Source organism: Phoca vitulina, unplaced genomic scaffold (genome assembly GCF_004348235.1).
Source record: "Phoca vitulina isolate PV1807 unplaced genomic scaffold, GSC_HSeal_1.0 scaffold51, whole genome shotgun sequence".
NCBI classification, from domain to species: domain Eukaryota; kingdom Metazoa; phylum Chordata; class Mammalia; order Carnivora; family Phocidae; genus Phoca; species Phoca vitulina.
The window spans coordinates 7,571,859-7,643,947 of NW_022589754.1; the positions used below are offsets into that span (position 1 = coordinate 7,571,859).

General features: G+C 36.8%; 1 pseudogene; it reads left to right on the forward strand.

The window, feature by feature from the left end:
* The first annotated feature begins 29,286 nt into the window (after positions 1-29,286).
* On the forward strand, positions 29,287-29,576 carry LOC116621826 (annotated as a pseudogene).
* Positions 29,577-72,089: the final 42,513 nt, after the last annotated feature.

Consider the following 72,089-nt stretch of genomic DNA (forward strand, 5'->3'; position numbering starts at 1 on the left):
CTGGAATTTAGAACCTTTCCTCTAAACTTAGCATAACATAGATTAGCATAATATAAGAAAACAAATATTTTGTGAAAGCTCTAATATGATTTCCTTTTTATATCACAGCTGCTTAAATGTGAATGGGGATGGTGACTTTCTGTTTAATGCAAACTATGTTATGAAGTCATAACACCTTTTTTGAAATTCCTTTTGTATGGTCAGATTTAATATGTGCTACTTTATCCTCCCCAGGTAAATAAGTTCCATAAAGGTATGGGCTATATCTTATATGGCTCCTATTATTACTCATATTACACTTGAAAAATAGTAAACATCATAAACATTGGTCGAAGAGAAAGTATTTCATCCATGTTTTCTATGATCCCCATTTTTAAATCTATTTTATTCCTTATTTTATGTGTTTTACTCACCCCCATTTCTTAGTTCACCTAAACTAAATCTAATAAAAGAACAACCTATTATGAAATTGGTACATCTTATCTCTATTATTAATTCTCTTGATTCTCAAAATAGTGAAATATAGCTGCATCATATACACACAGTATAGCTTAATGGAAAGAGCTTTGGCAACAAATAGAACTGTGTTTGAAATGCAACAAAGACTGTTATACAACTTTGGGCAAGTTGTTCGGTTTTTGGTTTCTTCATCTATAAAATGGGGGCAAAAATAGAGTTACTGTAAAAATGTAAGATATCTTGCCCAGGGCTCAGTACATCACAAGTGCACAATAAATAAGAACCATTATTATTTTTTTTATGATAGAGCATCTAAAATCAAAGTTAGAGCCAGTGGTAGATAGGCACCAAAAGCTTATTCTTTCTGGTAGACTTTAGGTAGCTGCTCAGATGCTTATTAGCTTTTTCTGAAATCATTACTAGGAAGGTAATCATTTTAGAATGGGGTATAAGTTCTTTTGGGAGAAAATCAAATCTTAGGAATAGCGTGGATTTCATGTAGACCCTTACTCCATAGGGGGAAGCACTAAATGTACTTATAAACCCCCAGATCACATTGGAAAATTCTGATTATTTTCCTTTTGCTATAAAAGCCATATTGGCTTCCCAGAGCTGTGAGAATAGACCAAGGCCAAACACTCAGAATTCTCCATGAAGAAAATGAAGTCAGCCTGCTCAGGAACAAAACCAAGGAAATCAAAACCAATTTACATTCCAAAGTGAATTTTTCAAACCTAAAAATAACTTCATACCACAAAAGGGTTATGTAAAATTAAGACTTTCTTTGGAAAACAAATTTTTGGATATGAAAAAAAAATCAATTCTATCTTTTTAATAAATGTGCTGAAAATTTACAAAAAAAGATAATGAACTGATAACCACTTCTTAGAAGTACTTCATATTTCTTGGCCCAATATGACAAGGGGGTTAATGCATGAAAACATTAATTTTAGACTTAAAATTTCCTACACAACATGATACAGTCTTCGGAGGGCAGTATATTATGGTGGTTCACCAGCAATTTTAATTGTATATGTATCCAAAATATTTCCAACAAGTTCGCAAATGTGTTGCTAAATGAAAAGTCTGGAGAAAAAAACTGTATATCTACTTAGTGTATTAAAGCATCCCACATATTGAAGATTCCATAGCATAGAATGCCCCTATTCTCCAGATATTGGTTTAGCCTGGGTTTTCACTACAGCTATGCTTGGCCCAAGTCCCAGTTAGAGAGTAGCTTACAATCCAGGGTAATAAACCTTAGTATCTCTACCCTATTGAAGCATATCACAGAGATTTTCAAATTTATTGATTCCCAGAGGTTACACAGTTTTAAATTGCCTGAGTGATCTTTTTTTTCCCTAGGAAAGTCTCAGTCACAAATGGCATTTATAGATGTGCAATTCTTACAATTTTAACTTAGAACCAAGATGGTTATTAATAAGTAATTCTATGTCAAATATGACCCAGGTCACACTCTGTGAATTCAGAAAAATATCAGTGTTCTCCCTGCAGAATGCAAAATATCTTCATAGTGCTTTGCTTAATCAAATTTCATGGTCCAAAATTGAAGGAATCTTACTCTGTCCTCCACGACTGAAAAGACCTTTCAGCAAATGGCCAGAACAAAGGTGGGTAGCCCAAAATCCAATGGATGATCACCCACTCTGGGTAACTCAGGCCCCAAATCAACTTTCCTTAATTCATCTGGATCAGTTATCTAGACTGGCCACTTCACTCTCTGTCATATTCATACTCTGCCTCAGCTAGGTAAATCATCATTGGGTTAGTTTTATTATATCCTTTGGTGTGAAATTAATCACAAATCATTTTTCTTTTTAGTCCTGATAAGCTTTTGGAGGTGATAGACTTTCAGAGGAAAAGGCATTACTGTACCAGATGGCTTGATGTGGATGTGCCTGCTTTTGAAAACAAAAACAGATATTTCTATTTTCAGTAGTTCTTCCACAGAGGGACTAATGTTAGGTCAAGTGACCAAACTTTCCTCTATCATATTGAGTTTTATGAAATATTAAAAATCAGTAACACATAAATTTAACCCCAACGTTCTTAAAAAAAAGAGAAATCTGCTAATACCTTAGAATGCAGTGGGAAAAAAAGATTAAACAACAACAGTAATAGTCTTGGCTACTCAGGGTCTTTTGTGTTCCATACAACCTTTAGGATTGTTTGTTGTAGCTCTGTGAAAATTGCTCTTGGTATTTTGATAAGGACTGCATTAAATATATAGATTGCTTTGAGTAATATAGACATTTTAACATTTGTTCTTCCAATCCATGGGCATGGAATATCTTTCCATTTCTTTGTGTCATCTTCAATTTCTTTCATCAGTGTTTTATAGTTTTCAAAGTACAGGTTTTTCACCTCTTTTACCAAATATTTCTTATAAGTTAATGACATATTTTTAAATGATAAAATAATTATCACACTTTATTTTTGGATAACATTAATGATAATTATATACTGCTTAGAGTACCTAATCATTTTTAGGTGACATAAGGTGACCTGTGAGTTGGTTCTTTAAAACTAAATATTTTGAGCAGCTCCTCTATTTTGAATATGTCAGACCAAATGGTGTGCCAGAAAATAAATGATATGTAAAAGACAAACTGATTTATTATTCATCAGATGTGTTTTTTTAAACACCCATTTAATTCTAAACCTGCAGAAGGAAATGTTTTCTTGACATTTCTGATTGATGTCACATCAATGTGTATAAATAAGGTCATCCTGATTATGAAGGTGAATAAAGTAAGACAATGACTACAAACTACAGAAACATTTTCTGTTTTAAATTAAGCTTCACAATTCTAGACTTCAAGTTATATTACAAAGCTGTAGTGATCAAAAGAGTATGGTACTGGCACAAAATAGATACGTAGACCAAAAGAACAGAATAGAAAACCCAGAGATGAACCCACAACTATATGATCAATTAATTAATATTCAAGAAGGCAGGAAAGAATACCCAATGGGAAAAAATCCTTTCAACAAATGGTGTTGGAAACCTGGACAGCAACACACAAAAGAATGAAACTGGACCATTTTCTTACACCATACACAAAAATAAATTCAGGGGCGCCTCGCTGGCTCAGATGGTTAAGCGTCTGCCTTTGGCTCAGGTCATGATCCCAGAGCCCTGAGACTGAGCCCCATGTCAGGCTCCTGGCTCGGCAGGGAGCCTGTTTCTCCCTCTCCCTCTACTGTTTTCCCTGCTTGTGCTCTCTCACTCTCTCTGTCAAATAAATAAATAAAATCTTTAAAAAATCAAAATAAATTCAGAAAGGATTAAAACCTGAATATGAGTCATGAAATCACAGAAATCCTAGAGAAGGACACAGGCAGTAACCTCTTTGATATCAGTCATAGCATGTTTTTCCTAGACATGTCTCCTGAGGCAAGGGAAACAAAAGCAAAGAATAAACTATTGGGACTTCATCAAAATAAAAAGCTTCTGCACAGAGAAGGATACAATTGTCAAAACTAAAAGACAACCTATAGAATGGGAGAAGATATTTTTAAATAGCATATCTGATAAAGGGTTAATATCCAAAATCTATAAAGAATTTATAAAACTAAACACCCCAAAATTGAATAATCCAATTAAAAATGGGCAGAAAACATGAATAGACATTTTTTCAAAGAAGACATACAGATGGCTAACAGTCACATGAAAACAGATCACTGATTATCAGGGAAATGAAAATCAAAACTACAATGAGATATCACCTCACACGATTCAGAATGGTAAAATCAACAACACAAGAAACAACAGGTGTTGGGGAGGATGTGCATAAAGTGGAATCCTCTTGGTAGGAATGCAATGTGGTGCAGCCACTGTGGAAAACAGTATGGAGGTTCCTCAAAAAGGTAAAAATAGAACTACCCTATAATCCAGCAATTGCACTGCTAGGTATTTATCCAAAGGATACAAAATACTGACTTGAAGGGATACATGCACCCCGATGTTTATAGTAGCATGTTATCTATAATAGCAAAATTATGGAAACAGCCCAAGTGTCTGTGTACTGATGAATTGATAAAGATGTGTGTGTGTGTGTGTGTGTGTGTGTGTATATGAAATAGGACATGGGGATTAAGGAGTGCACTTGTTGTGATGAGCATGAGGTGTTGTACAGAAGTGTTGAATCACTAAATTGTACACCTGAAACTAATATTATACTATATGTTAACTAACTGGAATTTAAATAAAAACTTAAAAAAAAATCTGGTAATATGTTGTTAGCTTTATAGAAATACCTGAATGTGACCTGCTAAGTAAAGCTGAAAATAATTTTAGCTAAGTATTTATAATTATAACAAAATTAAATGCTTTCTTCTGTTGTTGAGAATGTGGAGGAAACCTTGCCATTCCCTTCCATAAATACTGTGACATTGAGCAAAAGCTGTTGGAAGAAACAAATGTATTGTCAAGAAGTAAGAAAGGAATTGAAGGACTTTTTGAGTTAATGGCTGACATTTGTATATATTTTAGGGACCTAATGAGATAGTAATTATGCTGTCCAAGATGCAGTTGAGCCTGAATGGGCAGGCTAGGCTCATGCTCTGAGCGGAGCCATTATTTTCATGATTTACCAAATGATCATGGCCAATGGTTTAAACCTTTGTTTCCTCACTAGTTAATTAGATTTAGTGAATTTCTTGGCCCATATCCATCCTAGAACCTATACAGACTTGGTTTTGGTTAAAAACCTGTACTTCTGATTATTTCTCAGGAACTCTGTCTGCATCTTGATTCATAGCTTATGCTAATGTAGTCATTGCTGCAAGTAAAAGTTATCCCTCTGAAGCACACTCTCCTCTCTGGATTATCTTTCAATGACTATACCAAGAGAACCCACTTTAATTTTCCAAAACCCAGATATCATGTTGTTATATGATAAGCAGTAATAGTCAAGCCACTAATGACTGCATCCTCTTCTGGATTCACACACCACCAATTATTATATTAACTTCTTCACACTTTATTCTAAGTCTGTTTTGCCTTTATGCTTACCCTGTAATCTTGACTCTACTCAAACGTGGTATCTCCTAGACCTCAGAACTTCCTGAGTGCTTTCTCTTGTCTTATAGCTTGGCCAAAATATTGCCCTGGCTCATGATATAACACGTAAGCATCCAGTACATGGCCAGGTCTGTGTTAATGTTGTATTATAGCACATTGTGCATATTCATTTTCATTTTAGTTCTGTGGGCATAATAGAATAATTATCTCCTACTATTGCAAGGAAGCAGTGATAAAGCCCAACAAAGCAAATTTTGCTACATTATAGGGTCCTTGGGAGAAGCCTGAAGGGTGTCCCTTCATTCTTGAGTGATTTCAAAATGACATCTTTTAACATTTCCCAATGAATAATACATGTGTCTCTTAATCCTCGAGCCTTGTTAAACAGTAAGAAAAAGTGAAATGAGCACTGGATGAAGTGTCAGAGATGTAGGTTGTAGCCTTTTCTCTGTTGTAGACTCATAGAGGTACTTGGTACAGTCATTTCAATTCTCTGAGCCTGTTTTTCCAATTGTAAAATGCAAAACTGTCAATGTATGCCATTTTTCAAAGCATAAAAGAGTCTTAGATGTTTTCCATTGCTCCCATCAGTGACAGGATTTGAATCTGTTTCTGACAATTTTCTTTGACTCAGGGTCTACAGACTGATTCTCTAGACCTATGGCACAAGAAAAAGGCTTTTGGGAGGGTTACTTTAATGGGCAAGGGAAACAGCACTATCTGTGGTCCCTTCTTTCAGGATTAGGTAGGGTTCAGAAGAAAGAGTTAAATTCCCTTTCTGACTCTGAGTATCTGATTAATGCCAAAAGTGTCTATGAGAATTCAGACAGCATGCTTCTTTCTCCTATTCATTTTAGTTACCTAGCGCAAAGGGGGAAATTGAGTTCATTCATTCCTAAGGGTCTCTAGGTGAAAATTCAGTGAATTTTTTGGAGGAGTCAATGTCCCACTTTGTATTTATTCACCTTTACAATATTCAGTACTATATTGTACCAGCCCAAACAGAATAGATACATTAGATGATTCCTGTCTCACAGAAATATTGCTGAAAACATATAGCAAGGTAGACAAGTACATGTGTTTAGAAGTGCAAATAATATTTTCTAAATAAAAAAATACCCCCCTCAGACACAAACTTCTTGAAGGATGGTTTTTACATGATCCAGATATTTGCTAGTGTGGCTGGTGGAATCTTTCCTCCAGCTGAAAAGCTTGAATTCCATCTATAAGATTAATGCATTTGCCACAATACCTGATATTTACAGCAGCTGAAGGAAAGAAATAGTCCTTGCTGAATGATTCAAAGCTCTCTAACAAATGTAGATCTAGTTGAATAAAATTATACCCTTTTTCTTCCCTGAAAAGATTAGAGCGGTATAAAATGAAGTCCATGAAAAAAATTAATAAAAAATAAATAAAATGAAGTCCATGCACACTATAGTTAACAACAGAGAAAAGAGTAGGAAAGTCATTTGAGATTTCATCCTGGGTCATGTTGGAAATCCATCCTTCCTTTTTTATAATCTCTGAATGCAGTTCCTAACAGTTACACGCTACTGATAACCCATCATTTGGTTTAAAGTTAGAAGGCACCTTCCTAAATATTTTTACTTGAGCACAAAAGAGAAACAACACACAAACCAGGAAACAATTTTACTTACATTTTGTCAAAGTAAGTTGACTATGAGTATATAAAAATGTAAAATTAACCTAAAATCAATCAGCCCATTGTTGTTTTTTTAATGTACTGATTATTCTGATAGATACAGCTTATCTGTGAGAAACAGAGCAACTATATATCTTGTTTTCTTATTTCTTTTCTCTCATTATAAATGTGTTTTGTTGTCATTGTTGTTCTGGAGTGCATTCTTTGAAAACAGAATCTCTACACCTAACATTAATTATAGTTCACATTTGCAGTAAAAATATGTAACTTATACAAGCTGATAAGAACATGCATTCATATTAGTAAAAGTCCTGAGACATTATGGTTCTTATTTTTTAATCATAGCTCATTTTGAAAATAACAGAAATCTAACCATTTTAATCATTTAACAGATAAAAATATCACCTCCAAAAAGTTACAACAAAGAGTAGATAAACAACATCCTGCACACTCTGCAAGTAACTATACTTAATACACAGTTGGTTAAATTACAAATGTTCATGGGGCTATTTTATTCAATAGCAACTGAGTGAAATACATTAGGAAAAGTCTCTCCATGTCAAACGTACATTTCTCCCTTTCTAACTTACCTCCTCCTCCCACATCAAGCAGCCAACTGTATAATTATTTTTATTTGTGCAAATACTAAGGAAATGACATACAAGGATGGTCCAGGTTCATGATATCCATACCACCCTTAGATCTGACAGGTTACCCAGAACCTGATGTGAAGAGACAAATTCTAGATATTAATAGTAAAAGGCCCAGAAAAGATCTAATTATTCATTTAAAAAAGGAGCCTACCATTTCAGTTTCTTACTGTCTTCTCCAGAGATCTCCAAAGAATTCAAGTGATAGCCACTCCAACAGGGATACTACTGACATATGCATCAATTCCAGCTCCCTGTTCTGAGAAAAAACAATCCAATCCTTTCTCACTATCAAAAAATAAAAGGAAATAAAGAAAAAAGGAAAGGAGATAAAGAAAGAGAAAGAGAAAAAAAGGAAAAAAAGAAAAGAAAGGAAGAGGGGAGGGAGGTACAGAGGGAGGGGGGAAAGAATAAAAAGAAACCAAATTTTTAAAAAAGCCAAAGGAAAAATGAAGATAGCAAAAGGAAAAAAAAAAAAGAAAATTCTCAGCATTACCTAACCACTACCAAATTGGAAAACATGGTAGTGAGATGTCAGAGTTAAATATGCAAGCCTCTGTGCACACTGAACATTTCCGTTTTCCAGCGGGTAGCTTGAGCTAGCAAGCTCACTGGTGCTCGGTCTCTCTCTCTCTCTTTCTCTCTGATTAATGATGCAGAACTATGCTATGGGCTATACATAAAGCCTGCTAAGCTTCACACTTAGCAAAGAAACTCTTGTTTCTATTTATAGGGCCACTGTGCTTTGTCTTCCAATCTTGTGGTTGCACTAAGCTTTGAGTTTGTGACAATACATGGCCTATTTGTTTATGGAGCCTTTTGCAGAAGTTATGTGCCCTCTGGCCCCTTTCATAGATAGTGGACCACTTCAATATTCACTGTGATCCTTTCCCTCAGGCCCTCAGTTGTAGTGTTCAGGTACCAAAGTAGACACTCCTTACCTAAGGTTGCCCTTAGGTAGCTCCCAATAGGAGAGTTCAAAGTGGGAATGACCTCTGCCTAGGGTATTCTTAGATGTGCAGACCTTTAAACCCCTGAGATTAAAATAAATATTCTACTCTTTAAGAAAAACTTGAAGAGGGCGCCTGGGTGGCTCAGTTGGTTGGGCGACTGCCTTCGGCTCAGGTCATGATCCTGGAGTCCCGGGATCGAGTCCCGCATCGGGCTCCCTGCTCGGCGGGGAGTCTGCTTCTCTCTCTGACCCTCCCCCATCTCATGCTCTCTCTCTCAAATAAATAAATAAAATCTTTAAAAAAAAAAGAAAGAAAAACTTGAAGATACCTAACTCACCTCCCACTTCCTGTTCACCCACTCCCCATTCCCCCCAGAGTCCTCAGCCAGGAAGTGCAAGTAAACCCCCATTTCCTCTCAGTGGTTAGGGATAATTGGGTGAAAAGAGGCCTGATTTCCTGTAGCCCAGACCCTTAGCCACAGCCTGTTGAAGATGGTGTTCCAAGGAGCCTAAGAGCTCCAGACCCTAGCACACACTGTATTGGACACCTAATATACCACCAGTGGCAGCAGCACCCCTGAGAGGTGAACAATGGGTGATTGAAGGCAATCTCCAAGATATAAGTAGTATTTTAGATCAGAGCAAGGGAACTTTTCACATAGACCATGTGAAAAAGGAGTATATTAGTGCAGGTCCAGCCTCATGCCAGGATATACCTTCACAGTATATTATAGGAAGCATCTGTAGGACTCTTTGCCTCAAATACTTTCTTCACTAATGCCTGAAACACAAGTCCTTTGGAGGCAAGCATTCCCTTATTCCTGAGTCTTGATTTTCAAATCCTGACACTCTTAGAAATATACTTAGTTGAAAACTTTGGTGTGAATGAATTTATTAGAATTGGAAAGATGAGAGTAGATGATAGCAGCAGGATATAAAAGAAAAATGAAAAGATTCCAGGACACAAAAACTGAATTACAAAAGCAATCTTTAATGATTCTGCACTAAGCTAGCTATGGTGAGAATAGTTCTGAGCAAGTGTAGAAAATATAGGGGAAAGGGGTAAATTAATCTAAGTTTGTATTAGGTCGGATATATTGACAACAGATCACAATTCATTTCCCCTGATGTATCTTTTTATTCTGTACTTCACAATCTGGCAGAATATGGCATTAATGCTTTGTTTATTTAAAGAAAATATTCCTACTTACTTTTTGCTGTGTCTCGAGTTTATTGTGATGCTCTCTCTCTTCACTCAGACTTAGCTCCATTCAGCAAACACCTACTGAATAACTGCCAAATGCAGACCAGTAGATCAAATATAGAGAGAATGAAGGAAAAAGAGTAGGAGAGAGCTGATGGTAAACAAAAGGATACCACCTCCCAGCAACTTTTTAGAATGTAGTTAAGCAGATAAGACATTGTGTTGTTGCCTCAAATATAAAGCAACATATATGTCATAAGGGCCTAAAAATGCCATATGTACTGCTGTAAGATTTTATAGAAGTCAGGGATGCCAAGGGCCTGGGATAAAGAATGGAATTTCAGGATGCAAGTCAGGCAAGTCTTCCAGGAGAATGAGAGTTTGGGCTGAGCCTATTAAGAATGGCAGGATTTCAATAAATACAGAACAGAAAGATATTTTTCAGATTTCTAAAAACCCATAAATTGTACTGTTTTGTATAGGCTCACCTTCTATTATCCTCGTGTTCTTCCTATCTGCTTCTACCAAGTAAGATTTGGGCATGGACATCAGTCTTGAGGTTTCAGCTGGCTGTCCCAAATTGAACTCATAGGAGCCAATCTTCATGTATTTTGACATAAAATACCTGGTGGTAAAATTTCCTGACCTAGTCTGTACTTATCTTTCTTATTTAGATCAAGAAACTTTAGCCCAATCAGAATTAAAGTAATTCCCCTATAGGAACATTGTTAAATTCCACTCCAAATGGGTCAAATAAGAATCCTACATCAAAGCTGAATGGAATATGAGTGATGGTTTAGTCTAAGCTCTAATTTTAAAGGTGAAGAAGGTAAGAGAGAAGGACCTATTCATGTCTCATGGTGAATTAAGCCTGGACTTAAACCAAGGATTCAAGAAATTTTTAAGACAATGTCCTCACCAAAGTCATTTCCATCTTGCTAGTGTCTCATGGCATTAATGATATGGGTAATTTGTTCACAGTTATATCATCTGTGGCAAGGCTTTGTCTTAGTTACATGGGAAAGGTCAAATATCAAATAAACTCAAAAGCTGAATTCTATGTCTCTGCCTTTATACATAAAAGGGGTGGATATTTTGAATCACTTAGATCTACTTTAAAAAGAAAAAAAGTTTAAGCCCCCTCAAATTAGAGATACAAGCCAAGACAATTTATATATCTTTTCTCTATAGTGTAATTTTGAAATATAAAATACATTAAAGTGGAAAAAAAAGGGAAGATGGTGGCAGAGTAGGAGGACCCTAGGCTCGCCTCCTCCCACAAATACAACAAGATAAGGATCAAATCATCCTAAATGCCTCAGAAATTGACCTGAAGATTGCCAGAACAAACTCCACAACTAAAGGTAGAAAAGAGGCCACATTGAAGAAGGTAGGAAGTGCAGAGATGTGGTTTGGTAGAGAAATGGGCTGTAGTCCCTGCAGTGGGGATGGAGCCATGGTGGTGGAGAAGGATGAGAGACAGACTAACCCAAGGGGGAGTGCATGGGGAAAAGGAATCCCCATAGTAATTGGCTTGGAAAGCAAGAGGGGATGAATTTTGTGACTTCTGAGAACCAGCTGGGCTTAAAGCCTGGAGTTTTAAAAGTCAGTGGGCTTGGCTCCAAGACAGCATGGAGAACACTGGGCTGCTCTTGGAGAGAAGGCAGGGCATATAGGCTGTGAACATACAGCATGAAAACAGCAATCTGGAGAGCACCTGGGGCACCCAGTGGGGAGGTTATTTGCTTATTTCAGAGCATGTACCTAAGAAGCAGTATTCATAGAGAGACCCCTTCAGTAACAAAGAGACTGGGAGGCATCATTCCCCTCCCCTCCCTTCAGCATAAGCACAGGGCCGCCTGCAGAAACCAGCAAGACTCCAAATCTCGCTATTTAACTTGCTTACACCAAGACCTGAACCCCTTCACTCCAGTGGAACAACACTTCCCTTCCCTGTCATGCTTGTGTCAGTAGAGGGCGGTGGAACCCCTCCCTCAGAAGTCCTGGGAATTTTGCAGGGACATGGTTCTGGAGGTGGTGGCAACAGGTAGTTTTACAAGCAGACTAGAGCACAACTTCTTAAAACTTGCCACATTCATGGGGTGCCTGGGTGGCTCAGTCATTAAGCATCTGCCTTCGGCTCAGGTCATGATCTCAGGGTGATGGGATCGAGCCCCGCATCGGGCTCCCTGCTCAGCAGGAAGCCTGCTTCTCCCTCTCCTACTCCCCCTGCTTGTGTTCCTTCTCTCGCTTTGTCTCTCTCTGTCAAATAAATAAATAAAATCTTAAGAAAAAAACTTGCCACATTCAGGTCAGGGACCAAACAGTGTACACAACAGGCAAAGAAAGCTTCTGCAGTCTACTGGCCTGAAAGATAAAGCAACCAAAATAAACCAGCAGAGTCCACACTCTGAAACACCAGGCCCTAGAGAATGAAGGACACTACACTGAGGGGCAATATGGAACCTCTTCTGTATAAATTCATTGCCTCAAGAACAGATGTAGCTGATTTTCCTAGCACAAACAGGCACTGACACTTAGGCAAAATGAGAAAACAGAGGAATTTTTCCCAAGTGAAATAAAAGGACAAGGCCACAGTCAGAGATCTACCAAAACAGATATAAGTACATGCCTGATAGAGAATTGAAAGCAATGATTGTAAAGATACTCACTGGACTGCAGAAAAGAGTGGAAGGCCTCAGTGAAACCCTTACCACAATGATAAAGAATAATATAGCAGAGATAAAGTGTTCAATAAACAAAATGAGAAACACACTAGATAGTATGGACAGCAGGCTGAAAGAAGAAGAGGAATGAATTAAGGACCAAGAAGACAGTAATGGGGGGCGCCTGGGTGGTTCAGTCGTTAAGCATCTGCCTTCAGCTCAGGTCATGATCCCAGGGTCCTGGGATTGAGCCCCACATCGGGCTTCCTGCTCCTCGGGAAGCTTACTTCTCCCTCTCCCACTCCCCCTGCTTGTGTTCCTGCTCTCGCTATCTCTCTCTCCATCAAATAAATAAATAAATAAAATCTTAAAAAAAAAAAAAGAAGACAGTAATGGAAGGTAATCAAGCCAAACAAAAGAGAGAAAAAAGAATTATGCAAAATTATATAAAACATAATAACATTCATATTATAGGGATCCAAGAAGAAGATAGAGAAAAGGGGGCAGAAAATATATTTGAAGAAATAATAGCTGAAAACACTCCTAAACTGGGGAGAAAACAGATATCCAGACCCATGAGACAAAGAGAACTCCCAACAAAATCAACAAAAGCAGATCCACACTGAGACATATTGTAACTAAATCGGGAAAATGTAGTGATAAAGAAAATATTTTAAAAGAAGCAAGAAAAAAAAAAAAAAAAGTTACATACAAAGGAGAACCCATAAGGCCATCAGCAGATTTTTCAGCAGAAACTTTGAAAGCAAGAAGAAAGTGGCATGATATATTCAAAGTGCTGAATGGGAAAAATCTGCAGCCAAGAATACTCTATCCATAAAGGCTATCATTTGGAATAGAAGGGGAGATTAAAAGTTGCCCAGACAAACAAAACTAAAGGAGTTTGTGACCACTAAATCAGCCCTGCAGGAAATATTAAAGGAGACTGAGTGGAAAGGAAAGACCAAAAGTGATAGTAGGAAGGTAGGAAATACAAAAGCAGTAAGAATAAATATTCTGTAAAAAAAAAAAATCACTTGGGGCGCCTGGGTGGCTCAGTTGGTTAAGCGACTGCCTTCGGCTCAGGTCATGATCCTGGAGTCCCTGGATCGAGTCCCGCATCGGGCTCCCTGCTTGGCAGGGAGTCTGCTTCGCCCTCTGACCCTATCCCCTCTCATGTGTTCTTTCTCTCTCATTCTCTCTCTCTCAAATAAATAAAATCTTTAAAAAAAAAAAATCACTCAATAAGTCACAAAATAAAAGATGTAAAAAATGATACTGTATACCTAACACTTGAGGAGGAAAGGAGAAAAGAATGGGTTCAAACTTAAATGATCATTAACTTAATAAAAAATGCTATATACAGAAGAGGTTATATAAAAACCTAATGGTAATCATATATCAAAAACCAGTAATACATATGCAAAGAAAAATACAGAAAGAAATCCAAATATATCACTAAAGAAACACCCCCCCCCAAAAAAAAAAAAAAAACAAAACACATGAAAGACAAGAAAGGATGAGAAAAAAATCTTTGGAAACAACCACAAAACAAATAATAAAATGGCAATAAATGCATATCTATCAATAACTACTTTGAATTTAAATGGACTAAATGCTTCAATCAAAAGACATAGGGTGACAGAATGGATAAAGAAAACAATCAACCTAAATGCTGCCTACAGGAGACTCATTTTAGACCTAAAGAAACCTACAGATTGAAACTGATGGGATGGAGAAAAAATTATCATGCAAATGGCTGTCAAAAGAAAGCTGGAGTAGCAATACTTACATAAGAAAAAAATAGATTTTTAAAACAAAGACTGTAACAAGAGACAAAGAAGGACCCTATATAATAATAAAGGGGACTATCCAACAAGAACATATAACAATTGTAGATATTTATGCACCCAACATGGGAGCACCCAAATACATAAAACAGTTAATAACAAACATAATGGAACTGATAGTAAAACAGTAATAGTAGGGGATTTTTTAAGAAAATTTATTTAAATTCCAGTTAGTTAACCTGCAGTGTAATATTAGTTATAGATGAACAATATAGTGATTCAACATTTCCATACAACACCCCCTGCTCATCACAACAAGTGAACTCCTTAACTCCTTAAACCCCATCACCTATTTAACTTGTACATTGTTTCCCTGTACTTTTTTTATTTCTTCTTTTATTTGCTGGTTGACACATTCATTGTTTTGTTGAATGTTGTTTAACTTCCATGTATTTGTGATCTTTCCTGATGTTTTTGTTTTTGTTGACTTCCAGGTTCAGAGCCTTGTGGTTAAAAAGATGCATGGTTTGACATCAATCTTCTTGTATTTGTTGAGACCTGTTTTGTGACTTAATATGTGACCTATTCTGGAGAATATTCCAAGTGTTAATAATAGGGGACTTTAATGCCACACTTATATCAATGGACAGATTAGCCAATCAGAAATCAACAAGGAAACAATGGCTTTGAATGACATATAGGACTGGGTGGATTTAACAGGCATATTTAGAATATGTCTTCCTAAAATAGAATACACATTCTTTTCAGGTGCACACAGAGGATTCGCCAGAATAGATCACATGTTAGGCCACAAAATAGGTCTCAACAAATTCAAAATGATTGAATTCATACCATGCATCTTTTCTGACCACAACACTATGGAACTGGAATTCAAACACAAGAAAAAAATCTGGGAAGACCAAAAAAAAATGAGGTTAAATAAATAACATGCCATTAAACAATGAATGTGTTAACCAAGAAATCAAAGAAAAAATCGAAAATTACATGGAAACAAATGAAAATGAAAACACAATGGTCCAAAACCTTTGGTATGCTGTGAAAGTAGATCTAAGAGGGAAATTCAGAGCAAGAAAGGCCTACCTCAATGAGCAAGAAAAATCTCAAATAAACAACCTAACCTAGGAATAAACCTAACCAAAGAATTGAAAGATCTGCACTCTGAACAGTATAAAACACTGATGAAAGAAATTCAGGATGACACAAAGAAATGGAAATATATTGCATGAACATGGATTGGAAGAACAAATATTGTTAAAATGTCTTTACTTGGGGCGCCTGGGTGGCTCAGTCGTTAAGCGTCTGCCTTTGGCTCAGGTCATGATCCCAGAGTCCTCGGATCAAGCCCCACAGGGAGCCTGCTTCTCCCTCTCCCACTCCCCCTGCTTGTGTTCCCTCTCTTGCTGTGTCTCTCTCTGTCAAATAAATAAATAAAATCTTTAAAAAATAAAATAAAATAAAATGTCTTTGCTACCCAAAGCAATCTACAAATTTAATTCAATCCCTATCAAATACCAATGACATTTTTCACAGAAGTAGAACAAAAATCCTACAATTTATATGGAACCACAAAAGACCGTGAATTGACAGAACAATTTTGAGAAAGAAAAACAAAGCTGGAGGTATCACAATTTCAGACTTCAAGTTACATTACACAGCTGTAGTAATGAAAATGGTATCATACCGGCACAAAAAATAGACATGTAGATCAATGGAACAGAATAGAATACTCAGACAGAAACTCACAACTATATGGTCAGTTAATCTCAAACAAAGCAGTAAAGAATATCCAATTGGAAAATGAGAGTCCCTTCAATAAATGGTGTTGGGAAAACTGTTACCCTGCATGAAAAAGAATGAAACTGGACCACCTTCTTACATCATACACAAAAATAAAAACTTAATGTGAGACATAACACCATAAAAATCCTAGAAGTTAGCCCTGGCAGTAATCTCTCTGGTATCAGGTGAAGGAACATTTTTTCTAGATATGTCTCCTGAGGCAAAGTAAGTAGAAACAAAAGTAAACTACCAGTACTATATCAAAATAAAAAGCTTTTGTACAGCAAAATAAATCATCAATAAAACAAAAGGCAACCTACTAAATGGGAGAAGATATTTGCAAGTGACATATCCAATAAAGGTATAAAAAGTATGCAAATATATAAGGGACTTATACAAATTAACACCCAAAAGCCAAGTAATCTAATTAAAAATGGGCATAAGAAATGAATATATATTTCTTCAAAGAAGACCTACAAATGGCCAACAGACACATGAAAAGATGCTCAACATCACTCATCATCAGGGAAATGAAAATCAAAATCATAATCACTTCACACCAGAGTGGCTAAAATCAAAAACACAAGAAATGACCTGTGTTAGTGAGGATGTGAAGAAAAAACCCTCTTACACTCTTGGTGGGAACTCAAACTGGTGTTGCCACTGTGGAAAACAGTATGACAGTTCCTCAAAAAGTTAAAATAGAATTACCTTATGATCAAATAATGGTGCTACAGAATATTTACCCAAAAAAAATACAAAAATACTAATTCAAAGGGATACATGGACCACTATGTTTATTGCAGCATTTTTTACTATAGCCAAATTATGGAAACAGCCCAAATGTCCATCAGTAGATGAGTGGATAAAGAAGATGTGGTATATATACAATAGAATATTATTCAGCCATAAAAAGAATTAAATCTTGCCATTTGCAAGAACATGGATTGAGCTAGAAGGTATAATGCTAAGTGAAATAAGTCAGTCAGAGAAAGACAAATACCATATGATTTCACTCATATGTGGAATTTAAGAAATAAAACAAATAAAGAACAAAAAGAAAGGGAACAAACCAAGACACAGACTCTTAACCTTTAAGAACAAACTGATGGTTACCAGAGGGTAGCTTGGTGAGGAACTAGGTTAAATAAGTGATGAGGATTAAGGAGTGCACTTGTGATGAGCACAGGCCAATACATGGAAGTGTTGAATTACTCTATTGTACACCTGAAAATAAAATAACACTGTATATTAACTCTACTGGAATTTTTTTAAAAGATTAATAAAAATGAGTCTGTTCCCCCTTGTTCAGGGAGCCATGACTTTGTAAATTATTCTCCATAATCTCCTATTTATACAAATAATGATGATCTTGTGAGGCAAAATAATAATAGCAATAATAATAATAAATAATAGTAATAATTAATAATAAAATTGTAGGGCACCTGGGTGGCTCAGTTGGTTGATTTTTGCACGTTGCTTTTGTATCCTGCAACATTACAGAATTCATTTATTAGTTCTAGTATGTTTTTGGTGGAGTCTTTCAGGTTTGCTATATATATGACATAGTATAGTATGTCATATGCAAATAGTGTAAGTTTTACTTCTTCCTTGCCAATTTGAATGCCTTTTATTTCTTTTGTCTCAGGTCATGATCTCAGGGTCATGGGATAGAGCCATGCATAGGGCTCCCTGCTCAGCGCAGAGTCTGCTTGAGATTCTCTCTCTCCCTCTCCTGCTTCCCCTCCCCGTAATTGTGCACAGTCTCTCTCTATTTTTTTTTTTTTAGGAATTTTTTAAAGATTTTATTTATTTATTTGTCAGAGAGAGAGAGACCAAAGGAGGGGCAGAGGGAGAAGCAGGCTTCCTGCTGAGCAGGGAGCTCGATGTGGGACTCAATCCCAGAATCCTGGGATCATGACCTGAGCTGAAGGCAGATGTTTAACTGACTGAGCCACCCAGGCATCCCTCTCTCTCTCTCTCTCTCTCTTTAAAGTGGTTAAATAACTCTTTAAAAAAATAATAATAAAGTGTAAATAAAGGAAAAGTTTGAGCTTTTCTTAATTGGTTTAAGGAAAGAATTTTCTTATTTTTTTATTTTTTTTAAAGATTTTATTTATTTGACAGAGAGAGACACAGCAAGAGAGGGGACACAAGCAGGGGCAGAGGGAGAGGGAGAACCAGACTCCCCACTAAGCAAGGAGCCCGATGTAGGACTCGATCCCAGGACTCTGGGATTATGACCTGAGCTAAGGCAGACACTTAACGACTGAGCCACCCAGGCACCCAAGAATTTTCTTTTTAATAAATGTTTCATTATCATTTAATGTTTACCTCATGATTCTAAAATTACTCCTTCAGCTTAGCTTATTGTTTTGCATATAAATTATTGCATAATACAATATAAATTATCATTAAAATATTTTTTCTAAACATATTCATATCAGACCTATAATTTTAAAATACCAGTGGTTCTCCCTTACTAAGAATTTTCTATAATTTAAACTTTTATCGGTTGTGATTTAATCATAACTAACATTTGTTCAGCACTTTATAATCTGCAAAGTGCTTTATGCTTTGTTATGTAATTGCACAAAATTAACACATCATCATCAATAAAACATTAGGTGCTGCAATTAACAAATTAAAATACATTTAAAAATAGGTTACCTAGAGGCGGAGCAAGGTGGTGGAGTAGTAGAAGACCTGGATTTCCTCTGGTCTCAGGAATTCAGCTGGATAGGGATCAAACCATTCTGAACACCTACAAACTCAACAGGAGATCGAAGAAAAGAATAGCAACAACTCTCTGAACAGAAAAGTGACCACTTTCTGGAAGGTAGGACGTGCAGAGAAGTGAATCCGAGGCGATATTTGGGAGGATAGACGGTGGGGGAGGGGCCTCCCTCAGCTGCTTCTGGCAAGTGATAGAGCCATGGAGCACAAAATTGGAACGTTTAGAAGTCGGCTCTGCTAAGGGACGTCGCTACGGTGGCTAAGCTGGGGGTGGGACCCTCACGGGACAGTGTGGTCTCAGGACCCTCAGGGTCATAGAAAGACCGGGGGTGCCTGAGTGCGGCAGAGCTCCCAGGTATCAGAGTGGGGAAGCCAGCTGCAGAGACGGAGCCGAGGAGTGAGGTCTCAGCTCGGGGTTGCCATAAACTGTGATCCGTGGCACAGTCGGGCCACTGCTCTTCCAGCAGAGACCCAACAAGTGGCAGATCCGGGGAGACGCCCCTTCCTCCCCTGGAGGAGCGGCACGGGAGCGCACTGCAGGGATCTGCTGGGTTTGGAGACTCCACACCGAGTCGGGTGCCAGAGATAGAAACGCGCGGTCACAGGCCGGGTGAGCACGGAGTGCGGCCGGAGACTGGGGAGACGGGAGTGACTGACTGCTTTTCACTGGGGGCTCACTGAGGAGCAGAGCCCCAAGTTCTCGGCTCCTCCGGCTCCTCAGGGGCGGAGATTGGGAGGCCGCCATTTTCACTCTCCGCCTCCAAAGCTCTATGGAAAGCTTGCAGGGAACAAAAGCTCCGGAGAGCAAACCCAAGCAGATTACCTAGCCTGGACCCACCAAGGGCGGGGCAATTCTGCCTCCAGCAAAGACATTTGGGAACCACGGCAAAAAGCCCCTCGCCCAGAAGATTAGCGAGAACAGCCGGCCAAGGCCAAGTTTACCTATCAATGAGAACGGCAGAACTCCAGTGCTAGGGGAATAATGCATATAGAATCCATGGCTTTTTTAGCATGGTTCTTTAGTCTTTCAAAGTTAATTTTTTTGACTGTCTTTTTCTTTTTTGAATTTTTCCTTTTCCCTTTTTCAACCAACATCTTATCAATCCCTTTTTTAAAAAACATTTTTATTTTTCATTTTTAGAGTCATATTCTATCCCTTCATAGTAGTTACCCATATTTTTGGCATATATATATAAGTTGTTCTCTCTTTAAAATTTTTGAGATAGTTTCTTCTAACAGATCAAAATATACCCTAAATCTCTAGTGTATGATTTTTTTCTACTCTCCTGCCTGATCACATTCTCTCCCTTTTTTTTTCTTTTTTTTTTTAAATCCTCTTATTTCTTTTTTCAAACACCGTCTTATCAATTCCTTTTATAAAAATTTTAATAATTTTCATCTTCACAGTCATATTCCATCCCTTCATCATATCAACCCTTATTTTTGTACATATATAAGTTTTTCTTTCTTTAAAATTTTGGGAGGCACTTTCTTCTAACAGACCAAAATACACCCAAAATCTAGTGTGTGGCACTGATCTATGTACCAGCCTGATCATATTTGATCATATTCTGGATTTTTTTTGTTCTGTTCTGTTTTTGTTTGTTTTTATCTTTTTCTTTTTCTTTTTTTTTTTTCTTTTTTCTCTCTTTCCCTTTCTTTTCCCCCGGCTTCAGGTCTTTTCTGATTTGTTTAGAGTGTATTTTCTGGGGATGTTGTTACCCTGTTAGCATTTTGTTCTCTCATTAATCTATTCTCCTCTGGACAAAATGACAAGACGGAAAAAATCACCTCAACAAAAAGAACAAGAGGTAGTACCGACTGCCAGGGACCTACTCAATACGGACATTAGTACAATGTTGGACCTAGAGTTCAGAATCATCACTTTAAAGATACTAGCTGGGCTTGAAAAAAGCATGGAAGTTATTAGAGAAACCCTTTCTGGAGAAATAAAAGAACTAAAATCTAACCAAGTCGAAATCAAAAAGGTTATTAAGGAGGTGCAATTAAATATGGGGGCAATAACTGCTAGGATAAATGAGGCAGAAGAGAGAATCAGTGATATAGAAGACCAAATGGTGGAAAATAAAGAAGCTGAGAAAAAGAGAGATAAACAACTACTGGATCACGAGGGCAGAATTCGAGAGATAAGCGATACCATAAGATGAAACAACATTAGAATAATTGGGATCCCAGAAGAAGAAGAAAGAGAGAAAGGGGCAGAAGGTATATTGGAGCAAACTATAGCAGAGAACTTCCCTAATTTGGGAAAGGAAACAGGCATCAAAATCCAGGAAGCACAGAGAACGCCTCTCAAAATCAATAAAAATAGGTCAACACATCTATTAGTATAGACGGGCCTGTTGCCATCTATTTACTATTAGACATCTAATAGTAAAACTTACGAGTCTCAGAGACAAAGAGAAAATCCTGAAAGCAGCTCGGGAGAAGAGATATGTAACCTACAATGGTAGAAACATTAGATTGGCAACAGACCTCTCCACAGAGACCTGGCAGCCCAGAAAGGACTGGCAGGATATCTTCAGAGCACTAAATGAGAAAAATATGCAGCCAAGAATACTATATCCAGCTAGGCTGTCATTGAAAATAGAAGGAAAGATAAAAAGCTTCCAGGACAAACAAAAACTGAAGGAATTTGCAAACACAAAACCAGCCCTACAAGAAATATTGAAAGGGGTCCTCTAGCAAAGAGAGAGCCTAAAAGCAACATAGACCAGAAAGGAACACAGACAATATACAGTAACAGTCACCTTACAGGCAATACAATGGCACTAAATTCATATCTTTCAATAGTTACCATGAATGTAAATGGGCTAAATGCCCCAATCAAAAGACACAGGCTATCAGATCAGATTAAAAAACAAGACCCATCGATATGCTGTCTGCAAGAGACTCATTTTAGATCCAAAGACACCCCCAGATTGAAAGTGAGTGGGTGGAAAACCATTTACCATGCTACTGGACACCAAAAGAAAGCTGGGGTGGCAATCCTTATCTCAGACAAATTAGATGTTAAACCAAAGACTGTAATAAGAGATGAGGAAGGACACTATATCCTACTTAAAGGGTCTATTCCACAAGAAGATCTAACAATTGTAAATATCTATGCCCCTAACATGGGAGCAGCCAATTATATAAGGCACTTAATAACAAAAGCAAAGAAACACATCGACAACAATACAATAATTGTGGGGGACTTTAACAGCCCCCTCACTGAAATGGACAGATCATCTAAGCAAAAGATCAACAAGGAAATAAAGACTTTAAAGGACACACTGGACCAAATGGACTTCACAGACATATTCAGAACATTCCATCCCAAAGCAACAGAATACACATTCTTCTCTAGTGCCCGTGGAACATTTTCCAGAACTGATCACATCCTAGATCATAAATCAGGACTCAACCGGTACCAAAAGACTGGGATCATTCCCTACCTATTTTCAGACCACAATGCTTTGAAACTAGAACTCAATCACAAGAAGAAAGTCGGAAAGAACTCAAATACAAGGAGGCTAAAGAACATCCTACTAAAGAATGAATGGGTCAACCAGGAAATTAAAGAAGAATTTAAAAATTCATGGAACCAATGAAAAGGAAAACACAACTATTCAAAATCTTTGGGATGCAGCAAAGGCAGTCCTAAGAGGAAGGTATATAGCAATACAAGCCTTTCTCAAGAAACAAGAAAGGTCTCAAATACACAACCTAACCCTACACCTAAAGGAGCTGGAGAAAGAACAGCAAATAAAGCCTAAACCCAGCAGGAGAAGAGAAATAATAAAGATCAGAGCAGACATCAATGAAATGGAAACTAAAAGAACAGTAGAACAAATCATGAAACTAGGAGCTGGTTCTTTGAAAGAATTAACAAGATTGATAAACCCCTGGCCAGACTTATCAAAAAGAAAAGAGAAATGACCCAAATCAACAAAATCATGAATGAAAGAGGAGAAATCACAACCAACACCAAAGAAATACAAAGAATTATAAGAACATATTATGAGCAACTCTATGCCAGCAAATTAGATAACCTGGAAGAAATGGATGCATTCCTAGAGATGCATCAACTACCAAAACTGAACCAGGAAGAAATAGAAAACCTGAACAGACCTATAACCACTAAGGAAATTGAAGCAGTCATCAAAAATCATCCAAGAAACAAAAGCCCAGGGCCAGATGGCTTTCCAGGGAAATTCTACCAAACATTTAAAGAAGAATTAATACCCATTCTTCTGAAACTGTTCCAAAAAATAAAAATGGAAGGAAAACTTCAAAACTCATTTTATGAGGCCACCATTACCTTGATCCCCAAACCAGACAAAGACCCCATCAAAAAGGAGAATTACAGACCAATATCCCTGATGAACATGGATGCAAAAATTCTCACCAAAATACTAGCCAATAGGATGCCACAGTACATTAAAAGGATTATTCACCACAACCAAGTGGGATTTATCCCTGGGCTGCAAGGTTGGTTCAACATCCGCAAATCAATCAATGTGATACAATACATTAAAAAAAGAAAGAACAAGAATCATATGATCCTCTCAGTAGATGCAGAAAAAGCATTTGACAAAGTACAGCATCCTTTCTTGATCAAAACTCTTCAGAATATAGGGATAGAGGGTACATACCTCAAGATCATAAAAGCCATCTATGAAAAACTTATAGCGAATATCATTCTCAATGGGAAAAAACTGAGAGCTTTCCCCCTAAGGTCAGGAACGCGGCAGGGATGTCCACTATCACCACTGCTATTCAACATAGTATTAGAAGTCCTAGCCAGAGCAATCAGACAACAAAAAGAAATAAAAGGCATCCAATTGGCAAAGAAGAAGTCAAACTCTCACTCTTTGCAGACGATATGATACTTTATGTGGAAAACCCAAAAGACTCCACCCCCAAACTGCTAGAACTCATACAGGAATTCAGTAAAGTGGCAGGATATAAAATCAATGCACAGAAATCAGTGGCATTCCTATACACCAACAACAAGACAGAAGAAAGAGAAATTAAGGAGTTGATCCCATTTACAATTGCACCCAAAACCATAAGATACCTAGGAATAAATCTAACCAAAGAGGCAAAGAATCTGTACTCAGAAAACTATAGAATACTCATGAAAGAAACTGAGGAAGACACAAAGAAATGGAAAAACGTTCCATGCTCATGGATTGGAAGAACAAATATTGTGAAGATGTCAATGCTACCTAGAGCAATCTACACATTCAAGGCAATCCCCATCAAAATACCATCCACTTTTTTCAAAGAAAGGGAACAAGTAATCCTAAAATTTGTATGGAACCAGAAAAGACCCTGAATAGCCAGAGGAATGTTGACAAAGAAAAGCAAAGCTGGCGGCATCACAATTCCGGACTTCAAGCTCTATTACAAAGCTGTCATCATCAAGACAGTATGGTACTGGCACAAAAACAGACACATAGATCAATGGAACAGAATAGAGAGCCCAGAAATGGACCCTCAACTCTATGGTCAACTAATCTTCGACAAAGCAGGAAAGAATGTCTAATGGAAAAAAGACAGTCTCTTCAACAAATGGTGTTGGGAAAATTGGACTGCCACATGCAGAAGAATGAAACTGGACCATTTCCTTACACCACACACAAAAATAGACTCAAAATGGCTGAAAGACCTCAGTGTGAGACAGGAGTCCATCAAAATCCTAAAGGAGAACACAGGCAGCAATCTCTTCGACCTCAGCCGCAGCAACTTCTTCCTAGAAACATCACCAAAGGCAAGGGAAGCAAGGGCAAAAATGAACTATTGGGACTTCATCAAGATAAAAAGCTTTTGCACAGCAAAGGAAACAGTCAACAAAACCAAAAGACAACCGACAGAATGGGAGAAGATATTTGCAAATGACATATCAGATTAAGGGTTAGTATCCAAAATCTATAAAGAACTTACCAACTCAACACCCAAAGAACAAAGAATCCAATCAAGAAATGAGCAGAAGACATGAACAGACATTTTTCCAAAGAAGACATCCAAACGGCCAACAGACACATGAAAAAGTGCTCAATATCACTCGGCATCAGGGAAATCCAAATCAAAACCTCAATGAGATATCACCTCACACCAGTCAGAATGGCTAAAATTAACAAGTCAAGAAACGACAGATGTTGGCAGGGATGTGGAGAAAGGGGAACCCTCCTACACTATTGGTGGGAATGCAAGCTGGTGCAGCCACTCTGGAAAACAGTATGGAGGTTTCTCAAAAAGTTGAAAATAGAGCTACCATACGATCCAGCAATTGCACTACTGGGTATTTATCCCAAAGATACAAATGTAGGGATCCGAAGGGGTATGTGCACCCCTATGTTTATAGCAGCAATGTCCACAATAGCCAAACTGTGGAAAGAGCCAAGATGTCCATTGACAGATGAATGGATAAAGAAGAAGTGGTATATATATATACAATGCAATATTATGCAGCCATCAAAAGGAATGAGATCTTGCCATTTGCAATGACATGGATGGAACTGGAGGGTGTTAAGCTGAGCGAAATAAGTCAAACAGAGAAAGACATGTATCATATGACCTCACTGATATGAAGAATTCTTAATCTCAGGAAACAAACTGAAGGTTGCTGGAGTGGGGGGTGGGGTGGGAGGGATGGGGTGACTGGGTGATAGACACTGGGGAGGGTATGTGCTCTGGTAAGTGCTGTGAATTGTGCAAGACTGTTGAATCTCAGATCTCTACCTCTGAAACAAATAATGCAATATATGTTAAGGAAAAAAAAAAAGATAGCAGGAGGGGAAGAATGAAGGGGGGAAATCGGATGGGGAGATGAACCATGAGAGACGATGGACTCTGAAAAACAAACTTAGGGTTCTAGAGGGGAGGGGGGTGGGAGGAGGGGTTAGCCTGGTGATGGGTATTAAAGAGGGCACGTTCTGCATGGAGCACTGGGTGTTATGCACAAACAATGAATCATGGAACACTACATTTAAAACTGATGTAATGTATGGTTTAATGTATGGTGATTAACATAACAATAAAAATAGGTAAACAAAAATAGGTTACCTAAATTATTTTCTTTGTCAAATTACCAGTTAAAATACTAATCATATTTATTCCTTCTTTAAGTAAGACTTTTTTTGGAGAGTGTTTGATGGCCTGAAAGTTGGCAATCCACTAAGCACTGTGCTACCAATTTTACGTTTGTTATAATATTTACTCATTCAAACAACCCTATATTTTAGATATTATGTGTCCCCATTTTATAGTTAAAAAGCAGGCTAAAGGGGTGCCTGGGTGGCTCAATCGTTAAGCATCTGCCTTCAGCTCAGGTCATGATCCCAGGGTCCTGGGATCAAGCCCCACATTGGGCTCCCTGGTCCACGGGAAGCCTGCTTCTCCCTCTCCCACTCCCCCTGCTTGTGTTCCCTCTCTCGCTGTGTGTCTCTCTGTCAAATGAATAAATAAAAAATCCTTTAAAAAAAAGCAGGCTAAAAGGTGTTATGTAACTTCCTCTGAGTTATACAGCTTTGGTTGTCAAGAAATGCTAAAAATTGATTTTCAGTTTTGAAATTAAGATTTCAAGACACAAGGATGCCTGGGTGGCTGAGTTGGTTAAGGGTCTGTCTTTGGCTCAGGTCATGGTTCTAGGGTCTTGGAATGGAGTCCCACATCCGGCTCCTTGCTCAGCGGGGAGCCTGCTTCTCCCTCCACCTGCCTCTCTCTCTCTCTCTCTCTCACCAACAAATAAATAAATAAAATCTTTAAAAAAACAGTTTAAAGATTTCAAGACACCATATCATTGCTGATTCTCAGGCTATAGTGGTACTTTTTGGTAAAGTATAATATTGCAGCTAAATTATACTAATCATTATAAATATGAGGACAATAAACAAATAACTTACAAATGTTGATTCAGGAGATGCACATGGCCAAGAGAAAAGTTCTCACAGCTTTGGGATTATGGTGTAAAGTAGATTCCATATTTGTGGAACTCCCACATAGTCCTAAATAGATGGCAAATTACCTTTCAGTACCAAAATTACAAGCAGTCCAAGGCAGATCACCTGCTTAACTCCTTCCTTCTTTGCCAAAGTTTTCAGTGATATCTTACACCTGTATGTTTTGTTTTTCCTTGGGGGACAGTCTCTGACTTGATCATGAAAGGAGGTGGGAAAACAGAATTCACTTTACAAAAATTTACTGAATCCAGGAAGAAAGCGAGGGGGAATTGGTGGAAAGTTGTTTCTATCCCAAATAGCCCAGTGGCCAAAGAGTCAGTTTACTCAAGACCATGCTCATTTGTTATTATGTATTGAGGCAGGACCATATGGCTTCACAGGGGAATTCTACCACACATTTAAGGAAGAGTTAATACTTATTCTTCTCAAACTATTCCAAAAAAATAGAAAAGGAAGGAAAAATTCCAAATTCATTCTATGAGGCAAGCATTACCCTGATACCAAAACCAGATAAAGACAATACCAAAAAAAAAAAAAAAAAAAAAGAACCACAGGCCAATATCTTTAATGAATAGAGTCGAAAAATCCTCTCAGCAAAATACTAGCAAACCAAATTCAACAATACATTAAAAAGCATTTACTACTTGGGATTTATTCCTGGTATGCAAAGGTGGTTCAATATTTGCAAACCAATCAAAGTGATTCATCACATCAATAAGAGAATGGATAAAATCCGTATCATCATTTCAATAGACACAGAAAGAGCATTGGCAAATTACAACATCCATTCATGATGAAAGCCCTCAACAAAATATATTTAGAGGAAACATACCTCAACATAACTAAGGCCATATATGAAAAACAGTAAACATCATACTCAGTGGGGAAGTACTAAGGTCAGGAACGAGACAAGGGTGTCCACTCTTTCCACTTTTATTCAACATAGTACTGGAGGTCCTAGCCATAGCAATCAGACAACCAGTTTGGAGCCTGGAGGGAGCCTAATTTGTTATTTTGAAAATGTTCAGAGAACATTCTACTAAAAGTCACAGTGTAAGTGCAAATGAGCCCTGAATATCTCAATCAAAAATAGCACTTAAGGGAAATAAGCAAAGGGGTGCTGTTTGGATATGCATGCTTAGACCAGAATTCAAGGCAGGAATGGTTTTATTGTTACTGATTTTAAGTCTTTATAATTAACAATAAGTGAGAGTATCTTTTGTATCAGACCCTAGTGATAGCGGATTTAGCAGGAGCCCACAATTGTCACTTTATAAAGCCGGTATTCAGATGTACACATGTGATTTACCCTTCATAGAAAGAAACACCTTTATCTATGGATAAACTAGAAGGTCAGTTGTCCTACATGGACACAATATTCAATTCAAGTGTTATAATCCCCAAAACCCCACTCATATACCTGCCACCAGGTCTGAAAAGTCAGTATTCCAGATGTGTCCTTTTTGGTTCTTCCCCTTCATTGTCATTTTTTGCAAAAGCAAACTGTTGAGAAGGGTAACATGTATAGCCCAAATTCCTTATTTACTGTAAATCTATTAGGTAAATCTACTCTCAGTGGGGATCCTGGCTATTTGCGGACAATTAACAGGAAAGGAATGCTGGAAGGGTGTGAGGAAATATCCACCACCAATTTTTGCCTTCAGCCAAACATACTGACCACATAGAAGCTCACAAGGTATTGGAAGTAAGAGGATTTTTAAGGAGGGCACTTGATGTAATGAGCACTGGGTGTTATATGCAACTGATGAATCACTATATTCTACCTTTGAAACTAACAGTATAGTATATGTTAACTAAATTGAATTTAAATTAAAAAAAATTTTTAAAAAGAATTTTTAAACATCTTCCTGTACAGGAGTTTTTACTGGTGAGCCATGCATGGACTTCAGAAGGTCCCGGAATTTCTGAAAGCATTTATAAAAAAAAATTTCTGTGTGCATACATATGAGCACTTTTTTGGGGAAAAAGTACAAATTTTAATCAGATCCTTGAAGGGGCTGGGACCAAAAATTTTAAGAACCACTGGACTAATGAGGGTTGCCACCATAGACTGTGCTATCAGAAGTGCAACCTGACAGGAAGGGCCCAGAAAATGAGGGTTTTCAGATAATAATCCCCCAAATGGTTACAAACTACTGGTCTGTCCAACTTCCTCATTTTACAGGTGAGGAAACTGAAGCCCAAAGACAATTATATAATTGTCCAACATAGCATAATTATAAGTACAGTATACTAGTATAGTATAATGTAGATGAGCTCAGGCAGGCCTTTTTAGCTTCACTTGTCACTTGTGTCACTGTGTTGCTCAGAACAGCTGAGCTCAGCATCATGACATCTGCCTTTGATAACTACATCAACCAAACTGTTGCAGTTACAACTTCTGAGGACAGAATGATTGTGGGAACACTGCAAGGTTTTAACCAGACAATTAACTTGAGTTTGGATGAAAGCCATGAACTAGTGTTTAGCTCTTCACAGGAGTAAAACAAGTGATGCTAGGGATATACATTGTAACAAGTCTCAGTGTTGCAGTCATTGGAGAAACTGATGAAGAAACAGATCCTGCACTTGATTTGGGGAATATTCCAGCAGAACTTCTAAACTCTGTAGCACACTGAGGAAAAAGTACATACCTTGGACATCTATAAATCTTTGTATAGAAATTCATTATTCTGAGGATGATGTATGGAATCTTTAGGAATGTTTAATGGTGGACTTTGACTCCATATTGATTCATTGTAATATGATATGTAAATTAAGATATTTCTACATTTCTTTGAATAAAATATAGATGAGCTCAGTGTAAATTATTTTGAGTCTAATAAGAAATAATCTCTTATCCTCTTTCTATTTTCCTCGATGTTTCTTTTCTGAGAGTCACTGTAAATGGAAGAGAGGGTGCTCATTGTGTTGGATACAGGCTTATCCTGGTATTTTTGGATCTGAGTAATGATAGAAGAGAAGTGGTATAAAGGGAAAATAAATGTTGAATTCCATGGTTACTGGCATGATATTTGATAAAATTTTAAAACACAGGTCCCTCAGCTTAGAGAATCTCTGAAATTGTATGAAATTTTTTGAGTGTGTGTGTGTGTATTTTATGGAAAATATTGTATAGATTTTATAAGCTTCTTAAGAGTCCATGACATGCAAAAAAGTTAAAAACCACTGACCTCATTTATTCATTGAAGTAAACTAAGGCCCAAAGAGGATGAGGGACTCACATGTTCTCATTGTTAGGAAGTAAAAAACTAAGACAAGAACCAGTCTCTCAACTTTGGTTCAGTGGTTTTTACACTGTGCCCCAAGCAACCTTTTTCTCTACCACCTTATCTTTCTAAATAAGATGTATTTATGCTTTTTGCCCTATTTAATACCTGTGGGAAAGACCTGATGAGATATACTCAAGACCACAGACACTTGTAGACTCAATACAGAAAGGTATTTTTAAATGAGTGAAAGGAAGTCTTCTGAACCTCAACTCATTCAACTAATGCATTTTCAAATGAATCTAGCCACTGTAATTGGGGTAAGAAGTTAAAGTTATATAGGTTAAGTTTTTAGTTACAGACACTGTAAAATTGGATCTACTTGATTTATATAAGAAGCAATTTGTTAAAGATTATTAGATAAATCACTAGATCTCCAGGAGAGACAAAAAAACAGGCTCAGATGCCACACAGTTAGGGATAATTCAGCCAGGAGCAAAGTCACATGATGAGAATATTCTAGGAGAATATTCACCATCCAACACTTAGTACTATGACATTAGAGACTGTATGTGACACTTTGCCCAGATTGTCTAAAAGAATTGGATGCTTTTGCCATAATGATTTCCATAAGATCCAAGCCCACTACTATGACCCTAACCTCATATTGCTTTCTTCTACTTCCAAGTGTCATAAATTTTCATCTGCTTAACCAAACTTGGGTCACATGCCTGTACATCAGCTGCCAAAAAATAATTTAAAAATATATGTGTTTGTGTATGTATGCATACATGAAATGTAGATTTTAGTTTTCTAACTTAATTGTACAAGAATCCAAACAAGAATGAGGTTGGAATGGGTATTGGATAAACAAACATAGAATATCTTCCATGGGAGGTAAGATTAGTCAACTATTTTACATTGCAGTATGCAAAGGGGGCTAAGGTTAGTGGGTCACTCTAGGAATAATTTAAAATCAAAACTGACATGCTGAAACCTTGGGACACTACTAAACCAGTTAACTTCATAGTGCATTGGTATGACACAAAATTCTTTGGAATTTTAGTTAAAGGTAAAATACCCTAAATCCATGTCTACAATCCTTAAAATGAAATGCCTGTTTTAGGAATTGTCTGTGTTTTTGCATGTTCCCATAGAGAATTGACTATATCAGGAGTTTGAAGGGACTGAGGGGTGGGACCCAGCCAGCTCAGGAATGCCCGATCCTGGTTCAAGAGCACAATGAGGTAAAAACAAATTAACAGCAGAGTAAATGGAATGGTGATAGATAATTGGGTGCTAGGTATAGAGAGAATGCAAACAGCCTGATAGTTGAGGGGAAAGGAAGAAGGAAAAATGGTTTAAAAGTGGAGGTGGTGAAGAGACTTTTCGGCTAGAGTAAAATATGAGAAGTTCATACGAAACATTCTTTGTGTCTGTGCTGAACTCTGGAAGGAAACAGTAGTCTTGGGGGACCAAGGAAACGGGGTCGGTTGGAGGAGGCCACAGTATGTTGATTTTCCTGCCCTGCATCCCAGATCTGACTAAAGGAGCAGAGACTAATAACTTATGAAGATGCTTTTCTTTTCTAGGTCATATGAAGGAGAAGTCTTTTTTATAGGTATAGTTTCCATAGATTATTCATATACAGTAGAAAATAAAAAATGATCAGTAAAAAGCAATTTTTCCTTGGCCTGAGGAATTGGACTAAATTGGTTCCATCAATCCCTTCTAATTTCAAGGGTTTGCTGAAGCTTCTTTGGTTGAGGAACAGAAAGTTAATTTGAAACCATCTATCAGAGCAAAATATCCATACCCAAATAGGCTATTTATATTTATTCTTAATTAGGATGTGCAAATTTCATGAGCCACACTGCCTATATTTCCAATCTAGAATGTGCCTACTTCTTTTAAGCCTATTTTCCCAGTCATTTTGCATTGAAAATTATACTCAGCAACAAATGAAATGTTTAATATTGACCTACTTTCTAGCTTATATTAAACCAAAGTTACTTAAAATTATTTATTTATCAGCGATTGCCTTTTTAGTTTTGCTTGTCACCACCTATTAAGCAAAGGTCACATCTCCAGCTCATCATAAGCATCAACTGAACTGTTAATAGGAATAGCATCAACTTAATTCTCTGCTAGCCCAGCAAAATGCAAGTGATGTAGTATGACCAAACTGCTCCTTTTGCCACTATGTAGAGAGTATCTGAGTCCCTGATTCCCCATCCCAAAAGGCCATGGTCCATCCCAAGTAATTAATCAAATACCCAATAGGCAAGTTCTAAGCCATCTGCTCCTTTTTGAAGCCTTCCTATATGTCTCATTACTATTCCTTTCACTCTGTTCTCTATATGTCCTGGGTAAGCGAAAGAAGTGTAGGCATTTTAATCCTTAGGGATTATCATCATATTAACCAAGATACCCTCTGCCCTACCCTGGATGTTTAAGTAAGGACTGAGTCATATGCAAGTGACTAAAACCCGATTCAAACTGGACCTAGAAAAAAAAATGTTTTAGCTGATGTACCTGAAATTTCCAGGATTTCAAACATTTCTGGATCTAGGTTACAGACAATGAAAGCAGAGAAACATGCTTCTTATCATATATTGTCTCTTATTTCCTCTAGCTTGGCTTTATTCTTAGGTAGGCTTTCCATAAGTGGTGATAATCTGTACTTCCAATAGTCCTGAAAGATAAGTAGAGCAGTTATTATTATATTCTTCTTACACGTGAGGAAAATGAAACAGAAAGGACTTAAATACTTGAGAGGATAGCTCAAGGTTACGTAGCTTGGTAAGTAGATGATTGTATCAGACTCCTCTCAATATTTCAGACCTACATTTTACTCCAGTGGTTTCTGAAGCAATTAGCTATAGACAGATATAACCTGACAGCATCATGCCTCAACCACACCATATATATGTCTCATTTTTGAGTCAAGGTTTCTCTGTGCTGCATTACATGCTTACTAGAAAACTTGAAACTGTGACCATGGTTTTAAAATATTCATAATTGTAGATCCAATAGGATCTTAACTAGGATTGGCTTTGATAAGATGGATTTTGAATAGGAAAAATGTTTTACCTTACTCTTTTATAAAAAAAAAAATGTCATCAGCCAGAGAACAGTAGCATTGTAGCTAAGCAGCAACACAAGTAGAAAAGAGGAATTTCAGCTGACCATTAACTCATGCTCAGTGAACAATAAGCAACAATCACCAGCAACAGCAAAAATAAATGTCATGTTAGGCTGAATTAATGGAAATAAACTAGGATGATAGTATTGATAGTTATATTCTACTCTAAGCTAGTCAGACCACTCCTAAGATAGTTTATGAAGTTCAGGCAGTCACACTTGAGGAGAGAATATGATGACAAGAGAATATCTAAGATGATAAAAATATATTTACAAGATAAACTATTTGAAATAACTGAGGACATTTAGTGGGAGTTTGGAATGAAGAACATGATATCTACCTTTAAATAACTCAGTGGCTGTTGCACAATATAATAATACCTTATTCAATGATTACTATGCACCAGCTACAGAGCCAAGCCCTTTACATGAGCAGATCAATCAACACAATACTAAAGGGAGAACTGGAAGAAATAAATACAAAATCTCAAGACACATATGTTTGCTGAATGTAAGAAAAAAAAACAAAACAATTATTGATGTCAAACGTTAGAAAAGACAGCATAGACAAGCAAATGAGTTCCTTGTCTCCATGGAGGTCTGAAAGCAGAAGCTGGACTATTCATGATGGCGACTGCTATGGACTGAATTGTGTCCTCCCCAAAATTAATCATATGTCGAAGCCTTAATTTCCAGCATGACCGTATTTAGAGAAGAAGCTTGTGAGTGAGTTATAGGTTAAATGAGTTCATAAGAATTGGGCCTTAATCCAATAGAGCTGGTAACCTTATAAGAAGAGGAAGAGATACCAGAACTCACTTCCTCTCTCTCTCTCTCTCTCCACTCACACACACACACACACACACACACACACACACTTACTCTCCCATGTAAGAAGGGACCTATCTTTGAGCCAGGAAGGAAGCTCTCACCAGAAACTGAACCTGGGTCTGGGACTTTCCAACTTACAGAACTATGAGAAAATCAATTTCTGTTAAGTTACCCAGTCTATGATATTCTGTTATGGCAGACGGTATGGTATGTGCCACATAGCTAGTTTGTGCAAGCACACTCTGTCTCTGTTAATCTTGAGAATGTAGAGATCCCACCCCCTTCTACATTCCTATCAATCTGAATGTGTAGAAGAATGTGTTGTTCAATCTTCAAGGTCAGGGGTTCCAGATGTGACCAACCCAGAGCATCTCCTTTATAATGAAGAACGTCCAGATGGCAAGCCTTGATCTCCTTGGAACTCTGGTTGTGCAAGGAGGAGACGGGCTACACATAGTTGCTAGGCTACTCTATAAAAGCTTGCTGCATGTAGATCCCAGCAGCAGTTGCTTTGTCCCATTGGCTGCTCTTAAACTCCTTTATGTAAGTTCTCCAATAAATGTACCCTTCGATCACTGTCTCCAGATCTTTTCTTTAGCTTCACCAAACCATCACCCACCTTTGCTTAGAGTCTCCTGGGTTGCAGTTACATACATTCTGAGCAGACTAAAACAGGAATGTTGCAGAAGAAATTTAAGCAAAGGAAGAAAACAGTCTACAACAAAGATTCTAAAATTGTTTGAAAAAGCCCTGGAGGATATGCAAAGGCAGACAACAACAACTTAAAAAAAAAAAAAAAAAAGCTCAGGGACAAATGGCTTTCCTGGCTGCTTTCATGATTTTCTCTTTATCTTTGGCTCTTAACATTTTGACTATGTGTCTGTTTGTAGACGTCTTTGTGTCAGTACAATTTTGAAAGTTTTTAAAATTTCTTGAATGTGAATATTAGTGTTTCTCACCACATTGATAAAATTCTTTAAATATTTTTGTCATTTTATTCAATTTCTTTCCTTCTGCTATTTCCATTATGCATGTGTTAGTCTGCTTCATCTTGTCCCACTTTAAGACTGTTCATCTATCTTCACTCCTATTTATGTCTTTCAGATTGCATAATACATATTGATCTATCTTCAAGTTTGCTGATTCTTTATTCTGAAAACTACATGTACTCTTGAACCTTTCCATTGAATTTTTCACTTTGCTTATTGTATTTTTATTTTCAGTATTTCCATTTTTTATCATCTTTATATCTTTGATATTATTTACTTGATAATATACCATTTTAATGCCTTTATTTAAGTCATTAAACATAGTTTCCTTCAGTTTTTTGTACATATTTATAATAATTGCTTTGGAATCTTTGTTTGCTAAGTCTAACATCTGGACACTCTCAAAGGTCTTTTCTATTGCTTGTTTCTTTTCTCTGTGCATAGGTCATATTTTCCTATTTATCTACATATCTTAAAGTTTTGTTGATAACTGCACAAGAGATATATTGTAGTAATTTGATACTGAGTTTCCTCCCTTGATGTTACTGGTTGTTTTTGATGTTTATTTGGTCATTTGTTTGTTTAATGATTTGGGTGGACTACTTCTGTGAAGTTTTTCTTTTGTTATTGTACAGCCTCTGATGTCCATTCTCAGATTTTCCCTTTTTTAAAAAAAATCTTCTAGTTTGGCTTCTCTTGCTCACCCCTTGTTTATTATAAGGCACTTATTGGTCAAAGCTTGTGCTTAAGGTCACTAAACCAATTAGATCATTGGATGTGTGTGTTTCTATAGTTCAGGAAACTTGGATTTTGCTTCAGTCTCATCCTGGGATGAATGGCTCAAAAGATCCCTCTATGGCTGCCCATGAGAGAAGTTCCTTCTTTGGTTACACAACCTTGGGTGTGTGCAGTCTTCCAGACCACTAGAGTTAAATGTGATCTTATTTTTCTGCCTAGATTTTTAGGAGTCACCCTGGGGTCAGAATAGTTTATTGTTTTTCCCGTGCTTGGTCAGAGGTTGTACTTAAGCCCCTCAAACCAATAAGGCTTCTACTTTTTGCTGAGTGATTTGTATGTGGCTTGGAGAATGTTTTTAAGCCTGGCCCATAGCCTGCTATGACTGTTCATGAATAATAGTGCACACAAGCTTCCCAACTTCCACAGTTGGGTGTGATCCCGAGAGAGTTCTTCTTGACTGTCTTTCTCTAGTTATCTCTACTAAACTTCTGGCTGCTCTGCTGTTTTGCTTATATCAGAGCTACAGGTTGCCTCTTAGTTGCTCTCTCCACCAAAATCTCCATTGTTTTGATAAGGCCCTGAGACATGGAGCTCTCCAGTCTGTATGCCAAAAAGTAAGTCTATCCCCTAAGGCAGAGCTGTCATTGTGGTTTGTTTCCTTTCTTGGGAGGATCTATGCCACTGGACAGGAGCTAAAGGTGGAGAACAGCACACTGCTTCTTTTTTTTTTTTTTTTTTTTTTTTTAAAGATTTTATTTATTTATTTGAGACAGAATGAGAGAGAGAGAGAGAGAGAGTACATGAGAGGGGGGAGGGTCAGAGGGAGAAGCAGGCTCCCCGCCGAGCAGGGAGCCCGATGCGGGACTCGATCCAGGGACTCCAGGATCATGACCTGAGCCGAAGGCAGTCGCTTAACCAACTGAGCCACCCAGGCGCCCAGCAGCACACTGCTTCTCTTGGAGTGACCACCTTGCTCTACTAGTGGGTTCTGGTGGAGAGAAAAGTATAGTTGTTCTACCAATGGGTTCTGTTGTGGCAAGAAGCATAGTAGCCTCTGATTGTTATTCAGCTTGCTTTTCTCAGAGCGGAATCACTGCCTTGTGAGCAAATTGGGGTGAGGCCAATCAGGCTGCAGTATTCTCTGTCACTGTTGGGGCAAAGTCCTAGCCCTATGAATAGGATTTGGGTGGCAGGACGGACTTTCAGCCCTCTCATCCATGTCTTCTGAGAATAGAGCTTGAACAACATAGCTCTGGGGGAGGGCATAAGATACACATATATCCTGCCCTTGTAAAGTTCAACTATACAAGTGCCCAGAGTAAAGCTTCCTTAACACAGAGCTGGGGACGGCAGAGAATGGGAGAGGTTCATAGCTCAAATGCCACAGACTATGACTCTTATTGCTGAGATTTACTATATTTAGCAGATTTTCTTGGATAAGTATTTCACCATTTACTATGTGCTGCTTAGATCAATTTTCAGATACTTTAAATCATTGTTTTCTATAATTTTCACCACTTAAGTGTTTGTTGGTCTACAGAGAGTCTACTGAGCTCCTCCCACTACCAGTCTGTCTTCATAAATGAAGTTTTATTGTAATAGAGCTATGCTCATTCAAGTATGAGCTCACTCATGAATGTATATATGTCTATGTCTGCTTTTAAACTCAAAGACAGAGTTGAGTAGTTGCAACAGAGATCATTTGGCCTGCAAAGCCTAAAGTATGCACTATCTGGCCCTTTACAGAAAATGTTTGCCAACTTCTTACTTAGACATTCTTTTAGAAGCCTTCTCTTTTAAGAGGCAAATGATCTTAGAAAACTGTGGGAATATAGTTGACTTGGTCAGTGATCCAAATCATGTTACAAACTGGTATGATCAGCTGCTCCAAAGGGAATGAAAATTCCAATTTGGAAGCTGGTGGCTATGATCTGAGAGGTATCTAGAGATTCTGGTGATTTTTGAGAAGGGCAGGCCTGGATAGAGGGCTGAGGAAGGGAATTTTGACTAGTAAAAGGACAAAATGAGGCTATAGAGTGTGAGTGGAGAGATGGAAGAAAAGAGTCACAGAAGTGCTAAAAGAATGTTGAGAGGTACTTGCAACCAGTTTCCCTTGATGCAGTTTGAATCACTCTGGCTTGTTGACCTATATTTTCAACATTATGCTTCCTGCCTTTACAAGAAAAAATACACATTTTTAATTATCAGACTTATAAAATATCAAACACTGCAGAAGCAGATATTTATTAGCTTTTTGGAAGTTACTCTCCTCCCAAGCTCCTACCCTTCTTTTCCTTGGAGCTTCAGGCATACAGGAGTACATGTTTCTCATGTTCTACTCACTATTCTCAAGATGGGATACAGCTTTTCCAAATTTGGCCCCGAAGCTGTGAAATTCCAAGCATGATTTGTAACTTTTCTATTATCTCACAGCTGTGCATAGCTGTTTCCCTTTTTATGAAAAACTCTCTTGTTTTCCTCCTAGATATTTGTACTCTGTCCATGACTAAATCCCCTCTGCACACAGAACACCTATATCATTCACTTTTCAGGCTCTCCAGGTAACTGGACAGTAAGGGTGCATAATTTTAGGTTATCTATAAAGCTGAAATTAATGGTCTTTTCTAATGGAGTCTCCCTTTAACCACAAAGTGCCTCTGCTCAGCCTGCTGTTTTCTTGTTACAAGACTATAACTGTCTCTGAAGTACAAAGAAATAGAGAAAAAAAAAAAAAAAACTACAGACAAGGAAAGCTGGGCTTTCACCCCAGCCCTCTCACTAACTCAGTGTGTAACCTATTTACCCCTACCTCTATTCACCCAGGCCTATTTCTTCCTCTATAAAAAGGAGTTGTTAGGTTGGATGATTTCTTAGGCCACTTACAACCCCACAAATTTCTGAAATCTACTAAATCTTTGATTTTTTTCCCAGTTGTGTTCTTTGGGTTGGAAGAGTTTCCTACTGCCGGGGGAGGGTGGATTTTTCCAGCAATACATAGAGCCCAAAGCATACATTTCCCATGTTCCACTCATATCACCCAGTTTGGGCCACAACCTCTGCAAATTTGGCCTCAGAACTGTGAATTCCAAGCTTGATGCATAACACTGCATTTCTCTCACAGCTGTGAGCTGCTATCTTTCTCCATTCTTGCAAGTCCTCATAGGCCCTTCTTTTCCACTCGAGGATTTACACTCTTTGGAGGATGAAAGCCTCACATATACCTGTAGATCAGGACTTTCTTCATTTAACTGTACAGCAAGCATCCCCATAAAGCAAAGTACATGTGGTTTTGAGGTCTTGCAAATTGAGCAACTACAGCAACTATAGAAGATATATACAATTATTTCTTTTTTTAAATTTTATTATGTTATGTTAATCACCATACATTACATCATTAGTTTTTGATGTAGTGTTCCATGATCCATTGTTTGCGTATAACCCCCAGTGCTCCATTCAGTTAGCGCCCTCTTTAATACCCATCACCAGGCTAACCCATCCCCCCAACCCCCTCCCCTCTAGAACACTCAGTTTGTTTCTCAGAGTCCATAGTCTCTCATGGTTCATCTCCCCCTCCGATTTCCCCCCCTTCATTTTTCCCTTCCTGCTATCTTCTTCCTTCTTTTTTAACATATAATGTGTTATTTGTTTCAGAGGTACAGGTCTGCAATTCAACAGTCTCACACAATTCACAGCACTCACCATAGCACATACCCTCCCCAATGTCTATCACCCAGCCACCCCATCCCTCCCACCCTCCACCACTCCATCAACCCTCAGTTTGTTTCCTGAGATTAAGAATTCCTCATATCAGTGAGGTCATATGATACATGTCTTTCTCTGATTGACTTATTTCGCTCAGTATAATACCCTCCAGTTCTATCCATGTCATTGCAAATGGCAAGATCTCATTCCTTTTGATGGCTGCATAATATTCCATTGTATATATATACCACATCTTCTTTATCCATTTATCTGTCGATGGACATCTTGGCTCTTTCCATAGTTTGGCTATTGTGGACATTGCTGCTATAAACATTGGGGTGCACGTATCCCTTCGGATCCCTACGTTTGTATCAATTATTTCTAATAGAAGTCTTTTTTTTTTTTTTTTTAAAGATTTTATTTATTTATTTGAGAGAGAGAGAATGAGAGAGACAGCACATGAGAGGGGGGAGGGTCAGAGGGAGAAGCAGACTCCCCGCCGAGCAGGGAGCCCGATGCGGGACTCGATCCAGGGACTCCAGGATCATGACCTGAGCCGAAGGCAGTCGCTTAACCAACTGAGCCACCCAGGCGCCCTCTAATAGAAGTCTTATGTAACATAGTATGTAAAAGGCCAAGCTATTGAGCTATGAGTAATAGTCTCAGAAACATTACTTATTTAATTTCTAGAATTCAAAAAGTATATGAGATTCTCTGGACTTTTTTCTCATCTGTTAAGTGAAAATAATAATGCTTGCTTCACTCACTCCATAGTTGTAGGTACTTATCTTAGTTAATGATGTGAATGAAAAGTATTCAGTACTGTATCATAGATATAGTAAATGCTTGCAACAAGGTTTTCAATGGTAAATAAATAAGTTGTTGCTATTGTTGCATAAAAATATGTTAAAGGAATTGTCTTGACCACTACTATGTATATAGCATAAAATTGTTACTAATTAGGATGATGGAGAGAGTGTTTCTTTCGTCTGAAGAAGCCAGCTAATTTATCAATACCAACAAAGGGCTTATTTTGGGATCTCAACACATCCTCACAGTGAATGATGAAAGGAAAACTTTGATTTTTAGAAACACAAATTTTGGATTTGGATTTTCAATTTCCTAATGTATATCTCTTTTAGAACCACCAAGGTATGTGGCCAGATTCACAAAAAAGATCCCACAACAAATATCTCTTCTACTTTCCTTAAGTATTTAAAATATCCCCAAGTAAAATGTGTGTGTGTGTCTATGCCCACATGTGTGCCTGTGTGCATGCACACACAAACACACATCTGTGCCTTTGTTTAAAGCCTTCATCCCAGTTCAAATGAAACAAGAAAACTTACATGTAATAGATGTTAAGTAGAGATTTGTTGAGTGTATTGAAATGACAGTCCATTCGAAGCATAAGCTGTTCTTATCATCTTAGGGGAAAGAGCGCAAGTTAAGTCAGAACAGGAAGGAAAGAGTAGCTTAATGGGAAGAGGGAAGAAAGGATAAAAAGCTAGAAAGTTGGGGGGAAAGAAACCATATATTTGTATGGTTTTCTGTAGCATTGACCAAAACAAAAATACAGGTATAGCCTTCTGAAATAAGGCTTGTAGTGAATGAGAAGTTAACATGCTTCAAATGTCAGGCTTTTTTCATTCAGGCAAAAGTAGAGTTAATGTAAATGCTTATTTTCTGTTTTTTAATTTTTTTTTAATTTTTAAAATTTTTTAGAAGGGAGGGAGAGTTCAAAAAAATGGCCCTAACATTTTTTTTTCCTAAAATTTCCTTCCAGTTTCATGATGGCTCATTGAGGGAAATGGAATTCTTATCAGGGTAACAATAATCATTAGGATATTTTTTCTGTGATTTCTTAAACTTAATTTTCAGGAATTCATAGAAAAGTCCATTATCCTGGAATTTACATGGTTTCTCTTTATTATTCAGACATAAAATTTCCCTTTGAGATAATACACTTGAAACTGAAATTTCAAAGTCTTAAATTGATATTTAAGGCACTTATTTGGTTTTAGATTCTGGCTTGAACTCTCATATTCTCTTTTAGAGAGCTCAGTTGTTGATTGCTCAGAGTTATCTAATGGCAGGCTTGCACCTCTGGGAAACAGAGTTTGAAACTTGAAGCTTCTCAAATTGAAATCATGTCCCTGAGTGCTTAATCTCTTGCTTATTTTAAAGGTAAAGAGGCTATTGTTCTTTGTTTAAGCTGTCTGGCAACGCTGAAGATTATTTAGTGGAGTGCCAGGTTGTGTTTGAGGAAGAGACTGATATAAATGCAGGTGGTCATGAGTGCTATGGAGAACATATTCAAGGGGTACTATATCAAAAATTAAAACATAAGTTAAACTGATTGCTTTGGAGAAAGAGGTCAAGATTTCTTTGTTTAGTTTTGTATGTGTTTGAAGTTATATTTCAACATAAGTTTAGTCCATGAACTTTTGTGGCTTAGAAAATAACAGCTTTTCCTTTGTCAACTAGGCTTATTTCTTTAGATTCATGGAGTCGGTACAAGTTAAGTGAAGAGACATGGGTATAAAGAACCAGCTAGTTTATGCTCACCACACTGATCAACTAATCCTAATAGAAATGCCAAAATAGTCTGTGAAATGGAAAAATATATGCCTTTCTACCCATCTGAATCAAAACTATCCTTCATCTTTCAAAGGCCCTTGCAAATATTCAACAATTATCAATCTCTTAGGTCTTGGGATTTTATTAACCTCATTTACAATGAATTTATTATTCACTACTTTTTTTCTAGGTATACTCCCCTTCTTAATTAAATAAGTAAACTGGAGAACACAGTCCATAATAAACTCACTTAGAGCCTATTGATTAAATGGCTAAACAAATTAATGTGGTCTTAGAAATGAGTAAAAAGCAAGGAGGAAACTAATTTTGGGAAGTTATAGGGCCCAAACAGCATGGTATATGTTTATTCCAGTGGACTGCATGTCAACCTACATGTCTTAAACTTTAATATGTATAGCGGGGATTTTTTTGGGGGGGCATCCCTGTTCTGTCTCTGTCAGAAGTGGGTTTAGTCTCACTTTGAATAAGGCAGGTTGGCTCGACAGTATAGACTTGAGAGATCTGGAAAATCTCTTCATGATGCCAGGCCTCTCTGGTAAATTTACTCTCCAGTAAGTTCCCAAATCTATGCTTTTTTTTTTCATTAACAGATAAATACTAATGGGTTTTAAATGTCTGATCTCACATATTCACTTTGATTTTAATAGTTACCCTTTTAGGGGATTTTTGTTTTAAAACCAAGGAAGTGATGTTATATCCTGTTTTTGCCAGTGGTTTATGAATAGCACCAAAGTTCATTTCTCGGCAAAGTAATGAGTCTGTAAACTGAAACAAATAAAATAATCGATTCAGAACTTCTTCCATAAAGTGCCACTAATTTAATATAAGAAATGCAGAATGCAGGTCATCCTGAAGCCAAGAGTTTTGAAATAATGCAAAGTAAAATATTTCTATGCTTGCCACTGTTCAAGGATAGGCTGTAATCCTAACAATGATTATTAATCATCACACTAATAATAATGCCAGAATACAGAGAAATAAGGAATCTCTGCCTCAAAACATTCATAGGACTATTATTAGTATCTTAGAGTGTTTGGATTAGATTAATCAATCATGTCTTTATTGATAACTGAAATTAATACTAATATTACTAATTAGCTCCATTTTTGAACACTTATGTATTAATCACTGTCCTTGATATTTTATATGCATTCTGTTGTTCAGTCTATGAGGTATGTGTTATGCCATCATCTCCTTATTAAAAACCAGGAAGCAGACTCAGAAATATTAAGTGATTTGCTTAAAATCATACAATCAAGTAAAGATAGTAGCAGCACCCTTTGTAGTCCTTTAACCATTATGCCATATTTTCAATCCTGCCTCAAGCTTCAGGTAGAATTCAAAGAGGCAAAAGACAAGATTCCTGCTCTCTAGGAGCTTATAGGCTAGTTGGTAAGGCATGACTCACAGCCAAATACATTTCACAGGCACTATGTTTTCAGTTTCAGGGCTCTAGCTTTAAGTGCTATAAGCACCCAGATAGTCTTAGTCCAAGGCACTTCTCAAAATCATGTGAATGGAATTTGAGCTGGTTTTACTGCACTGAAGAGTCACCTAGGAATAGCAGAGGTAAAGAGGAAAACCACTAATATTTACTGCCCATTTACTATTTTACAGGTACACAATTTCTTTTAATTTTTTAATAAAGAAATTTTATTGTATATAATAAGCATAGGAAAAGTTTTTTGTTGTCATTGTTTTAAGTTTTTAAAGTTTTAATTTTAATTTCAGTTAGTTAATGTACCATGTTATATTAGTTTCAGGTGGGCAAGGATGTGTAGGAAAAGTTTATTTAATGAAAGTTTCATAACATTTTTCAAAAGTTTTGAATTTTTTGGAGAAAAATTATTGCAAAGCTATCTAAGGTAGAAATAATATTTGACTGTCAGAACAAATGATAATCCCTTTCATCATATTCTGTATTTAAAGCAAAACATTTTCAATTCAATTAACATAAAGTGGCTTTTAAGGTTTTTTTTTTTTTAACTTGAGTATAGTTGACACATGTTACATTAGTTTCAGGAATACAATGTAGTGATTCAACTTTTCTATACATTATGCTATGCTCATCACAAGTGTAGCTACCTTCTGTCCCCATACAATGCTATTACAATAACATTGCCTATATTCCTTATACTGTGCCTTTTATTCCTGTGGCTCATTCATTCCATAAATGGAAGCCTATATCTCCTACTTACCTTCACCCATTTTACCCATCCACCTGTTCCTCTTCTCTCTGGCAATCATCAGTTTGTTCTTATACGTACACAATTTTAATTAAACCCACCATAGCCTTTGTTAAAGAGTATTTTTTAAAGAAGGAAATTTAAATTTACAGAACTTAATTTCCCAGGATATCCCTGCAGAAAGTGGTGGGGCTGAAATTTGGATCCAAGTGTCTGATTCCAAAACCCAGGAAACAAATATTTTACAACTGGAAGAGCATAGATATGAAGCTTCACTGTTCTATCAGTAAAAGTGGGATGAAAATAATACCAACAGCCTTATAGTTATAACATTGAATCACAGACTTAGAACAGCATTACCTATTCAATGATTTTCAACCTTTTGGATAAGGTTGTTACATGAAGTAAATAGAATGATGTATGTATGAAAAGTCTCTCATATATATTAGGCAGATGATAAAGTTATTGCCATTTTTATTATTGTAATGCATCAAGAAGGATATTTATAATGATACATTAATTTTGAAGCATTTTGGTCTTGATGCTTTTTAAATATTGAAGATGAATGAACTGTAACAAATCTTTGGACAATTATTGATTATGTCTGTGTGGAGATAACTATTATTATTATTTTTTACAGATAAAATCCCCAACAGAAAAATGGACCAGTCAGACTTTAACAAGAATAAGTCTTCTTGGAAACTGGTGCTATCCATAGTGCTTATTTCCATCACCTTTTATTAGTTATTTATAATAGTATTTCCTACCTTAAGCCCCAGTGCTTTACAACAGACAACATACTGAGCCTAATACTGCAATCCTAGGCAAGATGAGGTTTGTGTAATCCTGTCCATGATTTCTTGATAGCAGTAAAAGAGAAGACTCCTCACCCTAGTTGTACTGTGCTTTGGTCCCAGGGGACAAAAGGAATTCTCTACTGATTCTTTGAGTGGGCACTGTCCCATAAGATGTGGAGATGCTACTCTAGAGCTAGACACAAGTTACAGAATAAATTACGAGAGTGTTTACTAAAAAGTGAAATAATTACATGTGACATAAGCTCAGTATTAAGTATATTGAATCACAGACTTAGGAAAGCATTTCCTCCTCAATTTTCTTTTAATATTTCTGATTATATTGAAGATAAAGTCTCTGACTTTAGCCATTTGTGTTTCTTTAACATGTGATAATTTCCTTTTTTATCATAGAATGAACAGATCTCAGTCTCAGAGCCTTAAGCAGGTCTCAGTGTCTGGAAAAAAATTTAATTTTAATGTTTTTATTTTACTGAATTTATTTTTAATATTATTTTATATTTGTGATAAATTATACTGATTTCTATTTATGATAACATTTTAAAATTTAAATTAAGAAATAAGGCATTATTCAATGTAAAGGAAAATGAACTAAATTATAACTCATGGTAACTAAGTATAACAAAAATTAAAAAGATGGTATGAAGTGTGGTGAACACACATACAAAAAAACTTTATCATCCATAGAAACAAGAATTTAAACTCAAGAGAATCAGAAGGATTTATTCTTTTCTAATTTCTGTGAATATTTAGTGAACATAGAATTATGTAAACAAAATGAATCTAAATGTTTTGACTAAAATTATCACTTTTTTTTAATGTAGTCAAACTCATTTTTATGTGCATGAACATCTGCAAAAAAATAACTGAACACAAATGGTCTGAATGTTGACTATATTCCTTATGCTGTGCCTTTTATTCCTGTGGCTCATTCATTCCATAAATGGAAGCCTATATCTCCTACTTACCTTCACCCATTTTACCCATCCACCTGTTCCTCTTCTCTCTGCCAGTTGCTCATTAAAAAGTTGCTCATCCCTATAAAATGTATATTTTGGATATAATTGGAGGGCACTTTTTAAGAAAAAATATATAAAAGTATAAATACATTTAAGGCATAGGGACTTGAAAGGGGCCCTTGCAATGAGAGGCCCTGATATTTAAGCTTCATTTACATAATGCTAAATTTTCCTCCATGTAGGCACTGTGGTTTTCTTCCACATTAGCCATGAACACTCACAATTTTGGGAATACTTTGGGTTTCCAAGACTAACATCTGGACAATACTCTCAGGTGAGATAAAAAGAAATAGGCCAATAAGAACATGCACAGCCTATTTGGGTCTCCTAAAAATGATGTTCAGAAATCTAATTTGGCACATCTTTGAAGTCTTATAACAATTTTCTGTATTATCCTTTTCCATTTTATTGTGACCTTTCAGCCAAGCAGAATACAATGAAGTAGGGGAGGAGAAATATTGGAAAAATAATAGTATGTTTAGTCATGTAAACTGTATATAGGCAAATTTTAGTAAAGTGTTATAATCAACCATTAATAAGAAGTTTAAACAAGTAGTCTTGATGATAGTCATGCATATTACATAGTTTCAGTTCTAGAAGGAACCTGTCAGTTCATTTTTTGTCCAAATAAAATCCAATTCATGATACTTCATCCCAACACTACTCAACTCATTTAATTATTACCTCTTGTATATCTTTTCCAACTCAGAGGATGACACAGCACAGTAAGACTTGCATTTTTTACTTTGCATTAAAAGTAGATCTTCCTAAATGAATAAGTCATGGTGATGTAATATAATGTACAGCATGATGACTATAGTTAATAATAAGGTGTTACATATTTCAAAGTAGCTAAGAGAGTGGATCTTGAAAGTTCTCATCATAACAAAAAAATTGTGACTATGTATGGTTATGTATCTTAACTAAATTTATTCTGGTGGTTATTTTGCATTATGTACAAATACCAAATAATTATGCTGTACACCTGAAACTAATAATGTTATGTCAATTATGCCTCAGTAAAAAAAAATTAAAGTAAGAAAAAAGTTGTTCATTAAAAATTAATGTTACTCAGGGGCGCCTGGGTAATTCAGTCATTAAGCATCTGCCTTCGGCTCAGGTCATGATTCCAGGGTCCTGGAATTGAGCCCCACATTGGGCTCCCTGCTCAGCAGGAAGCCTGCTTCTCCCTCTCCCACTCCCCCTGCTTGTGTTCCTTCTCTTGCTTTGTCTTTCTCTGTCAAATAAATAAATAAAATCTTTTAAAAATAAATTAAAAAATGAAATAATAAAAATTAATGTTGCTCGGGCGCCTGGGTGGCTCAGTTGGTTAAGCGATTGCCTTCGGCTCAGGTCATGATCCTGGAGTCCCTGGATCGAGTCCCGCATCGGGCTCCCTGCTCAACAGGGAGCCTGCTTCTCCCTCTGACCCTCCCCCCTCTCATGTGCTCTCTCTCTCTCTCTCATTCTCTCTGTCTCAAATAAATAAATAAAATCTTTAAAAAAAAAATTGATGTTGCTCAATAAAATTACTTATTTACCTCCCTCGAGCCAACTTTCAGCTAGTTATGTTTGGTCATTCTGGGAATAAATGACACACACAAGCACATATGCATACTACACGTACACATTATGCCCCTCTCCTACTACACACACATACACACATACATTTAGCGTGTGCTAATTTGTACCTAAAATTGGTCTGCTCAGTTTATAGTCTATAAGATGCTGTAATAGTAATTCCACTTTTTTTTTGTCATGACCTGAACCTTAACTAAAACAGTTAAGGGCGCCTGGGTGGCTCAGTCGTTAAGCGTCTGCCTTCGGCTCAGGTCATGGTCCCAGGGTCCTGGGATCGAGTCCCACATCGGGCTCCCTGCTCGGCAGGAAGCTTGCTTCTCCCTCTCCCACTCCCCCTGCTTGTGTTCCTGCTCTCGCTATCTCTCTCTCTGTCAAATAAATAAATAAAATCTTAAAAAAAAAAAAAAAAAAAAAAAAAAAAAAAAAAAAAAAAAAAAAAAATAAAACAGTTAAGACTTTCCAACCAGAATGTGTTATCTCTAAAGTTCTAAATTTAATTGAATGTTAAGTGAGAGTAAAAAATAAAGAGGGGACTAGACACATGATGAGTATGGAAGACAGGATTCTAAAAATAATGTGAGGCTCATGGAAATTTTCTCAATCATTGAAATTTGTAGGGACAGTGTTGTATGATAGAAATCCATTTCAAGCCCTCATATGTCACACCTTATGAGGTCTTAGAAGTTTGAGGAAAGAGACTTTAGAATCAAAGACTTGGAATTGATTATCTTCATCAATTATAAGCTGGGCAACCTTTAATTTTCTAAAATTTTGTTTTCTTATTTAAAAATGGGAAATAATAATAGTATTATAATAACAGAATCCACATTATAGGGTTTTTATAATGATTTTGTGAGATAAGTTATGAAAAGTACTTATTATAGTCTTATAAGTGTAACACTTGATAAATAGCAATTTTGTTATTATTATTATTATTTTTTAAAGATTTTATTTATTTATTTGACAGAGACACAGCGAGAGAGGGAACACAAGCAGGGGAGTGGGAGAGGGAGAAGCAGGCTTCCCGCTGAGCAGGGAGCCCGATGCGGGGCTCGATCCCAGGACCCTGAGATCATGACCTGAGCCGAAGGCAGACGCTTAACGACTGAGCCACCCAGGCGCCCAGCAATTTTGTTATTATTAAATAACATTTCCCAAAGTTAGCTCTTTTGAAAGCTAGTTTACATAAATAAGTGAATCAAGAAGTAACAATCATTACTTTTATAAAAGGACTTTATAGACAAATACTTTTGGAAAATGCTACCAGGTAATAGTCTCCATTAAGAGATTATCAACGCAATTAGCATATTAAAGCTTCTGCAAATTTCTGCAGTAAAAAAACCTACTAAATTTTATGTCAGTCAATATCTTAGAAGAAAACAAAGTTCACCTAAAGTAATTAGTGTAAAGATATTTTAATCAAGTAATGTCTTACAGAGTCCTGGTCAGAGGTAGCTGAACAAACAAGGGATGATGAGGGCGCCTGGGTGGCTCAGTCGTTAAGCATCTGCCTTCGACTCAGGTCATGATCCCTGGGTCCTGGGATCGAGACCCACATCGGGCTCCCTGCTCAGAGGGCAGCCTGCATCTCCCACTCCCCCTGCTTGCATTCTTTCTCTCTCTCTCTGTCGAAAAAGAAAAAAAAGAAAAAAAAACTAAAAAAATGTTAAAACAAACAAACAAACAAACAAACAAAAAAACAAGGGATGATAAGTCAACCAAAGAATAACCACAAGCCATTTTTACCCTTAGGGCTAAAGGGACCAGGAGAGTTAATAGTATTTTCTTCATTTTTGAAAGCCAAACTCCTAAACATTTTTCAAGACTCAGCTCAAATGTCATTTCCTAGGTAAAGCCTCCAGTTATTTTCACCAACCCACTAATATCTTATAGGTATCTCTCATTGGCCAGGGAACAAGAGACCACAGATGATGAAATTCTCAGGAGTTAGCTTTCAGGGACACAGTAAGACAACAAAGTTAAGGAGAATGGCAGAGATGGAAACCAAAGAGGGAATATCCAACACCCTTAGTGTTCCCTATATATATTTCACTAAAGGCCTTCTTTAAAAAAAAAATATCCAATAGCATGTTCGCTTCCTGTGAGACAAGCTTTAAGAAAAATTACTATAGGGGCAATGATCCTTAAAGTCTAACTTGTCCCAGCAGCTGCAATGTAGGGAGATTTTGTCAGAAGACCTGGATTCAGTGAATATCATTGACAGATAGCCCTTACATATTAAGTGAGGCAAACAGATTTCAAACTACTAAGTATAGTTCTAATTTCCATAATAAATATGAATTCATTTGCATGAAATATTTAAAAAACAACCAAAGACAAAATAAAATAAGTTTATAGAAGCTTTGAAAAATAATCAAAGGTTGATAGCAATCAAGCAAATGCCCAATCAAAAAAAAAAAAAAAAAGCCAAACAAAAACTTTAGTAGACATTATATTATTTTTACTCACCCTTGTCCTACTCCCTTACCTTATACTCTACCTGACATGGTGTGACCTTGGTCTGGAGGAAGTGGCAGTTCAGTTTTTAATTTACTCCCAGGAACAAAAAGGAGCAGAATAGGCCTTATTTGCAAAATTTAACCAGTCTATGGATTCCTTCAAAGACTCCTATGTTTTTCCTAACCCAAATCTCAGGCAACAATAAGCAGCATAACTCAGTTCTCACATGAAGAAAGTGTTAAAAAGCAGAAGGCACTGCTCAGAAAAGCTGCAAGGAAACTACAGAATTTCAGATGCCTGGAACAATAGATTATGGGTAGAAACATACAAGAGACCATCTAAGGACCCAAAAGAAGCTGAAATGAGATTGTTTGGGAAATTAAATTATTGAAATGCAGCTGTGTATACAATGAAATTTAAAAGCTACATATAGGACTCAGCAAGATGCACACTCAGAAAAGACCTGAGAAGGCTCTAAGCTTTCATTTCAGGTTGATCTTAAGTTTCAAAGTATGCTCAGCTACTCAACAAATGTTTAAGGAATCTCTATAAAAACAATACTTTACCCTAAGCTAATGAAACACAAACTTCAGTGCTCATACTATAAAGCAACAGTTACAAAAATGATTTATAAAAGAAAATAAACAGAAGAATAGGGTGGAGACTTCGGAGACTGCGGTTGCAGATCTGAAAAAGATGGCAGAGGAGTAGGGGACCCTATTCCAACCAGTCCCCGGAATTGAGCTGAATATCTACCAGACCACTCTGAACACCCACAAAATCAGCCTGAGATGTAAGAAGATAGATCTGGATCTCTACAAACAGAATATCACCGGCATTTGGATTCGAGGTACAAAGCAGGGAGCCATGATTGTGTGGGCAGATATCAGAGGATAAATGGAAGGGGGAGGGAGCCGAGCCGTGGGGATCCTACCCTGCTGGTGAGCGATAGCCTCCCACGGTGGGGATATGGCACAAATTTGCAGACCAGTAGCAATGGGGAAAGGACTTTAGGGCAGCCCCCAAACTGACACCAGAGTGGCAGGGCCACACCTGCGAACTGGGGGTGGCAGCTGGTTTCAGAAGCACAAAGGGCAGAAACTTGCCCAGTGCCCAACCTGGAGGCGAGGACTGGGAGTGCTGCTAAGGGGTGCACAACCCAGGACGCTTCAGTTTATAGCAGCACAGACAGAAATGGAGATAGTGTGGCCTGGACAGCTCACTGAAGAACAGATTGTGATCTCTCTGCTCTGAGGCAGAGGGTTGGAAATGGTCTCTTCTGCTCTGAATCTCGGAAGAGACGCGGAAAGCCACCAGCGAAAGCTGCCAGAGAACAAAAGCCCCCAAAAAACAGTTTTCACTGAGCTCATCACCCCCCCCCACAAGGGGCAGGGCAACTCTGCCCAAACAGGGTTGCCTGAAAAACAGCGTGGCAGGGCCCTCCCCCAGAAGACAGGCTGGGAGAACAAGAGGCCAGCAACCCTAAGGTCCCTAGAAAACAGGTGTTTCTTGCTTGGCTTGTGGTCAATAATTTGGACTCTATACATTCCCTCAACAGAATGACTAAGAGGAGGAACCCCCAAAATAGGAAAGACTGAGAGACTATGACTTATGCCACAGATTTACAAATGGATTCAGATATAACCAAGATGTCGGAGATGGAATTCAGGCTAGCAATTGTGAAGACAATCGCTAGAATGGAGAAATCAATGAATGGCAACATAGAGTTTCTAAGGGCAGAAATGAAAGCTGAATTGGCAGAACTTAAAAATGCTGTTAATGAGGTCCAATCTAATCTAGATAATCTAACACCTAGGGTAAACGAGGCAGAAGAACAAATTAGTGACCTAGAAGACCAATTAATACACAAAAAGGGAAAAGAGGAGGCCAGGGAAAAACAACTCAGAATCCATGGAAATAGAATCAGAGAAATAAGTGACACCATGAACCGTTCCAATGTCAGAATTATTGGAATCCCCGAGGGGATGGAGAGAGAGAGAGGACTAGAAGATATATTTGAGCAAATTGTAGCTGGGAACTTCCTTAATCTGGGGGATGAAACAAACATTCGTGTCCTAGAGGCAGAGAGGACCCCTCCCAAGATCAAGGAAAACAGGCCAACACCCTGGCATGTAATAATAAAACTCGCAAATCTTAGAACCAAGGAAACCATCTTTTTTTTTTCTTATTTAAAAGTTTTTATTTAAAAATTGAATGATAACCAAATTACAGTTTGACCCTAGCTAGTAAGTACAGTTACAACATAAGTGTTTTATTTTTGAGTGTTAAACAGTAGTAAAAACCTTTCCTGATAGTATCCACTATACAAATAATATTAGATAGTCAGAAGGAAATAACATACCAACAGTTAATTTAAGAAAACTTTTAAGAGCAGCTTCCTGCCACAGATCTTCTTTCTTAAATGGCAATGTAAACAATACAGTAAGAAACATGAATTCTAATTCCTACAAAGTGGTTAGAATGTGGTTGCATTGATCCAGCAGATAGTTTAACATTTTTTTTTATTTATTTAAATTTTATTATGTTATGTTAGTCACCATACAATATATCATTAGTTTTTGATGTGGTGATCCACGATCCATTGTTTTCATATAACACCCAGTGCTCCATGCAGTACCTGCCCTCTTTAATACCCATCACTGAGCTAACCAATCCCCCCTCCCCCTACCCCTCTAAAACCCTGTTTGTTTCTCAGAGTCCATAGTCTCTCATGGTTCATCTCTCCCTCCAAATCCCCCCCTCATTTTTCCCTTCCTTCTCCTAGTGTCCTCCATGCTATTCCTTATGTTCCACAAATAAGTGAAACCATATGATAATTGACTTTCTCTGCTTGACTTATTTCACTTAGCATAATCTCCTCCAGTCCCATCCATGTTGATGTAAAAGTTGGGTATTCATCCTTTCTGATGGCTGAGTAATACTCCATTGTATATATGGACCACATCTTCTTTATCCATTCATTTGTTGAAGGGCATCTTGGCTCTTTCCACAGTTTGACTATTGCAGACATTGCTGCTATGAACATTGGGGAGCATATGGCCCTTCTTTTCACTACATCTGTGTCTTTGGTGTAAATACCCAATAGTGCAATTGCTGGGTCATTGGGTAGCTCTATTTTTAAATTTTTGAGGCACCTCCACACTCTTTTCCAAAGTGGCTGTACCAACTTGCATTCCCACCAACAGTGTAAGAGGGTTCCCCTTTCTCCACAACCTCTCCAACATTTGTTGTTTCTTGCCCTGTCCATTTTTGCCATTCTAACTGGTGTAAGGTGGTATCTCAATGTGTTTTTGATTTGAATTTCCCTGATGGCTAATGATGATGAACATTTTTTCATGTGTCTGTTGGTCATTTGTGTGTCTTCTTCAGAGAAGTCTTTTCATATCTTCTGCCCACTTTTTGACTTGATTATTTGTTTTTTGGGTGTTAAGTTTGAGAAGTTCTTTATAGGTCTTGGATACCAGCCCTTTATCTGTAGTGTCATTTGCAAATATCTTCTCCCATTCTGTGGGTTGCCTCTTTGTTTTGTTGACTGTTTCCTTTGCTGTGCAGAAGCTTTTTATCTTAATGAAGTCCCAAAAGTTCATTTTTGCTTTTGTTTCACTAGCTATTGGAGATGTATCTTGAAAGAAGTTGCTATGGGCGATGTCAAAGAGGTTACTGCTTATGTTATCCTCCAGGATTTTGAGGGATTCCTGTCTCACATTGAGGTCTTTCATCCACTTTGAGTTTATCTTTGTGAATGGTGTTAGAGAATGGTCGAGTTTCATTCTTCTGCATATGGCTGTCCAATTTTCCCAGCACCATTTATTGAAGAGACTGTTTTTTTCCATCGCATATTTTTTCCTGCTTTGTCGAAGATTATTTGACCTTAGAGTTGAGGGTCTATATCTGAGTTCTCTATACTGTAGCATTGGTCTATATGTCTGTTTTTGTGCCAGTACCATGCTGTCTTGGTGATCACTGCTTTGTAATATAGCTTGAAATTGGGCAACGTGATGCCCCCAGCTTTGTTTTTCTTTTTCAACATCTCCTTGGCGATTCAGGGTCTTTTCTGATTCCATACAAATTTTAGGATTGTTTATTCCAGCACTTAGAAAAATGTCATTGGAATTTTGATTGGGATGGCATTGAAGGTATAGATTGCTCTGGGTAGCATAGACATTTTAACAATGTTTATTCTTCCGATCCATGAGCATGGAATATTTTTCCATCTTTTTGTGTCTTCTTCAATTTCTTTCATGAGTGTTTTGTAGTTCCTAGAGTATAGATCCTTTACCTCTTTGGTTAGGTTTATTCCGAGGTATCTTATGGTTTTTGGTGCTGTTGTAAATGCAATCGTTTCTCTAATTTCCTTTCTACAGTTGTGTTGTTAGTGTATAAGAAAGCAACTGATTTCTGGGCATTGATTTTGTATCTGCCACATTACTGAATTGCTGTATGAGTTCTAGAAATTTCGGGGTGGAGTCTTTTGGGTTTTCCACATAAAGTATCAGGTCGTCTGTGAAAAGCAAGAGTTTGACTTCTTCTTTGCCAATTTGAATACCTTTTATTTCTTTTTGTTGTCTGATTACTGTTGCTAGGACTTCTAGTACTATGTTGAACAATAGTGGCGAGAATGGGCATCCTTGATGTGTTCCTGATCTTAAGGAAAAGGCTCTTAGGTATTCCCCGTTGAGGATGATTTTCATTGTGGGTTTTTCATAGATGGATTTTATGAACTTGAGGAATGTTCCCTCTATCCCTGTACTCTGAAGAGTTTTAATCAGGAAAGGATGTTGTATTTTGTCAAATGCTTTTTCTGCATCAATTGAGAGGACCATATGGTTCTTCTCCCTCCTCTTATTAATGTGTTCTATAACATTGATTGATTTGAGAATGTTGAACCACCCTTGTATCCTGGGGATAAAACCCACTTGGTTGTGGTGGATGATCCTTTTAATGTATTCTTGGATGCTATTAACTAGGATTTTGTTGAGGATTTTGGAATCCATATTCATCAGGGATATCAGTTGAAATTCCCCTTTTTGATGGGGTCTTTGCCTGGTTTGGGGATTAAGGTAATGCTGGCCTCATAGAATGAGTTTGGAAGTTTTCCTTCTGTTTCTCTTTTTTGAAACAGCTTCAGGAGAATAGGTATTATTTCTTCCTTGATTGTTTGGTAGAATTCCCCAGGGAATCCATCAGGCCCTGGACTCTTGTTTTTTGGGAGGTTTTTGATCACTGCTTCAATCTCGTTACTGGTTATTGGCCTATTCAGGTCGTCAATTTCTTCCTGTTTCAGTCTTGGCAGCTTATAGGTTTCCAGGAAGGCCTCCATTTCATCCTGATTGCTCAGTTTATTGGCATAGAGTGGTTGATATTAATTTCTAATAATTGTTTGTATTTCCTTGGTGTTAGTCGTGATCTCTCCCTGTTCATTCATAATTTTATTAATTTGGGTCCTTTCTCTTTTCTTTTGGATAAGTCTGGCCAGTGGTTTATCGATCTTATTAATTCAAAGAACCAACTTCTAGTTTTGTTGATCTGATCTACTGTGTTTCTGGTTTCTAATTCATTGATCTCTTCTTTAATTTTAATTGTTTCTCTTCTAATGCGTGGCTTAGGCATTGTTTGTTGCTTTTTCTCTAGTTCTTTAAGGTGTAGAGTTAGTTGGTGAATTCGGGATTTTTCTATTTTTTTGAGTGAGGCTTGGATGGCTATGTATTTCCCCCTTAGGACTGCCTTTGAAGTATCCCATAGGTTTTGGACCAATGTGCTTTCATTCTCATTGATTTCCATGAATTGTTTAAGTTCTTTGATTTCCTGGTTGACCCAAACATTCTTGAGCACAGTGGTCTTTAGCTTCCAAGTGTTTGAATTTCTGCCAAATTTTTTCTTGTGATTGAGTTCCAGTTTTAGAGCATTGTGGTCTGAGAATATGCAGGGAATAATCTCAATCTTTTGGTATCAGTGGAGACCTGATTTGTGACCCAGTATGTGGTCTATTCTGGAGAAAGTTCCATGTGTGCTCGAGAAGAATGAGTATTCTGTTGTTTTAGGGTGGAAGGTTCTGTAAATATCTATGAGGTCCATCTGGTCCAATGTATCATTCAAAGCTCTTGTTTCCTTGTTGATTTTCTGCTTAGATGATCTGTCTATTGCTGAGAGTGGAGTATTGAGGTCTCCTGCAATTAACGTATTGTTATCAATATGATTCCTTATTTTGGTTAGCACTTGGCTTATGTAGATGGCTGCTCCCATGTTGGGGGCATAGATATTTACAATTGTTAGTTCTTCTTGTTGGATAGACCCTTGAAGAATGATACAGTGTCCTTCTGTGTCTCTAATTACAGACTTTAGTTTAAAAATGAATTTTCTGATATAAGAATTGTTACCCCAGCTTTCTTTTGAGGTCTGCTGGCATGGAAGATGGGTCTGTCCAACAACAAGATCTAACAATTGTAAATATCTATGCCCCCAACTTGGGAGCAGCCATCTACATAAGCCACCTGTTAACCAAAATAAAGAATCAAATTGATAACAATGTGTTAATTTTAGGAGACTTCAATACTCCACTCTCAGCAATAGACGGATCATCTAAGTAGAAAATTAACAAAGAAACAAGAGCTTTTAAGGACACACTGGACAAGATGGACCTTATAGATATATACAGAACTTTCCACCTAAAACAACAGAATACTCATTCTTCTCGAGCACACATGGAACTTTCTCCAGAATAGACCACATACTGGGTCACAAATCAGGTATCCACTGACACCAAAAGATTGAGATTATTCCCTGCATCTTCTCAGACCATAATGCTTTAAAACTGGAACTCAATCGCAAGAAAATTTGGCAGAAATTCAAACACTTGGAAGCTAAAGACCACTGTGCTCAAGAATGTTTGGGTCAACCAGGAAATCAAAGAAGAACTTAAACAATTCATGGAAACCAATGAGAATGAAAACACATCAGTCCAAAACTTATGGGATACTGCAAAGGCAGTCCTACGGGGAACTACATAGCCATCTAAACCTCACTCAAAAAAACAGAAAAACCCCGAATTCACCAACTAACTCTACACCTTAAAGAACTAGAGAAAAAGCAACAAACGATGCCTAAGCCATGCATTAGAAGAGAAATAATTAAGATTAGAGCAGAGATAAATGAATTAGAAACCAGAAACACAGTAGATCAGATCAACAAAATTAGAAGCTGGTTCTTTGAAAGAATTAATAAGATTGATAAACCACTGGCCAAACTTATCCAAAAGAAAAGAGAAAGGACGCAAATTAATAAAATTATGAATGAACAGGGAGAGATCACGACTAACACCAGGGAAATAGAAATAACTGTTAGAAATTATTATCAACAACTAATGCCAATAAACTGAGAAACCTGGATGAAATGGATGCCTTCCTGGAACCTATAAACTCCCAAGACTGAAACAGGAAGAAATTGACAACCTGAAAAGGCCAATAACCAGTAACGAGATTGAAGCAGTGATCAAAAACCTCCCAAAAAACAAGAGTCCAGGGCCTGATGGATTCCCTGGGGAATTCTACCAAACAATCAAGGAAGAAATAATACCTATTCTCCTGAAGTTGTTTCAAAAAATAGAAACAGAAGGAAAGCTTCCAGACTCATTCTGTGAGGCCAGCATTACCTTAATCCCCAAACCAGGCAAACACCCCATCAAAAAGGGGTTTTCATTTCAGACAGGTATTCCTGATGAATATGGATCCCCAAATCCTCAGCAAAATCCTAGTTAATAGGATCCAACAATACATTAAAAGGACCATCTACCATGACCAAGTGGGATTTATCCCCGGGATGCAAGGGTGGTTCAACATTCGCAAATCAATCAATGTGATAGAAGACATTAATAAGAGGAGAGAGAAGAACCATATGGTCTTCTTAATTGATGCAGAAAAAGCATTTGACAAAATACAGCATCCCTTCCTGATAACTCTTCAGAGTATAGGGACAGAGGGAACATTCCTCAATTTCATAAAATCCATTTATGAAAAACCCACAGCGAATATCATCCTAAGTGGGGAAAAGATGAGAACCTTTCCCTTACGATCGGGAACACGTCAAGGATGCCCAGTCTCACTACTATTGTTCAACATAGTACTAGAAGTCCTAGCCACAGAAATCAGATGACAACAAAAAAAATAAATGTTTTTGAATTGGCAAAGAAGAAGTAAAGCTCTCTCTCTTCACAAATGACAGATACTTTATGTGGAAAACCCAAAAGACTCCACCCCCAAATTACTAGAACTCATAGAGCAATTTAGTAATGTGGCAGGATACAAAATCAATGCACAGAAATCAGTTGTTTTCTTATACACTAACAATGTAACTGTAGAAAGAGAAATATAGAGAATTGATTCCATTTACAATAGCACCAATAGCCAGTAGATACCTTGGAATAAACCTAACCAAAATGGTAAATGATTTATACTCTAGGAACTACAAAACACTCATGAAAGAAATTGAAGAAGACACAAAAAGATGGAAAAACTTTCCATGCTCATGGATCGGAATAAGCATTGTTAAAATATCTATGCTACCCAGAGCAATCTATATCTTCAATGCCATCCCAATCAAAATTCCAATGACAATTTTCAAGGTGCTGGAACAAACAATCCTAAAATTTGTATGGAATCAGAAAAGACCCCGAATCACCAAGGAAATTTCGAAAAAGAAAAACAAAGCTGGAGGCATCACGTTGCCCGATTTCAAGCTATATTACAAAGCAGTGATCACCAAGACAGCATGGTACTGGCACAAAAACAGACATATAGACCAATGCTACAGTATAGAGAACTCAGATATAGACCCTCAACTCTATGGTCAAATAATCTTCGACAAAGCAGGAAAAAATATGTGATGGAAAAAAACAGTCTCTTCAATAAATGGTGCTGGGAAAATTGGACAGCCACATGCAGAAGAATGAAACTCAACCATTCTCTAACACCATTCACAAAGATAAACTCAAAATGGATGAAAAACTTCAATGTGAGACAGGAATCCACCACAATCCTAGAGGAGAACATAGGCAGTAACCTCTTTGACATCGGCCACAGCAACTTCTTTCAAGATACATCTCCAATAGCTAGTGAAACAAAAGCAAAAATGAACTTTTGGGACTTCATCAAGATAAAAAGCTTCTGCACAGCAAAGGAAATAGTCAACAAAACTAAGAGGCAACCCACAGAATGGGAGGAGGTATTTGCAAATGACAGTACAGATAAACAGCTGGTATCCAAGACCTATAAAGAACTTCTCAAACTCAACCCCCAAAAAACAAATAATCAAGTCAAAAAAAATGGGCAGAAGACATAAACAGACACTTCTCCAAAGAAGACATACAAATGGCTAACAGATACATGAAAAAATGTTCATCGTCATTAGCCATCAGGGAAATTCAAATCGAAACAACATTGAGATACCACCTTATACCTGTTAGAATGGCAAAAATCAACAAAGCAAGAAACAACAAATTTTGGAGAGGTTGTGGAGAAAGGGGAACCCTCTTATACTTTTGGTGGGAATGCAAGTTGGTATAACCACTTTGGAAAACAGTGACGAGGTTCCTCAAAAATTAAAAATAAAGCTACCCTATGACCATCAATTGCACTATTGGGTATTTACCCCAAATACACAGATGTAGTGAAAAGAAGGGCTATATGCACCCCAATGTTCATAGCAGCAAAGTCCACAATAGCCAATCTGTGGAAAGAGCCAAGATGCCCTACAATAGATGAATGGATAAAGAAGATGTGGTCCATATATGCAATGGAATATTATTCAGCCATCAGAAAGGATGAATACCCAACTTTTACATCAACATGGATGGGATTGGAGGAGATTATGCTAAGTGAAATAAGTCAAGCAGAGAAAGTCAATTATCATATGGTTTCACTTATTTGTGGGACATAAGGAATAGCATGGAGGACATTAGGAGAAGGAAGGGAAAAATGAAGGGGGGGAAATCAGAAGGAGAGATGAACCATGAGCGACTATGGACTCTGAGAAACAAACAGTGTTTTAGAGGGGAAGAGGATGGTGGTTTGGGTTAGCCCTGTGATGGGTATTAAGGAGGGCACGTACTGCATGGAGCACTGGGTGTTGTACAAAAACAATGAATCGTGGATCACTTCATCAAAAACTGGTGATGTATTATATGGTGCATAACATAACATAATAAAATAAAATTTTTAAAAAAAAGACAATAAACAAACAAAACCAAGAAAAACCTAAAACAAGCAATAAAAAAAAGAAGGAAGAAGGGAAAAATCTTATTTCCAAAAGCTGATTTCTAAGAGTTGCCACATTACATTATTAAAAATGTCCAGTCTTAAACAAAATATTGCAAAGCCTACAAAATCAGACCCATTCATTCACAGGGGATAAAAAAAGGATATAAACAGAAATTATTTCTGAAAAAACACAGTCATTGAATTAATGGACAAAGGCTATTATCACCTACCTTAAACACACTTAAACAGCTAAAGGAAACCATGTACAAGGAAAAACAAAAAAACACACGGAAGAAAAATGTCTCATCAAATTGAAAATACCGATAAAGAAATAAAAATTATAAACAGGAACCAACTGAAATATAAACATCAACCAAATTGAAACTGAAAAATGTAACTGCTAAAGTGAAAAAAAAAATACTGAAAAGTTTTAACAATTTGAGTATACAGAAGAAGGAATCAGTGAACTTGAACACACACCAATTGAGATTATCCAGTTCTGAAGGAACAGAAATGATAATGAAAAATAAAGAAAATGAGCCTAAGAGACCTGTAGGATATCATCATATATACCAACTTACACATAATGGGAGTCCCAGAAAGAGCAGACAGAAAGAGGCAGAAAGAATATTTGAATAAATAATGGCCAAAAAAAAACTTTTCCAAATTTTAATGAACTATATGAGTCTACATATCCTAGAAGCTCAAAAAATTCCAAGATAAACATAAAGTGATCCACACTGAGATATATTATAGTCAAATATTTGAAAGACAGGACAAATAGAGAATCTTGAAAGCAGAGAGTTGTGTGATGTATCACTCAAAAATCATTCTCAATAAGATTAATAATAAGATTCTCAGTAAGATTATTCTGAAGATAATTTCTCTTTGGAAAACCATGGATAATAGAAGGCAGTGGCATGACATATCTTCAGTGGTGAAAGAAAAAGCTGTCAATCTAGAATTTTACATCTAGCAAAACTGTCATTCAAAAAATGAAGAAAAAAATGAATAATCTATCCTGCTTTGGTGTCAGGGTGGTACTGGCTTCATGGAATGATATTGAATGTGCTCCCTCTATTCCATTATTTGTAAGATTTTGATAAAGATTGTCATTAATTTTTTTTTTTAAATGTTTGGTAGAATTTGCCAATTAAGCCATTTGGTCTTGGGCTTTTCTGTGCTGGGTGATTTTTGATTCCTAATTCAACTTTAATTCTTCTTATTGGTCAAAGAAGATTTCCTATTTTGGGGCGCCTGGGTGGCTCAGTCGTTAAGCATCTGCCTTTGGCTCAGGTCATGGTCCCAGGGTCCTGGGATCGAGCCCCACATCATGCTCCCTGCTTGGGCGGGAAGCCTGCTTCTCCCTCTCCCACTCCCCTGCTTGTGTTCCCTCTCTCGCTGTGTCTCTTTCTGTCAAATAAATAAATAAAATCTTTAAAAAAAAGAATATTTCCTATTTCTTGGATTTAAGATTAATGATTCAATCGTGGTAATTTGTGTATTTTTAGGAATTATCTGGTTTTTTTTCCCCTGAGTTATCTGATTTGTTAGTATATAATTGTTTATAATAATCTGTTATCACACTATGTACTTCTGTGGTTTTCTGTTGTATTGTTTTCCATTTCTCATTTTGGTTTTTGAGTCTTCTCTCTCCATTTTTTTTCTTAGTTAATGTAGTTAAAGCATTGGCAATTTTTGTTTTGTTTTGTTTTTGTTTTTTTGGAAAACACTGGCCATTACTTTCAATCTTATGTTATTATTTATTCTTATCTACATTTTATTTATTTTGTGATTTTTCTTTTTTCTTTTTTTTTTTTTAAATTTTTTTTTATTGTAATTTTGTGATTTTTCTTTGTTGTTTCCTTCCTTTACTATGTTTCAGCTGAGTTACTTCTTTTTCTAGTTCCCTGTGGTGTAATATTGTTTATTTGAACTTTTTTATTTTTTTATTTTTTTTAAGATTTTATTTATTTATTTGACATTTGACACAGAGATAGCAAGAGAGGGAAAACAAGCAGGGAAGGTGGGAGTGGGAGAATCAGGCTTCCTGCCAAGCAGGAAGCCCGATGCAGGGCTTGATCCCAGGACCCCGGGACCATGACCCAAGCTGAAGGCAGATGCTTAACCAACTGAGCCACCCAGGAGCCCCTATTTGAACTTTTTAAAATATTTATTTATTTGAGAGAGAAAGAGAGGAGGGAGGGGCAGAGGGAGAGAATTTTCAAGCAGACTCCCTGCTGAGCACAGAGCCTGACTTGGAGCTCAATCCCCTATGAGCTCATGACCTGAGCTAAAACCAACCGACTGAGCCATCCAAGTGTCCCTGAACATTTTTTTTTCCTAACACAAGCACTTATAGTATAAATTTCACTCTAATATCTGCTTTTGCTGCATTCCATAGGTTTTGGAATATTGTGTTTTACTTTTGTTTTGAAACATATTTTGATTTGCCATTTGATTTCTTATTTGGCCTGTTGTTTGTGCAGTGGTGTGTTGTTTAATATTTACATATTAAATATTTAATGCTTACATTATAGATTTTCCAGCTTTGTTTTATAATTCATTTTGTTTTGTTCCATTGTGGTTGAAGAATATACGTGATATGATTTCAGTCTTTTCAAATTTATAATATTTGTTACATCATTTTTATGTGATTTAACCAGGGGACTCTTCTGTGTGTACTGGAGGAAAATGTGTATTCTACTTTTCTTGGATGGAATGTTTTATATACATCTTTTAGAACCATGTATGATGAAGTATGCTTCAAGTATAAAATGTTCTTGTTGAGAAAAGTATAATAACTTTAACTGAGGGTACTTCTTTTAAATAAAGCATAACAGAGGGGAAGTGGTGGGGGGGATGGGTGAAGGGGATTAAGAGTACACTTATCCTGATGAGCACTGAGTAATGATGTATAGGACTGTTGAATCACTATATTGTACACCTGAAACTAATATAATACGGTATGTTAACTATACTGGAATTAAAATAAAAAACTTAATGAAATAAAAAATGAATAAATTTATTACCATATAAATAAAAGCTGAGAGAATTTGTTACAAGTAAACCTGTCCTATAAGAAATTCTAAAAGGAGTCCTTAGGGCTGAAAAGAAAGGGTACTATACAGTGATTAAAAAGTTATACTAAGAAATGTTAAAAATGTTAAATGTAACTGTATAGATAAATATAAAAGCCAGTATTGCTGCATTATTGGCTTAAATCTTTCTTTTTTCTATGTCTTAAGACACAGATGAATATAACAATTATAAACCTATGCTAATTGACACACAATGTATAAAGATGTAATCTGTAACAAAAACAACATAAAAAATGAAGACATGGAGATATAAACTAGCAGAGTTATTGCATACTATTAAAACTAGGTTGATATTTGAATTTCAATGTACTAAAGTTGTTAATTGTAATCCCCAGGGTAACTACTAAGAAAAAAATACAGAAAAAGAGGGAGAAGGTAATCAAAATAGTAAACTTGAAAAAAAAAAGGTCACATTGAAAGCAGTAACAAATTGTGGAAAAACAACAACGAAAAAGACAAGACATATTGAAACCAAATAGAAAAATAGCAGTAGTAAGTCCTTCCTAATCAACAATTAATTTAAACATAAGTGATAATTCATTAATTGAATAAAAAGTAAAAAGTAATTATTTTAAATATAAATTAAAAACTTTAATTAGATAGATCAAGGAAAGGCAATAGAAGAATCTAATCACTACAGTCAGAAATAAACATGGGGACATTACACAAATAAAAAGGATTATAAGAGAATACTATGAACAATTCCACACCAATTAGATAATACAAATGAAACAAATTCTTAGTAACAAACTATCAAAAATGACTCAAGAAGAAAGTGAAAAAAAAAAGAAAAAAAAAAGAAGAAAGAGAAAATATGAATAGACCTTAAAAGAAAGTAAAGAGAATCAGGAATCAAAACTTCCCACAATAATAAAGGAAGAAAGAAAAAAACACCACAGGGCCAGATGGCTTCACTAATGAATTCTACCAAACATTTGAAAAAGAGTACTAATCATTTTAAACCTATTTCAAAAATAGAAGTGGAAAGAACACTTCATAACTCATAGTCTGAGGCCATCATTATACTGATACAAAAGCCAAATAAGGACAACATAAGAAAAGACAACTATAGACAAATACCCTTTGTGGATATATATGCAAAAATCTTCACCAAAATTCTGACAAACCAAATCTACCAGCATATAAAGAGCATTATACACCATGACTAGTGGGATTTACCCCAAGATTATGAGGTCTGTTCAACATAAGACAGTCAGTTAATGTAATAAACCACAGTAATAGAATAAAGAAAAATTAAAACAATGATGACCACAATCAATGCAGAGAAACATTTGACAAAATCCAACGTGGTTTTGTGACAAAAACATTCAGCAAATTAGGACTAGAAGGGAATTTCCTAAACTTGTAAAAGAGCCTTTTTAAAAAACTCACACCTAACATTATAATTCAGTTGTGAAAGACTGAAATTTTTCCCTCAAAGATCAGAAACAAGGACAAGGATTCTTGCTTTTATCACTTCTATTCAAAATTGCACTTAAAGTTCTAGTCAGAGAAATTGTGTAAGGAAAAAAAATCCAAATTGGAAATGAAGAAGTAAAATTACCTCCATTCTCACATGACATAATCTTATACATACAAAATCTTAAGGAATCCACAAGAAAACTGATTAGATCTAATAAAGGAATTGACCAAAGTTGTACAATACAATATCAGCATGCAAAAATCACTTGCATTTCTATACATCATCAATGAACAGAAATTAAAATTAAAACATTTGTATTTACAAGAGCATTAAAAATATTAAAATACCAATAAATGAAAAGGTATACCATATTTATGGATTGTAAGACTTAATATTTTTAAGATGGCAATATATCCGAAAGCATCTACAGATTAAATGAAATCCTTATCAAAATCTCAGTACCTCTTTTTACAGAAATGGGAAATCTGATCCTAGTCATATGGAATTGCAAGAGACACTGAATAGTTAAAACAGTCTTGAAAGAGAAGAACAAATTTGGAGGACTCATACTTTCCAATTTGCAAATGTAATGCAAATCTGCAGTCATCAAAACAACTGTGATATTGATACATGGATATACACGTAGATCAGAGGCATGGAGTTGAGAGTTCAGAAATAAAACTCTTTGCCTATGATCAATTTATATTTGACAAAGGTGCCAAGACATTCAATAAGAAAAATAAAAATAGTCTCTTCAACAAATGGTACTTGGAAATGTACTAGTCAAATATAAAAGAATGGAAGTTAAACTTCTACTATATATACTGTATATTGTATAGTACTATACTGTATACTAGTAGTACTATATCTACTATATATATAAAAACTTCTTATATATACATATATATATATACTTACATATACTTATATATATACTTATATATATAAGCTTCTACCTCATGATATATATATATATATACATATATATATAATATATAAAAGCTAATTCAAAATTAATCAAAGACCTAAATTTAAGAGTTAAATGGACAATAAACACATGAAGTAATGCTCAATTTCATTAGCCATCACGGAAATGCAAATCAGAACCACAATAAGAAGCTAATTTATACACATTGGATGGCTATATTTAAAAATAGGAAAATGTGGAATAAATGAAACCTTCATATATTGCTGGTGGGAATGTAAAATGGTATAGCTGCCATGGAAAATAGTTTGTCTCTCTAAAGGTTTTACATAGAGTTCTATATGACCCAGACATTCAACTCGTATTATATAACAAAAAAAAAATGGAAAACAAGTGTCCAAGCAAAAACACTCATCTATGATTATCCATAGCAGCATATTTACAATAGCCAAAAGATAAAAACAACCTGAATGCCATAGACTGATGAATGGATAAACATGTGGTATAGCCATACAATGGAATATTATTTGGCCATAACAATGAATTAAATGGTACAACATAGATGAACTTTGAAAATATTATGGCAAATGAATGCAGCCAGACACAAAAGTCACATATTGTATAATTCCACTGATATGACATATCCAGAATAAGTAAATGCATACAAACAGAAAATAGATAAGTGATTGTCAGGGCTGGGGAATGAGAAGAATGGAGAGTGACCATTTAATGGTTTTGAGTTTTCCTTTTGGATCATAAAAAATATTTTGGAACTAGATAAAGGTAATTGTTGCCCAACAATTTGAATATACTAAATGCCTTTAAATTGTACATATTAGAATAATTAATTTTATAGTATATAATAATTTTTACACCAATTTAAAAAACTTATTATTGGGCTCCACCCAAAGCTATTTAAATTATAATACCTGGGCCACAACTCAATTAAAAAAAATAAAACTAAGCAGTTTACCGAGTAATTCTAAAGGTACATCCATAGTTAATAACCACTTTGACTAACAGAGCTGAGAAAAAAACTGGGTTTTTACATGACATCCATAGGTGATTGTAAAGCTGACCTGCAATTAATTGCTTATCATCCCAACCTGAGGATTTTTTCCATATGAGGAGAAATTACATTAAAACAAACATTGTAACATCAAAAACTAATGATGTAATATATGGTGATTAACATAACAATAAAAAATAAAACAAACATTGTAGGGGCTCCTGGGTGGCTCAGTCGGTTAAGTGTCTGCTTTTGGCTTGGGTCATGATCCCAGGGTCCTGGGATCGAGCCCCACATCGGGCTCCCTGCTCAGCAGGAAGCCTGATTCTCCCTCTCCCACTTCCTCTGCTTGTGTTCCCTCTCTCATTGTCTCTCTCTCTGTGTCAAATAAATAAATACAATCTTTAAAAAAAACACAAACATTCTGATACAGGAAGTTAAAAACAAAATAGTACTTTAGGCCGTGTCCTCCTTTGAAGAGGGTTCAAGATCATACTGTAGAGAGATACAGGCAAGATGGCAGAAGAGTAGGGGACCTCAGTTCATCTGGTCCTTTGAATTTAGCTGGATATCTATCAAATCATTCTGAACATCCATGAAGTCAGCCTGACATGTAAGAAAATATATCTGGAACTCTACAAGTAGAAAAGTGATTGCTTTTTGCAAGGTAGGAGGTGCAGAAAGGTGAATTTGCAGGGAGATATTGGAAGATAAAAGGAGGGTGGAAGAAGCCTCCTAAAGCCAGCTACCAGAAAGTGCTATAGCCCCAGAAGGCAAGATTAGAACCTTTAGAAATCTGCTCCGGTAAGAGACATCTCTGTCTGAAAGGGGCTCAGGGGATGAAAAGGGCAGAATTCTAGGTGTGTCAGTGTGGTCTCAGGATCCCAGGAGTCACAGAATGAACGGGGGTGCCTGAGCCGGTAAGTGGAGTGGGGAAACTGGTTATGGTCAGTGAGCCCAGGAGGGGACTCTCAGCTCGGGTCACCATAAACCTCAAGCCAGACCAGTGCACACAAAGGGCATTAACACCAGACCCTCAGACTCCTCCTGGGAAGATTGCAGTGGGCACACACTGAAGGAGTGTGAGGAGGTTGGCACACACAAAAGTGAAAATGTATATCCAAGAGGGTTTATTGAAGAGGGGGGAATGTGATCTCCCAGCTCTAGGGCCAGAGATTGGGCACGGCCATTCTGATCCTCTAAAGAGGTGCAGAAAGCCTCCAGGAAACAAAAGCCTCATAGAGAACCAGTTTACATTGAGCCCAGCTCCCTGGCAAGGGGTGGTGCTACTCCGCCCAGGCAAAGACAACTGAGAAGCAGCACAGCAGGACCCTCCCCCAGAAGACCAACTGGAAGAACAGGTGGACAACTAGTTTATGGATCCCACAAAACTGTAAAACTCCAGCTACAGGGTAAAATAGTATATTTATCTCTAGGTTTTTTTTCTCATGATCCATTTAACTCTCAGTCTAAGATTTTCCATTTCATTTTTTTTCTTTTTTCCCAGTTGCCACTTATTTTACCAACCGTTTTTATCTACATTTTAATGATATATGCTTCATTTGGGGGCTTTTTCACTCTATTCAATTTTATTTTTGTATATATATATATATATATATATATATATATATATATGTTTTGCTTTCTTTGCAATTTTGGGATTAATGTCTTCTAACACAGAGACAAAAATATACTCAGGAACAAGTAAATGACCATGCTTTGTCCACCCTGTGAGATTATAGTCTCTCCCCGCCACACACACTTTTTTTCTCTTTTTCTTTTTTGCTTTGGATTTGTTAGCTTTTCTATTTTGGTTTCCGAACACTTTGGATTTCTCTAGTGTGTATTTTGTTTGGGTCATGGTTAATATTTTGGACCCTACTCACTCTTTCACCCATTCTTCTCTGGGCAAAATTACTAGAAGGAGGAATTCACAATGAAAGAAAGAACCAGAGGTAATGTTCTCTGCTACAGATATAATCAATAAGGATATAAGTAAGATGTCAAAGATGGAATTCAAGAGAGCAATTATAAAGTTAATAGCTGGGCTTGAAAAAAACATAAAAGACAGCAGAGAAACTTAGTGCAGAAATGAGATCTAATCAGGCTGAACTTAAAAATGCTATAACTGTGATGCAGTATAAATTGGATGCTCTAAGAGCTAGAGTGAATGAGGAGGAAGAGAGATTAAGTGATCTAGAAGATAGGCTGATGGAAAGGAAGAAAGCTGAGGAAAAGAGAGAAAAATAAATCAGAGCCCATGAAGAAAGGGTTCGAGAAATTAATGATGCCTTGAAATGAATGAATATCAGAATTATTGGTGTGCCTGAGGGTGAAAACAGAGAGAGAGAAAGCCAGAAAGTATATTTGAGCAAATCATGACTGAGAACATCCCTAATGTGGGGAAGGAAACAAGCATCAATATCCAAGAGGCAGAGAGGACCCTTCCCAAAATCAATAAAAATAGATCAACAACCCAACATATAACAGTGAAACTTGCAATTTTAGAGAAAAAGAGAGAATCATGAGAGCAGCTCAAGACAGAATGTTGCTTACCTACAGAAGGAGGAATATCAGACTAAGATCAGACCTATCCACAGAAAACTGGCAGGCCAGAAAGGGGAAGCATGATATATTCAGGGAAATAAATGAGAAAAACATGCATCCAAGAATACTTTATATAGCAAGGCTGCCATTCAGAATGGAAGAAGACATAATTCCAGGACAGATAGAAAGAGAAAGAATATGTGACCACCAAGTCAGCCTTGCAAGAAATATTAAGAGGGATCCTGTAAGCAAAGAGAGAGCCCAACAGTAACAGACCAGAAAGAAGCAAAGGCAGTCTACAGAAACAGGGACTTTACAGGCAATACAGTGGCACTAAATGCATATCTTTCAATAGTTACTCTGAATGTAAATGAGCTAAATGCTCCATTCAAAAGACACAGAGTATCAAATTGATTAAAGAAACAAGACCTATCCATACGCTATCTACAAGAGACCCATTTTAGACCTAAGTACACCTCCAGACTGAAAGTGAGGGGGTGAAGAACCATTTACCATGTTAATGGACTCAAAAGAAAGCTGGGGTAGCAATCCTCATATCTGACAAATTAGATTTTAAAAAAAGACTATCATAAGAGATGAAGAGGGACACCAAATTATAATTAAAGGGTCTATCTAACAAGAAAGTTTATTTGTAAATGTTTATGCCCCCAACATGTGAGCAAACAGTTATATAAACTAATTAATAACCAAAATAAAGAAACACATTGATAATAATACAGTAATGGTAGGGGAATTCAACACCCCACTCACAGCAATGGACAGATCATCTAAGCAGAAGATCAACAAAGAAACAAGGGCTTTGAATGACACACTGGACTAGATGGACTTCACAGATATATACAGAATATTCTATCCTAAAACAACAGAACTCATTTTTCTCGAGTCCACGTAGAAATTTCTCCAGAATAGATCACATACTGGGTCACAAATCAGGTCTCAACTGATACCAAAATATTGAGATTATTCCCTGCTTATTTTCAGACCACAATGCTTTGAAATTTGAACTCAATCACAAGAAGAAATTTGGAAGGAGTTTAAACACTTGGAGGTTAAAGAGCATCGTGCTAAAGAATGAATGGGTCAACCAGGAAATTAAAGAAGAATCTAAAAAATTCATGGAAACTAATGAGAATGAAAACACATCTGTTGAAAACCTTTGGGATACAGCAAAGGCAGTCCTAAGAGGGAAATAGGTTACAATACAAGCCTCTCTCAAAAAATTAGAAAAATCTCAAAGGCACAAACTAACCTTACACATAAAGGACCTGGAGAAAGAAAAACAAATAAAGCCTAAACCAAGCAGGAGAAGAGGAAATAATAAAGATTAGAGCAGAAATCAATGAAATAGAAACAAAAGAACAGTAGAACAGATTAATGAAACTAGAAGCTTGTTCTTTGAAAGAATTAATAAGATCGATAAACCTCTGGCCAGACTTATCCAAAAGAAAAGAGAAAGGACCCAAATTAATAAAATCATGAATGAAAGAGGAGAGATCATGACCAACAAAAAAGAAATACAGAGAATTTTAAGAACATATTATGAGAAACTATATGCCAACCAATTAGGCAATCTGGAAGAAATGGATGCATTCCTGGAAACTTAAAAACTATCAAAACTGAAACAGGAAGAAGGAGAAAATCTGAGAAGACACATAATCAGCAAGGATATTGAACGAGTAATCAAAAACCTCCCCCCAAAAAAAAGAATCCAGGGCCAGACGGCTTCCCAGGGGAATTCTACCAAACATTTAAAGAAATAATACCTATTCTACTGAAGGGGTTTCAAAAAATAGAAATGGAAGGAAAACTTCCAAACTTATTGTATGAGGCCAGCATTACCTTGATCCCAAGACCAGACAAAGACCCATCAAAAAGGAGAATTACAGACCAATATCCTTGATGAACATGGATGCAAAAATTCTCACCAAAATACTAGCCAATAGGTTCCAACAGTGCAATAAATGAATTATTCACCATGATCAAGTGGGTTTTATTCCTAGGATTCAAGGGTGGTTCAACATTTGCAAATCAATCAATGTGATAGATCACATTAATAAAAGAAAAGACAAGAACCATCTGATCCTCTCAATTGCAGCAGAAAAAGCATTTGACAAAATATAGCATCTTTTCTTGGTTAAAACTCTCCAAGGTGTAGTGACAGAGAGAACATACCTCAGTATCCTGAAAGCCATCTAAAAAAGCCCACAGCAAATATCATTCTCAGTGGGGAAAAACTGAGAGCTTTTCCCTTAAGGTCAGGAACACGACAATGATGCCCACTCTCATCACTATTGTTCAACATAGTACTAGTAGTCCTAGCCTTAGCAATCAGAAAAAAAAAAAAGAAAGAAAGAAAAGGCATCCAAATTGGCAAAGAAGTCGTGACATAATACTTTATGTGGGAAACCCAAAAGACACCACCCCAAAATTGCTAGAACTCATACAGCAATTCAGCAATGTGGCAGGATACAGAATCAATGCTCAGAAATCAGTTGCATTTATATACACTAACAATGTGACTGGAGAAAGAGAAATTAAGGAATTGATCGCATTTACAAT